This window comes from Urocitellus parryii, unplaced genomic scaffold (genome assembly GCF_045843805.1).
Source record: "Urocitellus parryii isolate mUroPar1 unplaced genomic scaffold, mUroPar1.hap1 Scaffold_105, whole genome shotgun sequence".
NCBI lineage: Eukaryota > Metazoa > Chordata > Mammalia > Rodentia > Sciuridae > Urocitellus > Urocitellus parryii.
In genome coordinates this window covers 548,361-619,498 of record NW_027551821.1, presented here as the reverse complement: position 1 = coordinate 619,498, position 71,138 = coordinate 548,361, and the positions used below count along the sequence as shown (strand labels likewise).

Sequence of the window (71,138 nt, the reverse complement as noted above, 5' to 3'; positions counted from 1 at the left end):
GTCAATCAATGATTCATTAGAATTCCTGAAATATAATAGAGTATTAAATTACCTGATGTTATAACTAATATGAAGTAAACAGTCTCAGAAAAACAGTCTTTCTGTGAACTTTGCTGTGAAGAGTGGTCACAGAGAATGGGATAACACTGTCTGGGACTAGTGTCTTACATGACCTCATGGCTGGGGCACACCTGGTAGACAAGAATGTTTCTTTGCAGAGGTGCAGAATGCCTACCTGCTGTTGTAATGCCCTCCATGAGAAGACTCTGTGCTAGTTTTATCAGCCTCAAATCAGACACACAGCTCCTGGGAATGGAGGAAATCTCTTGCTAGAATACCACAGTGTTCCACCAGTTCCGCCTCTCCTGAACCTGCCCACCTAACAGTAAGTTCAGACAATAAACTTTGAGAGTTACACAAAGCTCCTAATGTTCCACACTGCAACCGTGGATTGTGGAATAGTGCATGATGTTGCTAGCCCTATAAACATCTGAGTACAAAGAATAATGCTTCTAGAGGCTTTAACCTGAAAATGAGGCATATATAAATGAAGAATAGTGGCATAACTCATTAGATCATCTTCTTCAGAGAACAGCACTGCACCAACTCTAGCTTTACCTTCAAAAACATCTGTCTGTATGTGAGTCTTTTTTTCTTATCCCTCTTTGCCCCTCGCCAGAACCTGCTAGTTTGGCTACATTGGTTACAGGATTTTGCCATCTTCCTATTACTTGATACAGTATTTACTGAAATTTAATGAACTGAAAATTTAAAAAATAAGGCAAGCCCTCCCATCAAGGAATTTGGAATCTGATAGAGGTATATGATTACAAATCACTCTGTTGTAAAACTTTATGGAAGTTAAAGTGAGAGAAATCACAACAGCAGCTAACATTTATTAAGTGCTAATACAAACACTGAAGAATTTACAAATATTTATATATTTTACATGGATATATATAACAGCACTATGAGATGAACTATTATCCATATTTTCTACAAAGGGACACTGAAACACAGAAGTACTTTTAGATAATTAGCTTTGTTATCGTGGAAGTGAAAAACAGCCAACATTTTAAATCAGCATATATCTACAGGCTATATTCCTAACCAGCACCCTAAAACTGCTCTACCTGAAACTAATTATAGCTTTAGAAAACAGGAAGGGTTATAAAGTTGATAAAAGAATGGATCAGCAGTGTGGCAAAATAACAAAAGGAACAAAATTATATAGATGGAAAAAAATTTAAAATAAGGGAAAACAGTATTTAACTGTGCACTTTGTAAGCACTCTATTTGATTCTCATACAGGTTAATCAGAGGGATCACCCTTGAGAATCCATGACACAGCAATCTCTAATGATGTCTATATTCTTGGAAAAGTGAAAGATTAATAGCACAGGAGAAGTATAAAAATTTCACTGGTGAAGAAATGGTATGGAAAACTTTTGTGGAAGGCATCAGTTCTCCCAAACTTTTAAATTTAAAATACACAAATCTTGTTTTAAACTCTTGTTAGCTTTAACTGATGATACACATTGCTTGGTATGAATAAGGACTCTGGCTTTGATCCCAGGAACCAGAAAAATTGTAGGCTATGGCCCCTCACCCACACAAGTTTACAGGTTAGACTGTCAGAACACCCAAAATAACTAAGTAACTAGGTAGTGTAGTATATTAATTCCTCATATGAGTGACACAAGCTATAGAACATTTGGGACAATCATTATCAGTGAAAACAGCTGAGATGAACTTAGGCTAACCCGCCCATTATTAATGGAGTAGAGTTCAAACAAGGAGAGGTGGGACATTTTGCCTAAAATAAGAATGAATGGGCTTACTCTGCATATGATAGTGAAAAGGTAGGAATTTGATCAAACAGGAGACTTGCAATGATAAAAGCAGTTGGCTAGGAAATGAAGGATCTATAATTTGAACCTGCAAAGTATGAACTTACACTGGTAAATACAATTAAATAAATGTGCTATTATTTGCTAGCATACCAGGAAAGCTCTGGCTCATGCCATTCACCACTATGGCCCCTTCAAACCAAGGAAGTGCTTTTACTTAAACAATACAATTAATAATGGAAAATATGCATCATTTCAGGGATACAGTATTGCTTACATGTACTTAAAATGTCATCATGAGCCAAGCATGGAGTCACATGCCTATAAATTCTAGTAGTTCCCCAGAGGCTGAGGTAGGAGCATCACAAGTTAAAAGCCAGCCTCAGAAATTTAGTGAGGCCTTAAGCAACTTTGCAAGATCCTATCTCACAATAAAATAATAATAATATAAAAAAGCCAAGGAGGTGGCTCATTGGATAAGCACCCCTGGGTCCAATTTCTGGTACTAAAATCAAACAAACAAAAAGCATTGAAACAAAGGCCATCATACTAAGTTTCTGAAAATTCAGTTTTTATTTAGATACACACACACAATTTAGAAGGAAAACTCCAATGTTCCTGTGTAAAATAAATAATATTTAAAAGTGCAAAAGCTGAGGCTCCATCTCAAGCTACTCAATCAGAACCTTTATGGAAGAAAGTCCAGGAAATCTAAAACCTAAAATAAAGTGTCTGCATAAAAGCTTATCAAGTTTGGGAAACATTTGATCTGACCAAAAGTGGGATCTGAAAACCAGTAAATGTATTCTCAAGTATCATTCTAAAACAATGAAGGTTGAAGGCCAAGGACAGTTCGTGAAATAAATACATTAATGAAAAAAAAACATTACTCATAATTTTAGGGTCCTCCTGAAGTCTAAAAGAGTTCTCTTAGTTTATTAACATCATCCACTATATTTGAAATTCAGACTACCAATACTTGAGCTATTTCAATGATTTTACTCTAGCCATGATGGATCTGAGCTGAGTCACATACCCATCCTGCAGCTCCTTTACCTCATGAGATTTGCTACTACACAGTTTACTCACAGTTCACCATGCTTTTATTCTTTAATTAAATAACCAGGCTGGACTATTAACTAAAAAATTGACATCTAGTAAAATATATTTTGTTCAGGCGAACTGACTTGACAGTCCAATAGTAAATTCTCAATCTATTTCTGAATCAATTGAAACTGCCAAACTTTTTAAGGGAAAATGTACTCAGGGTAATCTTTGTTGTTGCTTGAAAATATGATATTCAAGAGTCTGGGCTTTATGTAATTACTTTAATTGTATAATGTCTGGAGGGACAGCTACATTTACAAAAATTGAGAATTTTATACTCATTCATGCAGTAGTATACATAGTACTCAGTCTCAAATGCTTCAAATCCAGTTGAGGAAGAAATCCTAAAATTGTATCAATAATTAAACTGATGCCAGCAATGTGTTTTTATACTGAGATACTCACCACTCCTGGTAACTCTTATTTCCAACCATCTAATAACTACTGTAAAGAGAGCACTTTATATGAGGTTTTAATATATCTTATTTCAAAGTCTCACAACCAGATCCTAAGGAAGATGTTAAACAAATCCCATTCTTATAACCAAGTTAACTCTCTTAAATCCATTTTACTATTAATCCAAAATGGCATCAAACCAGAAAATGGCACTGATTCCCCCCGCCCTCTTGCAAAGGTTTAGGTTGAGGTAACTTTCATGAGCAAAAAAAAAAAGTTACAAATTATGAAAACAATTTTGAATTTCTAAGTTGAAAAGCAACTCTATTCCCTATGTATAAACAAGAACAATGACACATCTAATAAGTGGAAAAATTTTTAAAAAAGGATGCCGGATTTTAAATTCCATGTGTATCCTTTGCCTTATAACATGCTCAATTACAAAGATAAGTATCCATATCTTGATTGCATATGGATGTTGATTAATTTAGACTTCCAGTATCTTCTAAGTCAGGGTTCTGTCATGAAGCTTTCTGTCACTGTGACAAAATATCAGATAAACAACTTTAAGGAAGTAAGGATTGTTTTGGTTCATATTACAGAGGTTTTGGGCTATGGTTGCTTGGTCCTGTGACCTTTGGGCCTATTGTGAGGCAGTACATCATGGCAGGGATACACGAGGAGCAAGACTGCTCTTGACATGCTTGCCAAGCAGCAAAATGGGAAAGACATCCCAGAGTCTCAATATTCCCATTAAGGGTGTGCCTCTGAAGACCTAAATTCCTTCCACTAAATTCTACCTCATAAAAGGTTGCAAAGCCTCCCAAATGGGCCATAAGGTGGGGCCCAGGCCTTCAATACATGAAACTTTGAGGTCAAAAACTTTTTCTGTAGAGGGACATAGGCTTTGCAGACCAAATTAAGTCTGTGTGGCAGGAACATGAATTCTGATATTTCAGTATGAGAGCAGAAGAAGACAACACACAACAAACAGGAGTCGATGAGTTTCAACAAAATTTTATAGCAAACCAGGCCTCAACCTACGTTTGGCCACTGGTCCATAGTTTAACAAGCCTTATCCTGTCACTGTTTCAAATTTTAAATAATTATTTCATAAGTCTCAAGATGACCATGATAAAACTAAAAAGAAAACTCATAGATCTTCATCTATAATTGAGGATTTCAACACCCCCTTTTTTGCCAATCACTCAAGAGACCAGAATGAGTGGAGGTAATGGTCTCTAAATTGGTCACAGAAAAGGCAACAGAAAAACATAATTAACTAATAACTGCTAAAACCCACAGGAACAAAAGGTGACAAGAAGCAAGAATCTGTAAATTTGAATGTTAATAATTTTTCTTATAATACATAAGCAATACCTAAATAATGCACTAACCATCTCTATAAAATTATACAACTATATAAATCACTATATTTACATATACTGTATATGCTAAATCATATGTAATATCTTCCAAAGTTACACGTAGTATACTTTATAAGCATTTATAGAAGTTTGAAGGAGATTTTGTAATTATAGACTGTTGTTATCATATGTGCTGGTATCGGGATGTAAATTCCAAAAATGTGTCTTCCTCATAAAGAGTAATTTTTTATCTTTTTAAAATAAAAAAGTATAAATTTATGTGAGAGTTACACATCTATATAAGAGCACAGAAGAACTAAAAAAAAAAAATATACACCTAACGTACCTGCTTAAACTCTCCCAGGAAAAGATGTGGGAGTTGAGATGATGAGGCAGGGGAGGGGGCAGAGTGAGGGCATAAAGTTGAACAAGGTAAAAAATTTGAGGCCAGATTCTAAAAGGCTATGGATACTCCGTTAAAAGAGTCTATACCCTGCCACAGATTCCTTTTCTAGGATTCATGGGTGCTATATATCAATAACACCAATGAAATTAATATCTTGATTGATAATTTTCAATTTGCAAGGGATGATGTATCTCTAAATGACAATCAACAAAGGAGTCTCTATTTGTCTGGCTGGCCTAGAAGGAAGATGTATATCCCCATGTGTCTCAGTCTAGCAGAACTCAGCAAAGGAAAATCTGTTTTAGAGCCTTTAAACTCTTTCCCTAAAAGCAGATATCTACTCTATGTTTTTACCCCCCATCCCACCCCACTTGGTTCTAATAGTATAAAATTTGCTACTTCAGCTCAGACAGGAGAGTTTACCAACTATTACATTTGATTTCCAAAACAATTATTAAAAAAACAAGCATCCCAGGTAGCAGCATTCCCATTTAACAGATAACCAAGGTCTAGTGAAATGATTTGCCACATAGTATGATTTGAATCTGACAACAGTATTTGCAGCAGCAAAAAATAATTATTGAGCAATTGGTATATGCCAAGCACTGTGCTAAGTGCTTTTATCAATCAGTTCATTAAGTTTCTAAAATAATTCTGAGGCAGATTAAGGCCCATTTATAGATAAGGAAATGCTAGCTTAAAGAAATTAAATGACCTATCCAAGAAGATATTTTTGACAGTCATAAGATGATCACCTATAATAATATATGCCTCTTGTATTTCAGAATATAATAAGTAAATATAAATAATCATGTAAATAATTTGAATTGGACATATGAACCAAGAAAAATATTTGACAGAAAAAGATTTCTAAAGATAGGATTACATTCTATGGTTTAAGGGAAAAATTGCCAACTGAATACAAAAAACTCAAATATCTATTTTTTTAGAAATTATTTTCCCCCTCAATTCAGTCCTGATCCTACAACCGCACTAGTAATTTACTGATCATTCTGGAACTTAAAAAAAATGTCTTTCAATAATACACTTATATCAAATGCATAATTCATAAAGTCCAATTGTACTAAATATCTCTATGCAAAAAGTGTGCCAAAATAGTTTTTATAAATACATTTAAATTCAAAATGTAGATATTAACTCTAATCATTTAAGTGTACTTGTCTAATAATATTAGATGATATAGATAAATATTTCCATAACCAACCACTAGGAAGTGATGATGCAGCTCAATTCAGAAAAGAATTGAATTCATCTATCTTTGGCCCATTTCCCTGGTCTTAATACCTAGCCCTGATAATTCGCTTAGTAGTATAACCAGTAAAGATACATGCTTATTTTAAAACTAGTAATTTATGTTTGGGTGGCAACCAAAGGTGGATGAGAGATAAAGAGAAGAGAAAAATAATTTAGAATATTGAGGAGAGAACTGTGTGTCTAGTGGCTTACTTAGTTTCTCATTAAATATGACTCACCTCATATTGTACAAACAACCCTTTCCCTCAATTCTCTTGTTAAATGGAGATATCATTTAACTAATTTCCATCTCAGAAGGAATGTCCTCAAAAGAATAATACATAAATGAAAATGCAGTAAAAAGAAAAAAAAGACAACAAAAGATCTGGAACTGGGGTTTTGGTTCTCAATCCCTTGATGAACTGCAATATGATTTGAGCAAAAAATATATTTCTGGGCTTCAATTGTTTTATAAGAAAAGTAAGTTTTGAGGGTACATTAAATGATTTCATAGGTTCCTTAAAACACCAAAATTTCTACTACTAAGTCTTAATAGAATGTAGTTCCAAAAAAACAAAAGTTTAATACATAATGTTGAAAATCAATTCTAATAAAATTCTTAGGATTATAGAAATATACCCTTGCCAATACAAGACACTAACATTATTAATTGTTCTGAGTATATTTACACACTGAGATATTTTAATATTTAAAAGTATATTAGGTCTCTATGGCCTTAGGTAACCATGATTGTCTCCAAACATATATTTATGAGTATCCTAACAATATGTTAATCTGAAAATATTCTGTAATACATTCTCAACATCTCCCCAAAATGTATTTCAATATCCTCTAGTTTCAATGGTCAAAGAGATTTGGGATAAAATGTGTTTCTAACATCAATGTTGATTGCCTTTTCAGAAGAAATTATTTGTGTTCTTTATATTTTTCATGGGGTCATCATTACATTATACACAAAAATTCTCAAATTTATGAGGATAACAAAACATTTTCTCAGGAATATCTATTAACCTCATAATATTTTAAGCATTCACAGTTCCATTTCCTAGAAAACATGGGTCATTTATGAAACAAACTAGCACATTGATATATATATATATATATATTTTTAAAACCATTAAAATTTTGAGATTTTAAAAGTATAAAGTTACCAGTAACTGGAATGATAAAGAGTTGAGATTAAAATTTCCAATAATCTACCAAATATTAAAAATTCTGTGATGATGTCAGATGTACTTTGTTTGTAAACATGATGTCATTTTTAATACCTTTATTTTCTTCATTTATTTACTTTTTATGTGCTGCTAAGGAATCAAACATGATGTCATTTTTAATATCTTTATTTTATTCATTTATTTACTTTTTATGTGGTGCTAAGGAATCAAACCCAGTGCCTTGCTCATGGTAGGCAAGCACTCTACCACTGAGCCACAACCCCAGCCCTGTCAGATATATTTTTAATTTGGAACTAAGAAAGTAAACTTGTCATTGCCTAGGAAAAATTAAGGGGAAAAACACTGATCTCCTCCCAACTGCTATACTGCTCTTGCAAATCCAAAATGACAGGGAGAATGGAACTGAGTCAAATGAATATATCCAAATCAGAGAGCATAAGGATTTTAAATATTTATTTTAAAAGTATCATTAAGTGAGAAAAATAATTGGCATTTTCCTTTGAAAACAAAATGTCATTCAGAAAAAAATATATTGTATAACTACTGTTATTATATCCAGGGACTTAAAGTAAAATTATTTGAGTGGCAGAATCTAAAACATCAAAGTTAAATTTTCAGATTGAGTTAAAAAAGGAATCAACAGTAAGACATACTAAAGAACTAAAAACCAATCTAATAATAGTGCCTGACTATATTCTCTAGTATCATTCTTAATATTTTCTAATACAAGGCTTCATGATCACAAATTGATACAATCAAAATAATACAGTAGGGCTAGTGTTGAACTCATTCATGATCCTCCTGTCTCAGCCTCCCAAGGCACTGGAATTACAGGAATATGCCACCATACCTGTCATGCTTTTTTTAAGTTACAATGATGTTTGTTATTAACTTTTATACTTTATGTCAGGAATTTTAAGTGTTAACCTTTTTAGAGCTTGATTTAACATTTGTTTCTTCAACTTAAAATATATTATAGCCCATGCACATAGATCTGATGCATGGTAGTTATAAGTAGGCATATTTAAAAACATTTAAGATCTTGAAATAGTGGTGCACATCTGTAATCCCAGCTACTATGGGAGGCCAGGGTAAGAGGACTGTAATTTAAGGGCCAGCCTTGAAACTGAATGGGACCCACTCTCAAAATGAAATAAAATAAAATGGATGGTGGATGTAGCTCAATGGCAGAGTACTTGCCTCACATTCGTGTGGTTCTGGGTTCAGTCCCTACTACTGCATAAGAAAAAAAACTTTTTGAGCTCTGACTTGAGATAACCATTGATGAATAAAACCAACATAGTGATAAAATAGCTTTTCTGATTTAAAAAGTTTTCAGAGCAAAGATCAAATGTCTCCATGTGATTTCCATGAACTTCTGAGTTGCCAGAATGAAGAATGATTTGCCAGGTGTTGGTACACAGTAATCACAGTCATTTGGAAACGGCCATTTGGAAAAGCAAGGCTGCTTCAAAAAGAAATAACAAACTTATTTTCAAGATGTGTTAAATGAACAGTACATGATCTTAGTGTAGCTATTACTCTAGAGTTGTTACAAAAAGTCTTCATGGAGGGAGTCGAATTGAGGTATATCCTAAAAGATTTGGATAACTGAAAGAGCAAGGATGATATTAATAGGGAGACCATAAAGAACTCCAAATTTGTTGCTCTCTTTTAGATTATATTGTCCTTAGGCTGGAAAGTTTCTTGAGTATGGAAAGTGTAATAATATGTGTCAAATTTGGGGAGATTATTAGAGTTTTTAGATGATGGACTTGAAAGTAAGCCTTATCTTGAAGGCAGTGGACCCTCAACAGTTGAGCTCATTAATCACATCTGATCATCTGTTGGCCAAATGTGTTTCATGCTCTTTTGAGTTACTTATATTTCCTAACCCTAACAGGGTAACTGTACTTCAACATGTTTGGCAAGTCATTTAAACACTCTGAAACTTAGTTTACTTATGGTAAAATAATTACCTGCCAGTCTTGTGGGTAAATGACACAGTATAGAGTGCAATGCTTAATAAACAATAGACTTTCCAGAAACATGAATTTATCTCCTTTTTTCAAGATTCTTCATTTTAATATTTTTAATTGCTTAATTATTTTTGCTCCCAAATGTATAACGATTTTATGATGTTGATATTAACATAGATGTTGTGATCTAAACATGAGATAGCATATTTTAAGGAAACCTTGTTCATTAAAATCAGTGTGTTAGTTTACCTTTCTTGATAATGGGAAATGTAATCTGATTCAGTTGTCAATTATTAGATTGAGACATTTCCAGTTTGTAACTGCTATATTAACAGTTAGAAATGGTAATTTCATGAGAGTCACCCTAATTAAATTTGGGATATCACCTGGTAGGCCAGTGGATGCTTAAAATACTTATTTTTTAAATGTCCTTTTTGCTCTTAAAGGTCCTGATAAATTCAGTGCCTTTCTATTTTCTAATGATGAAGAAAATGCTGTTACTGAGGCAATAAATGATAAAAAGGTGGTTTAAGTACTAATATTTTGTCAATACATACCTCTACTGCAATGTTCAGCAGATATTGTAAAAAAAAAAAATCTCTCTTCCATTTTGAAATAAATTCTGCTTAGTTTTATTCCTGGGAAACCAGTACCATTTTTATCTATTTTCCACAGATACAAACACACACACACACACACACACACACACACACACACACATAGACACACACACACACACGTGTGTGTGTGTGTGTGTGTGTGTGTAAATAAAAGTACTGAGTAATCATGATCATGACTTTAGGGTTTTACTATCGAATGGCCTGCACTTGTCATAAATCTCTACTCACCTATTGTATTTACACGCAGTATCTGCTCATTTTCTACATTCATTTTATACTGTTTTTTCATTTCACTTGCACTGATTAAACAAATTACCAAATAGAAGACTTCTTTTAGAATCTATTTTTTAAAACACAAAATTTTAACATTTTCTAAACTGATAAAACCTATGTAAACCCATCATATTTAAGAACATGGTAAAAAAATTACATAATTCTATTTTGGGGGATCACTGATGATTGAATTCAGGGGTACTCAACCACTGAACCACATCTTCAGCCATATTTTGTATTGTTTTTTTAGAGGCATGGCCTCACTGAGTTGCTTAGTGCCTTTCTTTGCCTGAGGCTGGTTTTGAGCTTGTGGTCCTCCTGCCTAAGCTTCCTGAGCCACTGGGATTACAGGCATACACCACTGTGACAGGCTCAGTTCTATTTTTAAGAGTTCAATTTATATTCCAACAAAGCAGGAATAAGTTAATTAACATTTGATTCAAATTTTCTTGACAAGTTTAACTATATGAAATACCACAAGATTTCAGTATGTGGCACCCTTTAAACTTGGAATTAAAACATACATTTTCTGTAGTATATATTTCAAGTTAAAGACATACACATATCCCAAATCTTTTAAGGATACCAAGCCCCCAAATCTGATGTTTACATACACACACACATATAAATATGGGCAAGCTCTCTACCAATTACTTATAAGAACTACTCATTATTTTAAAGAAAGACTTTAAAATTTTGTTTCTTGAGAATGTATTTTAAAATATATTGCCAGATGTCAAAAGTGAAGTAAGATTTCAGAATCTCTGGATTATTTTTTTATAAAGTAGTTTAAAGTACATAAGTGTTGTATACTGTTTAAGTCATAAATTCTGGATATAAGTTCTTCCAGTAATTTACATTGATTACAGTTGCAGTGTGCTTATCTTTCAAAATAAAATGCAAAATTATTGAAAAACTAACTTCAGAAAAATTTTTTTTTCATATACAATGACTTGCTGTTAGATGTCATTTTAGGATAAAATGATATATGATGCCTTTAGGAACACAAAGATGAGCTGACTTTTGAATTCCTCAATACTTCTTACTTAAGTCCATAGCTCTTTTCTCAAAATAAGAGGCTATGAAATTGTGAAAGCAACACAAATACAGAGTATGCTAAAGTTATAAACATATGGTAATCCTTAGTGTAAGATGCTATCATATAGATTCAGAAATTAAGAAAACAGAAATATCATTATCTAAGTCTATTCAGAATAAACTGGCATATGTGATTCTATATAATCACTTTGCATTATAATTCCAACCAACTCTGGATTTAGGAAAAAAATGAATCTTATAATATGCATAAGAGGGCTGTGGTCGTAGCTCAGAGTGCTTACCTAGCACATGTGAGGCACTAGGTTCCATATTCAGCACCGTAGAAAAATAAATAAAGGTATTGTGTCCGGCAACAACTAAAAATATTTTTTAAAAATGCATGTACAGTGATTCAAACACATATGAATAAAAATAATTTGTAAACCAAAACATTTAGCCCTTTCCATGTCTAAGAATGCCACACACTGTTTAATTTCAGTATATTATAGGAAAGGGATAATGTGTTACATTTGTCATATAATATATGTTGAGTTTTTTTAAACTAAAGTTATATTTTAAAGTGTTTCACTCTTGATGCAAATATAATCTATGAGAGTTTTTCCTACAGAACCTTAGAAAGAAAATGATTATAACCCAAGCTCATAAAGCGTTTATATTTCAAAATCATTTTACATTCTTCATTTTATGCACCTCACAGGACAATTTTGAGGTAGTTTATTATGCTTTGCACACAGTTCAACAGATTGAGAGAAGGTAGGTTATCAGGCCAAGGAGAGACAGCTGCTCAATGGAATAACCAAGGTTAGAATTCAGACCTAATAAATGAAGTAAAACATTTTATAATATTCTACATGAAAATTCTTTTTAGGGTTAATAGAGAGAAGCTTATTAAAGCATAGACTTCTATTGTTAAATCAAAATTTTAAGTACTGCTTATTGAACAATAAAATTATTTTAAAATATTATACAGAAGGCATTGAGTTAGACAAATAAAATTATCAGGTTTTGCTTATTATCTATAACTTACTAAATTTGTTTTTATTAAGTAATCACAAAAAGTAGTATCTTTAGACAATGATAACCTTATGAAGAAATCAAGAATTCAGCCACATATTTGGTACAGCAAAGTAGTTGAAAAGATAAAGATTAAAACATTTTTAAATAAAAAAGTAAAAATAAATAAAAAAGAAAGGATAAAAAAATCCCACATTTCCACTCTTCAAAGTAGATTTTTTTTTTTCTATTTAACAATCTTAAAATATTCTCAGCTTCAAATTAAGAAAATGTGTAGGGGAAAAAAAACCTAAACCCTAGTTCTTTCATACTAATCAATAAAAGTTAATTTTCAATGAGGAAACCAGAGATGGAAAACATTAAGTTGGAAAATATTAAGGCTGAAATTGAATATTTTTTTCTCCAATGTTCTTCCTGAAATTTATCGGATAAATTACTCTGCCATTTTGGAAGTCATTTTTTTAAAATAGAAAATTACTTCTTTTTTAAAATAGAAAATTACTTTTTTGCATTCCCTGGCTCCAATCATCCTTATTAGCAACATAAAATTACCCAGAAACACTCTAGGAGTGTAACGCAAAAGATTGTGTTATAGAAATTATCCAAGTAGCACTTATTTTTGAATTCCTATTTTCCCTTGACATTTACTACTACATAAGAACAAAGTATATTAAAAGACACCTACTGAGATTCTTAGGAATTAAATTAACCTATAATGAAGTGACATTAAAGGCATGCATAATAATAGTTAAATTTAGAACATATCTGCTGTGGTCACTTTTTAAAAATGTATAGGGCGGCATCCCAAATAGTACCCCTTTAACGAAAACACTAAATTTCTGGAAAACAACAGTCACAATTTAAAGTTAAAAACAGGTGGCAACGTTTCATCCTGACCATCCTGACGCACACGGAGCTGCATTTTTAGTCACCTGTAGATCCTATGGATGCTGCTCCTGCAGCCGGTTGGCCCCAGGGCCTGGGGGAGAAGGGAGACACCGCGGACGGCAGAGCGCTCTAAGCTCGTGCCTCCTACAGCAGACTGACACAGGCGGCACAACAAGGACCCTGCCGTCCTGTTTCTTTGAGATGACATTTAATGTATGGAGACCCTTTTCCAGTGGAGGGACACAGCACAATCAGAGCAGGCCTGTGTGGTGGGCGCGTGTCTGACTCCCCCTGTACCTGCTGCCCTGCAGCCGCGGGTCCCGGACTCCCCAGGACCCCAGCCCCGAGGCTCCCGGGAGGTGCCTGGGCTTCTCCTGGGGAAGCAGAAAGGTGGGGACGGTGTCGACCACCCTCCCAGAATTTCGGCCTCGCGGAAACACACTTCGATCCTTCTCCAAAATTAAAACTCCCTCCCCGACAACGCGCCCGCGCCCACCAGCGCCTGGGGAGGGGGCTGGGGGGAAGGGGAACCACCAGCCCCCGGCAGCACCGGGCCCTGGGATCCGGTGGCGCACCCCGCCGCCAGGACACGCCCGTTTCCCCTCCCCACGCGCGGTGTCCTCGAGGAGGGGCCGGGACGGGGTCAGAGGGCACGGTCTTCCCGGGCCTGCCAGCCAGGCCCAACACGACTAACCCTGAAGTCCCACCGCCACTCGCCCTGGCCGGCGGGTTCGGAGGGGCCGACCTCCCTGTCCACCGCCAGGGCCTCCAGGCCCCGCCCCCTCCCCAGGTGCTGTGGCCTCCGAGGAGGCGCCAGCCGGGGTCAGAGGGCACGGTCTTCCCGGGCCTGCCAGCCAGGCCCAACACGACTAACCCTGAAGTCCCACCGCCACTCGCCCTGGCCGGCGGGTTCGGAGGGGCCGACCTCCCTGTCCACCGCCAGGGCCTCCAGGCCCCGCCCCCTCCCCAGGTGCTGTGGCCTCCGAGGAGGGGCCGGGACGGGGTCAGAGGGCACAGTCTTCCCGGGCCTGCCAGCCAGGCCCAACACGACTAACCCCGAAGTCCCACCGCCACTCGCCCTGGCCGGCGGGTTCGGAGGGGCCGACCTCCCTGTCCACCGCCAGGCCAGGCCCCGCCCCCTCCCCAGGTGCTGTGGCCTCCGAGGAGGGGCCGGGACCGGGGGAGCGGGCAGGGTCTTCCTGAGCTACCAGCCGGGCCCACCGCACTGACCCTTCAGCCTGGCCGCCACTCACCCAGGTCCCAGGTCCTCAGCCTTGGCTGCCGCCTCGGGCCACCCGGCCCCTCTCACAGCTTTTGTATTCTACCCAGTAAAAGCCCTGCACACAGCGGCGTTGATTGGCCCAGACCTAGAGGTCCTCTGGCCAATCAGAGCTGCAAGCTAGAAGGCTCCTGGGAATTGGGGGGAGGGGCACAGCGGGGCGCCTGCACCTTGGGCTCCTGGCGGTGGAGGCACTGGGAGTCCGGCAGCTCCGAGTTGTTGGGGCACTTGCCTGGATGAAACGTGGCAGAACCTGGGATGGGAGCTAGGACCAGGCCGCCTTGCCCCAGCTCACCCATTCTCTCCAGAAGGCCTTCACCAGACTCGGCTGAAGCCAGGGCTTTGGGCTTCCTGAGGGCCCTGATTGTTCCAGACCGCCTTGGGGCATAACCCCCACTCTCCAGTTCCTTCTCTCAATGGCCCATGCTCACTCCTTGGCTGTGTGAAGTTCCCGTGCTAAGTGTCTCTTTGTGAATATCCGCAACCGTTTGATATAGAAATAGTTCCCATTTCACAGAAAAAGAGACTAAAACAAGCTTTGAAGTCCCTTTGCAAACTAGGCAGGTTGCTGGAATTCAAATGCACACATACGGAATTTCAAGGCTGTGGTTCTCAACCATGAAGGTGGGTTTTCTATTGAAACAGTCTCCTGTGGCTGGTCTCTGCGACTTTTCCTCACAAGCTGTCTGAATAGCAATATTTGAGTGGTGTGTTGGTCTCTCCAAAACTAACCGCCTCCTCCCCTACCAGCTAGCTCTTTCTCCTGTCTTCAAACCTCACTATGCCTACGTATCACCTCTTGTATTACTATTTCTCTGCACAAAATAAAACACCCTTCGCTAGTTTCTCATCAATTTCTGGAGTGTCAGAACCTCAGCTACACTTTCAAGAACCCCAGTGTGGTTGAAGGCTTTCTGGCCATGTCTCTATGCTCTTTCCAGTACATACGCACCTTGACTCCAACCCACTGGCATCAAACACAGCTACATATGCTTCCCCATTTCTTCATCGTATCACCTGGAAATGCGTCTGTCCTACTCCATTTCTACCTGGTGCAGTCCTATCCATGCCTCATGCCGCACCCACTTAGTCTTTATTTTGCCTCATAATTTCCATGGTCTGTTTTCCTGTTCCCTGATTTCTCCCAGTCCCAGAGGCCCTCATCAAATTTTACCTAGCGTTATTTCATAAGAGTCCCTGTCTGGACTCTTCCCCCTAACAGGAATGTAATCTTGATGAAGACAAGATTTGTCTCACTCATTACTGTTGTGGGGCCTAAGAAATTGCCTCATCAACTTAATGCACCCATGCAATGAATACATCTTGGTACGAGTTCATAAAGGTTCTCAGCAGCTGGTAGTCTTCCCCATCATTTAGACAAGGGCGTCTGAATTAGCCTCATGGGTCATGTTTACATGTTAAGATCACAGCTTCCCACTCAGTTTTATGATTTTTTCATCATCTGCAACCATCCTTTCTCTTCTCAGTCCCATTTCCATCGAGGGGCTCTTTTATTCCCCAACCCTCTTTTTTTCATGTTTTTCCTTCTTACTTGATTTCATTTCTTGACCCTTTCCTTCTTCCTTCCTGTGATCAACCTCCTCTTAAAGCCCTTTTAGGAGCTTTCACTTCCATGCTCATTTAGCATATTTACTAAGTACCAGTGTCATAGCCATGCTGTGTTGGGCGGATATCCTAAGATTTATTATATAAGAATAGGATATAGATACCATTTTTAAAAGAACATCCAAAAAAACTCTGTTTTAGCAAATGAACCCAAGAAGAACTCATAAGGGTGTAAGAGGTTCACAGCACTACTCATGATGCCTGGCATCCTAGGACCCATCTTAGGGTACAAATGACCATTTAGGCCAAATAGTCAGGAGATGGGGTTCTAGTTTCAACTTCCCCTCTAACATTCTCTAATAACTTCAGCCCCTCTCAGGTGTCTGTTTCTGCACCAGTAACATTCAGAAATGGGGTTAGGTCAATAGTCCCCAAGGTATTTTTCCAAAGAACACAAATTTTGCAGAAATTTAACAGATATCATGGAAAAATGGGGTAGGGATTGTTCCATGGCCAAAATCTTGGGAAAAACCTCTTTCAACAAACTTAAAACTTTCTTTTCCCCCAACTCTTCACAATACCTTTATTAAACTATGCACCTTAAGACTCTTGGGGGACAAGGTAGGAAACTTCATGTGTTGACTGGTAATTCTCTTCTTAATTATAGAAATTATTTCCAGAAGCCATTTCTGTGCATATTGGAGACAATAAAGACAGATATATCATAAGATTTTGAACAAGGAATAATCTACAAACCTATTTCTCCTCTCTAAAGCCTTATTGAAACTAACAATTTAGAAAATTTCAATGTGTCCAAGATATGGGAGGAACAAAGGAAGAAAAAACTTTCTAAAACTGATTAAACCAGTGTGAGAAACATATTTTTGAGTAGAAGAATTTTGCAGGTGACACTGAATTTTAAGCAGGAATCTTGGAGAATAATGTTATTCTCAAATATAGAAGAATTAACAAAAAAGAGGAAAATATATAAAAATACACTTAGAAATGTCATTTTTCTAAAGAAATCTTAGCCAAATGGATATTAAATAGGAGAGATAACTTTGATGGACTTTAACCCTAAATACCTGGGCTAATTTAAAATGCAATGTCAGTCCATATTTTGATGTGTTAAACTGATTTCTCAATGGTTCTGTTGAAAGTCAAAAAGGAAACAAAATTAGTTTACACCATTAATTTGGCAATTTGGGGGTAAAATTCATTTGGTTAGCAGAGATACACAAAGCAATGTAGTGAAACATCCTCAAAAACGTGTTCCAACTGGAAAACATGCATGTATATTTATATATGTATGTATTCCAATAGAAGGATATATGTGCATTATATATGTGTGTGAAATATGTGTTTGTACACATACAGATGTCATGGACATGCACTGGGACTTAAGAGGTTAAGCAGCTTATAATTTGAAATGGTGATTTTAAAATACTTTAAAGCATAAAGGGACTTACGTCGATAGGAAGGAAAATACAGAGTCTAGGGTATGCAAACTACTATTCTCTTTGGTTGTTGAGTCAATATGTAGGCAAAGCTTTCATGTGGAACATAGTGCAAACATGAAACAAAGTGATTACTCCTTGGTTTGCCTTTGGACTGTACTATTGTCAGGGTTAAGAGAACAGATTCTCCACATCCAGGGTTATTTTATGAGTCTTAATTATGAACCCCTGAGGAACTCAGTGGAGCCTGGGGTTACTGGAGATGATGTCTTGCTTGGCATATTTATCATCTACAAATCATCTGCTATAAATATACCTCAGCAGGCTCCTCATCAGGCTAGCTCAGGAACCTGTGATTTATGAAGGTTACAGGAAACAGTGTGAAGGCTGAAGCACTTAAGGGTAGCTTTCTTTTCTGACCCAGCCCTGCACTCTACTTGAATAGAAATGATCCAGAGAATGAGTGCTCTTTAGCATTTAGAATTAAGCCTTTTAAAATTCCCTTTGGATGTTATTCTTACATCACTGAGTTTTGACATTTAAGAATTTATAAGAAACATCAAAATCACTATGTTAAAGGATAATGTGAGAAAACACTAAACGTAAAATAGAAGCATATTTAAACCTTACTTTTCTTTCCTTTTTTTAAAGTACAAACTGTGCAAAGCATTTTCTCTCAATTTTTATTACACATCTATCATTAGTCTGTATTTTTCTCTGGATAAAATAACAGAACTGACCAAAATGTTTTGGAGATACCATGATTCCAATCTCTGGAAGTTGAAATAAATAAAATGTGTTTCTTCTTTGTATTGCTGAATGTTCTTTGTTTTTGAAGAAAAATGTGTTTGTTTTACAGAGTTTGGATTTTTCCTTGAACATATAAACAATATTTTCTTTGCACATTTGTTTTAATAAATAAAAATTGTTTTAATGAACCAAAAATGACACAAAACAAAGATGCCACCCAAGTTTCTCTCACTGGTGATTTGTTCCTGCAAATACTCTTAAAGCCAACTGGGGAATGATTAACGTTTCCCTTACAGGGTTTTTCTTTAAACACTTATCCTAGAAGAGAAAGCCTTGAAGAGGGTCATTCTATTAACATGTATTAAGAAGTCAAGGGCCAATTTTAATATTTCAAACCACTCTGTTGTTTTCACTCAGCTGTTTTTACTCTAACATTTTAATAAAATATCTTGTTCTTGGCTACATAATCGCCCCAGGGGAGAGGAATAAAAGAGGAATAAAAATGCAGAAGAGCGAAGAGACAAAATGATGGGAAATGGCTTTATTCAACTTTATCTGTGGCTCAAGCAACTCACCCTTAGGAAGACTCCACACTTGAAATGAATTACCCTTTGTGGTCTCCTCCCACACATCACTGCACTGTTTTAGCATTTGTTTTGCAAACCACCAACTGAGTCTACAAGTAGAGACATAGTAAGGAGTCCAATGATATTTTTGCAGCCCATATATTTGAAGCTAGTTCAGCAAATACTTCAAGAGCCTACAGTTTAGGAGGCTAAATAAATAAATAATAAAATATGGGGGGGGCCTCGGAAATTTATCTTTTCCTTCCCTCTTACATGGAGAATCAGGTCCTTCTCTTGGTTTTCCCGGGTTTCTTCCCACTCGTTCCTCAAGCTTGTTACTAGGGAAACTTGAAAAAGAAAAAGATACATTAAGACCACAAAACAAAAGTTTTGATGTCACAACCATGATCCCATTGCTATGCAAAAATCAATGCAAGATTCCCAACCTAGGTCGCTTCACCACAGTCCCTGCAAAGCCTGTACCGAACCTGAACAAACAAGATGTTAATTGCACACTTGCTGAGAAAAACTACTAGGGTTCCAGGCCGAGACCCACAGCAATGGAAGCTGAGATATGCCCCCCTCATGCTGAAAGACACGAAGAGAAAGACGGTCAAGTCCAGCGTTTACTTCCCACCCTCAGAGTCGCCTTCCCCTTCGCCATACGCCCCCCCACCAAACCCCACCCTGCCTCACAGAGTTTCTCTTACAGTTTGTAGCCGCCAGCACCAGCGGTAGGAACCGAGGACCAAAACCCTCACAGACACAGAAACCACCGCTTTTGGCACCTGCCTGGGTTTGAGTAGTGGTGACCTGCAGGCACACCGCGGCCCTGGCTGGACCTCCAGGGCGCACCCCTCCCGCACGCTCCCTCTCTCCCGCCCTCCTCTCTTTCTTTGCCCGTCTCTCTCTCTCTCTCTCTCTCTCTCTCTCTCTCTCTCTCTCTCCCGCCCCTCTCTCTCTCTCCCTTCCACCCACCCCTCTCTCTTTGCCCGCCTCTCTCCCTCCCGCCCGCCCCTCCCTCTTCCCCCACCCCCCGCCCGCTTCTCTCTCTCTCTGCCCGCCCCTCCCTCTCTCTCCCGCCCCCCACCCCCCTCCTCCCCACCCCCTCTCTCCCCCACCCTCCGCCCGCCCCTCTCTCTCTTTGCCCACCCCTCCCTCCCTCTCTCTGCCTGCCCCTCTCTCTCTCCCCCACCCTCCGCCCGCCCCTCTCTCTCTTTGCCCACCCCTCCCTCCCTCTCTTTGCCTGCCCCTCTCTCTCTCCCCCACCCTCCGCCCCCCCTCTCTATTTGCCCACCCCTCCCTCCCTTTCTCTGCCTGCCCCTCTCTTTCTCCCCCACACTCCGCCTCTCTCTCTCTCTCTCTCTCTCTCTCTCTCTCTCTCTCCCACCCCTCTCTCTGTCTCCGTGCTTTATATTTTAATTTAAGGGCCCACCCTCTTCTCCCACCCAGCTGCTCTCCTCACTTGCTCTTGCACACACCCGACCGCGGGGCACACGAGGAGCCTCGGGCCAGCTGTCCTGCGCACAGCGGGAGTGCTGGCAGTGGGTGCGCAGGGGGTCGTCTTGCGGGCGCCAGCTCGGGGACGGCACCTCTCTAGCGCGTGCCCAGGGAAGATGGAGCGCGGCGCCAGCGCACACACTGGAGACTGAGCTTTACTGTCTCTCTCCCTCTCTTTCCTCCCTCCTCCCTGGGAATTCAAACAGCTTTCTGATATCACCAGCCAAAGATATTTTCCCTCCTCTCCTTAGTCACCCTCTGTCCCTCAGTACTTGTGGGGGGTGGGTGGGAGGAGGTAGAGAGAGGAAAGCGGAAAGAGGAAAAAGCATAAGCTTGAGCCTTCCCAGCCTTCCCATCCAACCAGGAGTACTCCTGTAAGAGACCCACCGCACCAACAAATCTGCCTTAGAGCTGCCACCACCACCGGTCACTCCTCCTCTCAGTGCATTCTTTGCTTCTTGGCTAATCGGTTTGTTGGGAGATAGATTTGGTAAAGCAAATCTTTGTTCTTAATCTACTTTCATCGTTTTTTTTTTTTTTTTTTTGTGTGTGTTTATTTGTTGAGAGATTTATATCTGTGCACAGCTGGGGACATATCTGCCACTTGATGATTTAAAAAAGCTAGGGTAGACTTAGGCCTTAGTCCAGCCTTAGACAGTATGCTGCATAATTGAAACAGAAACATCAACAGCCAGTGTCACCCTGAGAAGAGCAAGATTGGGACCATATATATGACACCCTAACTAAACAGTTTTCTGTGCTTTCTATTTTAATTTACATTGTGCTGTGAAAGGATCTACACATTCATAAGTGCTAAGATCAGAGAAAAAGTGAGAGTTGTCTATGTTCAGCAAGGACCTCCATGGGCTTTAACTCCTGGGATCAGGAGAGAGAAGTTAAATCTAAAAGAACTTGGCTTCTGCCTTTATGAGTGTTCAGCAAACAAAGAGCTCCAATCTTGGGTTTTCCCCTGTAAAAATCACAAGACTGACAATTATTTCCAGAAGGAAAATTTTTCATCACTGAATAATAATAGCTTCCGTTCAATGAAAGAAACTAATTGTCTCACATAAAACAAAACACTTGGCAAAAGAATGGTGAGAGGCTTAGGCTGAAGGACCCCAAATATAAAGCCATTTTAAATCCTCAAGGGCTGGGAGTAAAGCTTACTGAATGCTTGCAAATCTCCCCTAGATCACAATCCAATCATTTCTCGTTGCTGTACAAGTTTCTCAATGGGCTGCTAAAATCCCAAGCAATAGTGCAGAGAAGGTGTTAAAAACAACACGTGCCTATTAATCCCCCCAAAGGTTTGCAACACCAAACTCTCGTTGGCTACATGACAGACTGAACTCTACAATATTTCATCAGGGATTTGATGCACAAGTCAAACAGTGGACAATTGTATACAAACACCACTGTTAGAATAGTTTTTATAACCAGGCATGGTGGTGCATGCCTATAATCCCAGCAGTTCAGAAGGCTGAGGCAGGAGAATTGAGAATTCCAACCCAGCCTCAGCAACAGTGAGGAACTAAGCAACTAAGTGAGACCATGTCTCTAAAGAAAATACAAAATAGACCTTGGAATGTGGCTCAGTGTTTGAGTGTCCCTGAGTTTATTTCCCAATAGCCTTCCCCCAAAAAGAGAGAGAACAGATTTTGTCAATAATTTAATAATAACCAAGACTCAAGAAACTACGGATATGGGAAAAAGAAAGCCCTTGTACACTGTTGGTGAGAATGTAAATTTTAAAAAGTCATTTTTGAAAATAGTGAAAACTCTGAACCATTTAAAACACAACTAACATATAGCATAGTTAAATTGATTCTGGGTGTAATTTCAAGGTATTAGAATGAGGAAATTAAAGAAACAAATGTATACCAATTTTTATGTAGCAGAATTGTCAGTAGTTAAAAAAAAAGAAGAAGAAATAAAAATTTCTTCAAATGAAAGGTGTACCAGGAGATTACTTTAACTGCAGGGCATCTAACTACTCTCCTGTTAACCCTCACACCATATTTCAGACCATTTTCTCTTGTCAACAGAGGACACTGAGACTCAAATTAGCTAGACACTCCAAAGTATATAGACATGAGAGCTGTGGATACCTCAGACACCCCTGAGCCAAGAGAAGGTATGAAAGTGACATGAGGACACATCATCCTGTCAAGTCTACAATGGGGAATCCCCACTCAAAGGCTTTCCAATAAGGTATCTGTATCTATGGAAGATAAATGGGGCAGAAATGAGCATTGTTTTACAAAAAGAGCCAAGTGATCTTCTCTTTTTTTTTTTTTCCTCTCATATAAAATACAACAGAGAACAATCCCATAAACAGTGCCGTCTAGTGTTGGAGAAAAATAGTTACACAATATTGTGTCTGAAATATAATAGGAGAAACTGTTTATTATACTGTGGAGTAATAAAGATAGCATCAGGAATGTGAACAAGAAGATGAAAATATAGGATATATTCTGAGATATGAATATAAAGCTAAAGGTCAGTTCCAGCATTCTGAATTTGAGTTTCTGCTTCTCAGAAATTTCAGGAAGAAAAAGCAATTCAATCACCTATATACCAGCAAACCTTATGCAAAGAAACAAAATCACACTTGGATTTGGGATTCTCTCCTGATAATCACAGCAATCATTAGCATACAATTTGGGGAAATGCCAGGTTGCCAGAACAAAGCTATGCACATGGGCTTCGGGCCATGATTGAAGATATCATGAATGGAGAGAACAGAATTTCCAAAATTTCAGCTGATATATTTCCCACTTTATTTCCCAGAGGAAACTTAGAAATTAACTGCTCCATAGGAGGATTTATTTTGGCAGACACTGGAGACTAACTGTAATCGGTCCACAATTTAGTCTTTTTTTTTTTCATATGTAAGACCATTTTATTTAAATGACCCATAGAATGCTTAGAAGGCAGGCATTGTACAAGCTGAGCTATACCTCCAGACCCATTTGAAGGAAGGAAACAAGGGATTGAAGTCAGGGGCATTCCACTGTGCCTGACTTTTGTTTCTCATTTTTAATGTGAATAGTAGAAACTTTAAAATTATACTTATTTTGTCACTTTTTTTGAGGGGAGGAATATGGGAACATAGCTGACTCAGGGAATTGCTAATGAGTTTAAATCTCAGGCTGTTTTTTTTATAAGACCAGAGAACAGAAAAGTTAAATAATTTTAACGTAATTGTGATATCATTTCCATAAATAAAAATATAGACATATTTATTCACACATTACTTTAACCATATATACAGTGATAAGTGACAATGCACTTCTCTCTGGGCTGCACTCCAGCAGCAGCTGGTCAATCTCCTTGAAGCCTCCGTCCTGCTGCCTTCATTTTCTTTTTTAAAAACCTTTTGTTTTTTTAGTTGTTGATAGAACTTTACTTTTATTTATTTATATGTGGTGTTGAGAAACAAACACAGTGCGTCACACATGCTGGGCAATCTCTCTTCAACTGAACCGTCACTCAACACCTCATTGTTTTCTTAAGTGAATGAAATTTGACACAATCAACCAGTCCTTGTACTTTTTTTTAGCACATGTGATTTTATTTATTGCCCATTTATTTCACCTGGAATCTAAACTTGATTTACCTGTTGATTTGTGTGATCAATTTCACAAGGCCTTAGTTGTCACTCCTGCTTTGTATGCAATTTATTGTTGGAAACCACTCTTATTTGCACTAGTACATAGATCACGGATCTGAGACTAGAGGACATAGATACAAGATTTTGCTGAAACAACTAAAAAATCCATCTTCATCTTTCTCTCTTTCTGATATATAGGACATATACCAGTATGTGGAAAAATAACCTGATACATTAAGACTGCAAGAGACAATCCTCAAGTTTATATATATATTTAACCACTGATCCACATATTCAGATATATTTATTTATTTATTTGTTTTGATTTTGATTTTGAACCACCATCTATAAAAATTGCTTATGGCCTCAATAATTTGCTAAGTATAGCTTTGAATTTGCAATCTTCCTGCCTCATCTCCCCATGCTTCTTGTATGAAAGGCAAGCACCATTACACCTGGCTCATATCCTTCTGTTTATGAAGAACAAACCATGTGAGTTGTTTGAGAAGAGGTCACAGGGTATTAACTAATAAACAGAATAAACCCAGAGAAATAAGAACCTGGTCATAAAGAAGACCCCTGACACCATCTATATGAGTATCACACAAATTTACCAACAACAAAGAACTATTTTAGAGTACTTTAATACATAGCTGTAACCCTAGCAACTTGGGAAATTGAGTTCAGAGGATTGCAAATGAAATACCAGCTGGGAGACTTCATTGTACTTTCAAATCTGGTCTCTTAATGAACTTTAGTTTACTACTTATATTTTTAATGCATTGTCTTCTCAGGAACTGCCTATAGAGAATATAAACCTATTGCACTTTGCCTAGGACTTCTTTTGAAATATCTGTGGAAGAATCTATGACATTCTAAATCCAGCATTTTGCAATCCTGCCCTCTCAAGCAGTAGATAAGTCTCTAGGTATCATGGCTATAATGGCCTCTGAGTGCTTAGGTGACTGAGCATTGTGAAAAAACTCCCAAGGCTTCCCAGCACAAAAAGGGTGACCTAGGGTTTCTTCTCAAAAGAATTATTACTTTTAATCCCTACAGAGGGATTTAATCCCTGGGACGGGTGTGGTCAATCCACTGAGATGCCCTCAAGCCATCTTTCTTATTATTTCTAGGTAAGGTACTTAATAGTGTCTCTTTGGTAGCTATAAGGTTTTTAATGACCATCCATATTTTTTTTGAGAGAGATAGAGAGAGAAAGAGAGAGAATTTTTTTAATATTATTTTTTAGTTTTCTGTGGACACAACATCTTATTTGTATGTGGTGCTGAGGATTGAACCCAGTGCTGCGCCCATTCCAGGTGAGTGTGCTACCACTTGAGCCACATCCCCATCCCCAAGACCACCCATATTTTTAGCCCCAATTTTACTCTGTTTTCTGGCCAAACTTCAAGTTTTTAAAATCTTCCTGTTCTCCTTTCTGTTCATGATTATCACAATAATCTTAGCTTAAAGCTGATAGCAACACCCATGTCAACACCTGAATAAAATGCTGCCTTGAAATTTCTTCCACTAAATTAACAAATTCATCTCTTTAAATTCAGCCTCACAAAAATTGTCAGGAAATGGGTAAAATATTAAAAACTTCTTGCCCAAAATATAAAATGAATGACATTAAGTTCCAATTTCCAAGAGTCTCCCTTCTCCTCTGAAACATCATAAAGGTATTTTTTTACCATTCTATCATCATTTTGCTCTTCTGATCTCTGACTAGAATTGCCCATTAAGGTCCACATAAAACAATAACAACTTTTTTTTTCAGTTTGCATCTCTAAACTTTTTAAAAATTCCTTGAACAAATCCCCCAAATCTTCTAAATCTTCTGAATTACATGGTCACATTGGTCACAACAGTGACCCCACTTCTGGTACCAATTTTGTTTTCAGTCATCTTTTTCAACATTGTGACCACAGTAACTGATATGGACAATTTTAAAGGAAAACATCTATTTTTGTGCTCATAGTTTCAGAGGTCTTAATTAAAAAATTACCCACTTAATTACTCAGGTGAAATTGAAAGACATGTCAGAAGAGTATGGTGGATGAAAGCAGCCCTGAAGAAGGAAACAGAAAGGAAAAAGAATTGAGAGGCAGGCAAACTTGGGATCCCCTAATAATGTGGAAAAATGTATATTTTAAAGGCATGACTTTAAAGAACCACTTCTTCCAGCCTCATTCTACCAGCCTATAGTTACCACTCAGTTAATCCCTATCAGGGGTTTAATGCATTGATTAAATTAAATTTCTCATAACTCAGTTATTTCACATATAAACTTTACTACATTGTATCATAAATGAGCTTTTGGACCTCATTGCCTACCTAAATCACAACAGTTTTATAAGGGAAGAGTTTACTTCTGTGAGTAAACTACATAAAAACAACATGAAACAAACAAAATAGAGACATATCAAATAAACAATCTAAGGCCCTAGGAAAGCAAGAACCAATCAAATAAAAAAAAAAAAACAATAGAAGAAAGGAAATAATATCAGGTCTAAAATTAATGAAGAGAATAATAAAGCAATATAAATAATTAATGTGAAAAAGAGTTGTTTGTTTGAAAAGATAAATAAGACTAATAAACACTTAGCCAAATTAACCAAAACAGAGAGAAGATAAACACAATATTTTTAAAATTGGAGATGGAAAACCAGGTAACAGAACACATCACTGAAATGCAGAGGATCATTAGGGACTATTTTGAAAATATGTTTCAATAATTTGGAAAATCTTTTAAAAATGATACATTTCTATAAACATACAACCTACCAAAATCGAATCAAAAACACATAGAAAATCTAAACCATATAAAAAAAATGAGATTGAATTGGTAATACAAGGCCTCCCAACAAACAAAACACCAGAGTGTCAGCTGAATTCCACCAGAATTTTAAGGAGTTACTACTGATAGTTCTCAAATCACTCAATGAAATGGAAAAAGTGTGTGGAGCATAGATATTTCCAAAATCATTCTAGGAAGCTGCTATAAGCCAAATACCTAAGGACATATCAGGAAGATCAGGGTACTATAGACCAATATATTTTATGAGCACAGATTAAAAAAATATATTTTTAAATATGTTTTTAGTTGTAGATGGACACAATATCCTTATTTTATTTACTTATTTTTTAATGTGGTTCTGAGGATCAAACCCAGTGCCTCACGTGTGCTAAGCAAGCACTCTACCATTGAACCACAACCCTAACCCCCACAAATTCTTATTAAAATTTTAGCAAATCATTTACAGAATAAATTAAGAAGATTGTACATCATGATCAAGTTGGTTTCATACCATGAATGAAAGTATGGTTCAACATATTCAAATCAAAAATTGTAATTCACCACATAAACATTATTAAGATTTAAAAATAAAATGATTATCTCAAAATGAATAGAAAGAGATTTTGACAAAATCTAGGACCCATTCATGGTAAAACACTGAAGAATCCAGGTATATAAGGAACTCACTTCAACATTATATTTGTATACAACAAATTAAAAAACCATATCCTACTGGATAGGAAAGAACTGATAGTATTTTTTAATATCAGAAATAAAACAAGGATGTCTACTCTCATCATTGCTATTCAATGTAGTACTTGAAATTTTAACCAGAACAATTACCCAAGAAAAAAGAAATATGAGATATACAATTAGTAAAGAAACAAGTCAAATTATCACTTTTTGCAGATGATATGATTCTTTACCTAGAAATTTAAAAATTTCCAGCAGAAGAACTCAATGATCCATAAAAGTAATTCAGCAAAGTAGCAAGATACAAAGTCTAAACACACCAATAATCAATCCACTGGGAAAAAAAATCAAGAAAACATTCCATTTACAATACAATTTTAAAAGTAGCTGGAAATAAATCTAACCAAGGAGGTGAAACAAAATATGTCTACAATAAAAATTATAGACTGTTGAAGCAAGAATTTGAAAAAAAGGATAATAACAGATGGATATGTTCATGGATATGCCCAATTGATATTGCTAAATCATTTATGTATCAAAAGTGATTTACAAATCCAATGCAATCCCTATTAAAATAATATTGGTATTTCCCCCAGAACCTAGAAGAAGAGTTCTAAAATTTGTATGCAAAAATAAAATAACCAGAGTAACCAAGATAATACTGGGAGGAAAAAAAACCAAACAAACAATGCTGAAGCCATCACGATAACTGATTTCAATTTAAAATGAAGGGCTATAAAATAGCATGGTAGCAATATTAAAAACAGACATGTAGATCAATGGAAAAGAAGACTCAGAGACAAACCTACATATACAGTCATGTGATCTTTGACAAAAGTGCCAAAACATACATTGAAGAAATAACAGTCTTTTTAACAAATGCTACTAGGAAAATTGGACATATGGAAGAATTATCTTAGATCCATTTTTATAACCTTGTACAAAAGTCAATGTCAATCAAATAAAATTCAATCAACTCAAAGTCAATAAAATACCTGCTAATGAGACCAGAAATTATGCATTCCATAGAAGAAAATACAGAAGTAAAATTCCAACATATAGGTCAGAATTGCTATGAAGAATTTAAATAATAATAAATTCTGGTGAGAATCCTAGGGGACTGAAACTAATGTAATATTGGTAACATTTTTAAATAAGTGCAATGTCTATGGAAGTCAATATGTGAGTTCTTTAAAAGACTAGGAATGGAGCCAGTGTATGATTAAGCTATACCACTCCTTATATGAAAGAATTAAAATCAGCATACTTTAGCAACACAAGCATCCCTAGTTCACAACTACCAAATTATGGAAACAACCTAGATATTGGCCAACAGACCAAACACAGAAAATGTGGTATATAATGTAGTTTTATTCAGCCATAAAAAAAACATATAATTCCCAGGAAAATAGATGGAGATGGAGAACATCATGTTAAGCAAAACAAGCCAGTCTTAGCCAAGGATCCTATGTGTTCTCTTATATGTGGAAACTAGACAGAAGAATGGAAAAATGGGGATCTCATTAAAATTTAATGTGAACTATAGGGTAGAGGAAAGCAATCTGTGATAGGAAGCAAGGAAGGGAAAAGAGAGGAACTTGGGAATAAAATTGACCAAATTATACTATGTGCATGTATAAATATGTCAAACAATGGATCCAAATATTATTTACAATTTTAATGTGGTATTAAAATAACTTTAAAAGGCACATAGTATAAATTATGTGATTATACTATCTCAGACTTGATATTATAGTAAGAAAAATAAATATATATGTGATATTTTGTTTTTGGCTCTTTAAAATAAAATATATTTCTGAAAAATGAAAGGAAAAATAGGATTCTGAGATACATTGTTATAAAAGTACGTGTTATAGAAAAAACAAGGCTAATATAAGTATTTTACCACAGACATAAAATAATTAATAAATGTACATACTGCTTTTCTAAAAATGAAAAGAGAGATGATGCTTTTTGTATATAACAAGCAAGTCATTGCTAAGATAAAAGGCGTATTTTATTCAATTTTCCATAACAGATAGTATTTGCATTAGGAATAGATAGAGTATGAATTTTTAAATTTGAACATCATTCTGACATTTTTTTGGCAAGTCCAAAACTTCTCTTGAATTTTAAATTGGGGGAAATTTGTAAAGTGTGATCTTTCATTAAAAACTATGTCACATTCTTTACATTTGTAGGGTTTAATCACTACTGTAATATTCTTGGCATTTTTTAAATGTTGGGCTTTGATTAAAACTTTGCCACTTTTTTGGCAATTTAAACTATTCTTCCAAGTATGAATTTACTAGTAATTAATAAGTCATGAAAGCACAATAAATGATATTTTACATTCTTTAGATTTGTAAAGATTCTCTCAAGTATGAATTCTCTCATGCTTGATAACCCTTGAATTGTACCTAAATACTTTGCCACATTATTTACAGTTGTATAACCTTTCCAGTTTGAATTCCCTGGTGTCAGGTAAGGCCTACTCTTCAAATAAAAGCCTTGAAATTTTCTTTACATTTGTATTGGTTCTTTCCAGTATGAATTCTCTGGTGTCTACTAAGATGTGATCTTTGATTAAAAGCTTTGCCACATTCTTTACATTTGTATGGTTTTTCTCCAGTATGAATTCTCTGATGTATACTAAGGTATGATATTTCATTAAAAGCTTTGTCACATTCTTTACATTTGTATGGTTTCTCTCCATTATACATTCTATTGTGCAGAACAAGGCTTTGCCTTACACTAAAAGCTTTACTACATTCTTTATATTTGTATGGTTTCTCTCCAGTGTAAGTTCTCTGGTGCACATAAAAGCTGTTCTGAACAGTAAATGCTTTGCTGCATTCTTTACATTCTATGGCTTCTCTCCCATGTGAGTTCTCTGGTGCACAATACCTGTGTGCCTAACATTAAAATCTATGCCACATTCTTTATATTTCTATGGTTTCTCTCCAGTATGTATTCTCTGATGTTGAGTAAAATGTTATATTTGATTAAAACCTTTGCCATATTTTTTACATTTGTATGGGTTCTCTCCAGTATGAATTCTCTGGTGTTTACTAAGCCATGTTCTGTGATTAAAAGCTTTGCCACATTCTTTACATTTGTATCACTAATCTTCAGTGTGAATTTGTTGGTGTCAACCAAGATATTGTCTCTGAGTAAAAATTTTTCCACAATATTTATATTTGTATGGCTTTTCTGCAGTATGAATTCTCTGGTGAATTATATAGTTTGAGATTTGATTAAAATGTTTGCCAGATTCTTTACATTTGTATGGCTTTTCTCCAGTGTGAGTTCTCTGTTTCACAACAAGGCTTTTCTGAATGGTGAATGTTTTGCCACATTCTTTGCATTAGTATGATTTCTCTCCAGTGTAAATTCTCTGTTATCCAATAGGGGTTGCTGTAACATTAAAAGCTTTGCTACATTCCTTACATTTCTATGGGTCTTTCCACTATGAATTCTTTGGTGTTAAGTAAGGTGTGAGCTTTGATTAAAAGCTTTGCCACAGTTTTTACATTTGTATGGTTTCTCTCCAGTGTGAGTTCTCTGAGGCAAAATAAGGGTTTGCCTAACATTAAAAACTTTGCCACATTTTTTACATTTGCATGGTTTCTCTCACTTAATGTCTATTACAAACTTCTAGAGAACACAAGTTTGTTAAATGTGTACTTCATTTTGGTTATAACTTTCATATTTCTTACTAATTAATGTATATTTAGCATAGGAGGAGGAAATCCTGGTGAGTATGGCAAGATACTTACTCCTAAGTAGTATAACCCAATCCTAAGACACAGACCTGTAAACACATACACATGTAAACACATGTAGTACTCCCTAAGGCTTCATGGTATTGAGAATTTGTCAGGGACTTCGGAAACCTATCTTAGTCTAATCAATTGTGACACACCTACCTCTGAGGAGGTTACTTTCTTTGAATCTTAAAGCCTTTGTAATATGATATCTACTTTGTAGTGTTCTTGTGAAGAGTAAGAGAGAATATGTGTGTGTGTGTGTGTGTGTATGTGTGAGTGTGTGTGTGTATGTGTGTATGTATGTATGCATGAATACATACAAGCATATATGTATATACACATGTGTATAAACACAAACACACACACACTATATATATATATATTATATATATATATATATATATATATATATTCCCGTGTACCAATGTCTGTGAGTGTTTTATATATGTGTATAAGTGCTATGCATTTTATATGTGTGTATGTATACATGTATAATTGCATGCCTTGAGTGTGTATGCACATGTGTGTGTTTATATACACATACATGTGTGCTTACCTAGGTATGGGTAAATAGTTGCTGAAGTGTGTCACGGGCCACATATTCTGGAAGCACAGTCTGTGACTGTCTGTGTATAACCTGTTCATTGGGGATCTGTACTCATGAAAGGAAGAGAAAAGAATTTGTATTTGGCAGTAGAAGAAGTGAAATTTCAACATAACTTGACAGAGCCTGTATAAGCCAGTAGAGAGTTCTGGAATAAGTGTCACTAGTAAGTATTATCTTACTTAGATGGAAATGGCTGGACCAAAGTGTCCAGGCCATCATCTTCCTGCCTCCCTCACCACTGGATGTGGGCTGCCCAGAAAAAGCATGATGCTGGGGGAAAAGCTCTCTACAACTGAGGCAGAGGCTGATGGTGCTGACAGCTAGAGGCTGCCATCTGCACTCCTTAGTACTAGGCAGCAAACCTCCTTGAAAGAGAAATCCAAAAGCTGCCTCTGCATGGCTACAATACATGAGTAAAGGAAGCAGTTCTGTTGATTGTCCTCCCAGGCCATACTACCACGTGTCTGTGCCAGTCTGGAAACAATACACCTAAGCGGATGTTGTCTGGACTCAGATAGTCTCCAGTGAATCCTGGAAAAATAAATTCCTAGTTCTAGTATGAGTAGGTATAATAAATCCAAAATGGGTACAATTTTTCAAATATATCTCTCATCACGAACTGGAGTATGGCACTGGGGTTGTAGCTCAGTGGTAGAATGCTCGCCTAGCATGTGCGAGGCCCTGGGTTCGATCCTCAGCATCATATAAAAATAAATAATAGTAATGTGTCCAATGACAACTAAAAACTAAATATTAAAAAAAAGAACAGGAAGATATATCACCTTTCCCTGAATGCATTGGCCTTTGAGTGATTTGGTCTCTGGGATATATAAGAAGAAGCACTGTGCTAACTCTAGGTGTAACTTTAAGAGAACTTACTCTCTAGAAGCCTTATGCTAACAAAGATGTCCAACTGCACTCCTGGAGAGATCACACAGAGGAGCTCCAAGAGTATGTGGAAATGGAGGAGGACCCATGTAACTCTCTTCTCCCTTTTTCTGTAGCCGTAGGGCTGGGCACATAACAGACAGGACCAATCAGAATCCTGATGGCATTGAAATGGACCTGGAAAGAAATACTTTCTGTTCAGATGGAAAAATTGGAAAAATGTGTTCCAGGAGCACCCTGTGGAGTGCATCTATCCTATGCTTGGCTTTATAGACGAGAGAATGGGCAATAGAGAGAGTGTATCAGTGAAGAACCAGTGGTCTGCTGCTCTCATCCTCTGCTGCATAAAAATATTTCTTTTAATAGTGGAGCAGGTACACCCTGAAATCCTTAGTACTATTTTCATAAGACAGTCTTATGATTAATAGTCCACAGGAAAAACATAGGATGGATGGCAAAGCTCTTCTTACCTTTCACACAAACGGTATGTACATTGAACTCCCCGGCTAGGAAGAACTCATGCATAGGAAGACAGAAACAATCAGTATCAACTAAAAGTAGTGAGTTTTGGATGGAAACCAAGGCATCTGCTGGTGGGTAGATATGTATTTACCAAGATTTTTATCAATTCCTGTGAATAGCTACTAATATAACAAAATCTAAACCATATTAAATTTGTTATGTTTTAAATCCCACATTCTATCCATATAAACTATCAGTTCATTACTTATAGACTTGGTGCCTCAATAATAAACAATCCCACAACAAATTATAATCACACTTACACCAGTTACTAAGGAGAAATCAATGGAAACATACCTTACAGAAGGAATTTGTGAACATTTCTGTCAAAGGTTGTGAAACTGCTAGATATGTATCTCGTGAGCTGGTCTTAAAAACTGTCTCCAAACACTGAATTGCAGCTTGCAACAAATTTAATAGTGAAAAAAAATTAGCAACTTAAAGAAAGAAATGATGATAGCACTGCACTCTGCAGTAATTGGTATTTATGATCACACAATATAAGGAAAACTAATTGGTTCAGTTGTGTACAGATATATGTTTATAGATCAACTATTGAGGGGAAGAAAACTTGATTTATTATGTCTCCCTAAAAGATAAATGTTATCTAGAATATAAATCTGAATATATGTAGCACATTAAAACTTGTTGAAAGCAGCAGGAAAGAGAGCAGATATCTAATTAACCATTTTTGTGTTAATGCCTTTAACAAAAATATTATCTGTTTTTAATGTACAAGAAATAGAAGTAGCAATCTGATTTAAAATTGTAAAACAAATAGTCCCTGACACATTAAAAGGATTAAATATTACTCCTCGTACGTGTACATGAATATAGGTGAGTTTTAAATATCCATTCATATATGCTAATTTACCAAGTGCCTACTCTGTGTAAGATGCTATTCTAAGGTGATAGGTAAACTTAACAGAAGTAAACTTAACAGAAAACAAATCACTGTCCACATGATGAATAGTTTATGCTTAATAGAAGTAGGTAGATAAACACAATAAGTAAAATGTATAGCCTATTGAATGGTGGAAGGTGCCTCATTTATTTTTGGTGTAGGACAAGAGAACTCATTGGAACACATTCAGTGCTAAGACATGGTGACAGATGATGTTAGAAAAGCAGAAGAATTTGATTCATTTACGATAAGGAAGCTAATTTGGCAGAAAACAAATGAGAAACAGTAAGTGAACAATACATCACAGAATTACAAATTCTATAGCTACTTTAAACAATGAGTAAGTAACATGAGGAGTTATTGCAACATTGCAAGATTCTGAGTAGAGAAATGATCAAATCTGACATACTCTTTGTTTTTTTGGATGGGGGATGTGTACCAGGGATTGAACTCAGGTGCTGAACCACATACCTAGCCCTTTTTATTTTTTATTTGAAACTGTTTCTATACTAGCTTGCTTTGGACCTCACTAGTTTGTGAAGCTGGCTTCGGACTTGCAATACTCCTGCCTCAGCCTCCTGAGCCACTGGAATTAGAGGCATGTTTTAGTCAATTTCTCACTACTGTAACTAAACAATCTGTCTAGAACAATTTTAGGGAACAAAAGGTTATTTACTGGCTAACAGTTTCAGAGGTGTCAGTCCACAGATAGCAGGCTCCATTCATTGGGATTCAAGTTAATGCAGGACATCATAGCAGAAGAGTGTGGAAGAGTGAACCAGCTCACATGATGAGAAATCATCAGAGAGAGAGAAACTCCACTCTTCAGATACAAAATATAGACCCCACAGCCAGGTCCTCAACAAACCACTTCCGGGCTGGGGATGTGGCTCAAGTGGTAGCACGCTCACCTGGCATGCGTGCGGCCCGAGTTCGATCCTCAGCACCACATACAAAGATGTTGTGTCCACCCATAACTAAATAAATATTAAAAATTCTCTCTCTCTCTCTCTCTCTCTCTCTCTCTCTCTCTCTCTCTCTCTCTCCCTCTCTCCCTCTCTCTTTAAAAAAAAAAAAAAAACACTTCCTCAACCCAAACCCCACCTACCTCCAGCAACCACTCAGACAACCCCATCAAGGAATAAATAATTCACTGATTAGGTTAAGGCTGTAACCCAATTCTGCAGCAACTACTGCCACTGAGGGCCCAAGCAACCAAGCCGCTTGGCTACAATACACATGCTGACTTTGTCCTTGAAATAAATACTTCCAAGAATACAAGCTATGTAAAAACCTTTCTAGATCAGTTCTTATTCTTTAAAAAAAATGGTTACATGATTTTCATTTTTTCCCCTGATTTTCTGCTATATCATGTCAACTTAAAGTCTCGAAATCAAATAACTCTTTGAGGACATCCATTTTTTCATTAGTTCAAGAGATTCATTGATAAGTTCTTATATTAGATAATGTTCTTATTTGAGGGGCTTCACAGAGTTTACATTACTATTACATTACGATTATTCTCCTTCATTCTATCTTGTATTTTGTTTGGAATTTTTATACTAATTCCTCACATGACATCTAAACAGGGTTAACCCATTGCATTTATTCACTACCACTACATATTTAGTAGTATATAGAGTACTTATAACTTGGCTACTTATGAATTTGCATGAAATAAGCTGACATATATGATATAAATAGAAACAACATATATTTTAAAATGTAAATATTTTATGCTTCAGGAACCATTTGTCAATATATGAAAGTAATATAAAATAATATACATCAAAACTATTATATAAATGCTATATTCACATCCATTTTAAGTAATTTTTTTCATAAAGCTTGTACAAATCATGGCTCTTACATCTATGACATTTAGTCTCTGGGACTCTCTTACTCACCTATCCTCTCAGTCTTAGTGTCCTCATTCCAAGAAAGAAATGATTATTTTTTTTTCCTCTTTATTTTCTCTTTCATCATGGTGAAAAATGGTTGAATAATTCAGACACAATATATTATTATTATTGTTGTTATTATATCTCTAACCTTAACGAACCAAAGTATGATTTCTTTTGTTCTTTCCCCACTAACCCCTTCAAACTTCATTCACCTTCATCCACATTCCAAAGTATTTCATCTTTGTTTTGAAATCCTTTTGTTAACTTGATTAGGTTGGAGAATTATGTGTTAAAATCAGCCATATATAGGTTAAAATCCATCAAATATGAATTGTGTGTTCCACAAATGATATTTATTATTATTAATTTATTAATTGGTGAGACATATATGAAATAATTACCTAGTAGATTATACCATAATAAGTAGTAGGATTGTAGAAAGGAATACGACAAGTTCTTCCGTCAATAGTTTTTCTACCTAGTGGATACAACAGGGATGTGAGCAAGATATTTCATACAGTCCATGTTACATAAAAGGTTGGTTCAGGAACTTAACATGTTTGTTGAGGTTTTTTTTTTTTTTTAGAGGTGACTACATATGCTGAAATTTGTCCTTCACACATCTGACTAACTTAATTCCTTTAACATTGTTTTCCCTCTAATTTGAAATTGGCTTATTTTCAAGTGAATCGTCCTGTTGCTGCCTGCATTCATATTCCATACATTGGTAACTCTTTCCTTGAACACAAATTCTTGGATGGGTGAATAATGAGCATTCATTAAATACTTTAACATTTTTATAATTTTCAGAAACCTCCTTTTTAAAGTGATAACAATGATGTTTTCTAGTATTTAAAAAAAGAATTAAATTTCATGCATTTCAAATAATTTATTGTTTTACACAAAAATAAATATAATTAGTTAATGTAGAGATGTGTCCAAAGAACTTGAACATTTATCGTAAATGTAGAGGTCTTTCCATGTATCTATAACTAAATTGAGATTAAGTAATAGTAAGTAAGTACAAATCTTCCCACTTTCATTACAATCCCTTGCTTTGGCACAAGTAGAAAGTGTTTGATTATTGCAGCACTTTTGTCAATAAGAATCAGATTGATCACAGTCAAAAATGTTCTTTTCATTTTTTTCACTTGTCTAGGGAAATATTTAAGTGAATATTTACTTCATGATACATTTCCAATTATTCCAGTAACTATCTGAAGCATGGACTAGGCTCAATACCAAATACTCTCATTTATTTAGAGGAAATGCATAATTCCAAAAATATTTTGGAGATATATTTAACAACAAAGATATGTCCTCAAAAGGGACTGGCATACATTGAGCTGCTTCCCTGGGCTCAGCTGGCAACCCATGTCCCCACAGAAGCATCTCACACTCGCCCAATAGCACCCGCTTGTGGCTGGTATAGGCCTCCTGGGCATGCATACACATGGGTCCATGGCTGTTACTCTATTTGGGGCCATGGATAAGTCCATGAAGTGGAGGATGGATAGGCAAATGAGTTGGGCCACTGCATGCCCCTGTTCGTGGCACTGTTGATTGAAATTCCTGAGTGTGAAGAAGAGTAACAGCCATGGCTCCATATTGCAGAACGTGCATTACCTTCACAATGATATACACCTGGACATTACTAATTGCCATCACTTTGCCATTTTCTACAGCAGACCAAAAAAGTGCATCAAATAGACATATTTTCCTCATAGGCAATAAACTTGAACATGAGGACTTCTATGCAGATTTCAAACTATTCAATCCAGAAATGGTTTACAGATAATCTTGAAACAAAAATAAGAAATTCAACTGCATTATAAGAATAAGGAGGAGAATTATTCATTTTACTAGCTCTGATCAGAAAAAAGCTACTGCTGCTTTCTTTGTCATATGGGATATGGTTCTATATTTGAGAGAAGTCCAGAAAATGCACATAGAATATTAATCTACGGAAATACATCCTCTAATCCTTTCAACTTTTATATCACTATGGAAGTTTCAACTTTTATATTACTTTCTTGACTGTTCTCATATAATGAAGAAGGCAGCACATTATGGCTTCTTAAATTTCAACACATTTGACATTGATTAATACAAACACTATGAAATAGCAAAAAATGGAGATTTAAACTGGAAAATATCAGACCAACTTCTGCAGAATTTATGCAAGATACACAACATTCTCCTGATAGTAAGACTCAAAATGTTACTATAGGTATTTTTCTGAATAAAAGGATATATGTGGCTAAACTCTTTGATCACCATGGTTTTTTCCTTGTGAATGATAGAACCCCAATGGATGGCATTGTAAAATAATTTCTGGGTATGTATGAAAATGTGAAAGGTGCCATTTCCATGCACTGTAAAGTCTGCCCTGATCTAATGTCCACTCAAAGAGACCACATCATAAAGCATTATGGGAGGAGAGCAGCTGAGACTACTTCCTGGGTCCAAATCTGTAGACCCAGCTCAGAGATCAGGCCTCATCAGAAGGTTTTGATCATGAAACAAACCAGTGTCTGGCTGGACAGGGACCATATTCAGCAAAAGTTAAGGAGGCAGAAGAATGGAGCACAACAAGCAGCATCAATCTTCACCAGACTTCTCTAGGTGGGATTTCAATAAGCAGTGTGAAAAATCAAGACAATCAGAAACCTGAACAAGGTAGTGATGGGGACATAATAAATCGAGTGCCACAAGGTGATAGAATTGGGGCCTTGAAAAGCTGAATATGGTAAAAATCTAACATTATATCACCCATAGTAATCCTTTATCACACACTTCACAGTTTTAAAACATCTGAATGTAACTTAAACAACCAAATAATCTGCTTTGAGGAAAAGCAGTTTTAAGAGTCCCTCTATAACAAGGACAAATATTGTTGCATTAAATAAAAAGTTGTGATCAGAAATGAAGAAAGAATCTGGGAATAGAAAACTCTGACGAGATATATAAAAATTTCTTTCAGAACAAAACAAAATTTCAGATGCTTTAGATGCTTTCCCCCTTAGAAATTTATCTGAACAAGAAAAGATCCACTAGAGTTTCAGTAACCCAGAGTCTGAGGTTTGAGCAGTGACATGAAGGGCCTGACTCGCTTTTGTCTGAGTTAAACCACAAAAACACTGTTATCAACTTACTTTCAGGTGAAAGTTGCACACATCTCACCATCCAGAGTGTTGGCCAGTCTGTGTGGTGCATTTTGTCCTTCTGCTGATAATCATATTCACTGCTGGCCCTCAGAAGTGTAACTAATGAGGGATTTTGATGTGCTTGTTTTTTATTTACACTGTGACCTCAGCAGATGCTCCTGCCATGGATCTTTACAAATGAGATACTATTCCATTCAACCATTCTGCCTTTTCTCTTTGAAATATTGTTGTGAATTTCACTATGTGAAGTACTCAACTGATTGCCTTCCACAAAAGTCTGCTTTACAAGAGAGAACTTTTGAAAATGACATTTAAACACTGTTTCATATTGTAACACCAAGTAGTACATTGGGCACTATAAACTTGCCAGGGAACTTTTATGAATACTTTAGAAAACTTAGGAGGCAGAACTGGTTTCTAAGTTGGAAGACGATTGCTACTTCTTACTCAGGGTTGTTTTCCACTTAGTTTTTGTGCAGACTAGTCTCAGAAGCATTGCCAGTGTTCCCATGAAGCCCTATTGTCTGCTTTGGGGGCCTGATGCAGACATGCAGGCCATACAGACTATAAATTTTCTGGAAGCTTGTGCCAAGGAACTTCCTTTTTGATATTACTTAGGGAACAAAGTGTCAGAAGGCTATGCATTACTGGGTATCCCAGTCAGTAAAATTTTGTTTTCTTCCATGTATGAAAACACACACACACACACACACACACACACACACACATACACACTCACTGTTGGGCTTTGCCCCTGCAAAGAGCAATCCCACATTATGGTGGCTTTACAATATCAATAGTTTTCAGGGTCTTCCTGTACCAATTTGGATTATTATTTCTGTGTAATCACACTGAGGACATTCCAGTGATAATCGTTACTTTTGAGCTACAGTTGTTGGCAGTGACAACACTTAATTGTTGGGTGCCTTCTCCTTTAACCTTCCTGGAGCACAGCCAGGTGTGTGATGCACAATGATCACAGAAAGAGTTCATATGCTGCTAAAAAAAACCTGGTTTCTGTAATTAAAGAATATTTTGCAACCACATTGGTTACTTCCCTAAGAAGTGAACACCATCCGTCCATCGTAACCATGCTGTCCCCTCCTAGTCTGAATCCTGGACAGAGGTCCTTTTGGAAGGCAACACCAGGCAATGCTTTTCTTCAAAGACAACCTGAATGTGTGAGGAAGACTGAATGCACAGAGTTGCCTTTTTTTCAAAGTTGGAGCAAGACAGGATAAATTGTCCTTGGATTGAAACATGACATTAATGGGAACTAAGGCAGAAGTCAGATGCCCATATCTTTATGTGCAATTCTTTCTGCAGTAGACTCTGAGGGGGCAGGATCTTGCCAGTTTCTTAAACCTGGAGACTAGATCACAGGAAAGCAGTGGATTCTTGTCTCTGGGGCAAAAAAGGCTAAGAGCTGGGTGGAAGGAGGACCATTCCATGTGCTGTTTCATGCTGAGAAAATGCTAAACACTTGAGCTGTGCCCAGGATTTAACTGCTGTGACTCAGGGTGAAACTTGTAAAGGCCAAGACCTCCATAACTAATCTCAGTGGATGCCAATCCACATGCCCATCTGCAGCAGATGGTTATGTCCTGCATCAGAATGAGTAGATGTTCTTTACACCTTGGCTCATGCCACATTCTGGCCCCTCGTAGTGCACAGCCATCTAGGGACTTGGTCAAAACTTTTGGTCACCACAATGCTTTTCTCTAAGTTGCTTTTTAGGGTTGGCTTCTAAATTTTCCAGCTAAAATCACCGTCACTGTGGCTCTTGCTAAAAACCCCTGTATGTAACTAGTTCACTAAATTAGTCAGAGGACACTTTGGATTTTTTGAAGGCACATTCCTTCAGATGCCCAGGGGACTAGTGCTATTACATCAAAAGAATTGTATAGCAACAAGATTAAGCTTACTGGGGACATGTGTGTGAACCAGAAAGTTTCTGGGTCTGATACATGGAAAGGTCCTTCTGCAACAAACAAGAGAAAACTCCATTCAACAGGAAACCACAAAATACACAAATCTTCAAGGATTCTAACTTGGAGTCCAGTTGAAGACCTTCCTTCAATAGAAAATGAAGGAGTACATTTCTGGTAGAATGATTCTGTTAACTTATGGGCCTGAAATACCTTAAAATATACACCAAAACCACTTCCACTAGAATTAAAATTAGAAATGAATATTCATAGGTGCCTTTCACTCAAATCAACAACCATCAGAAAGAGTCCCAGAGCTGAATGTCTAAAAATTATGCTCCTCTTGCATAGAGAAACTCATGGTGTATAAAAGACAGACTAGAACACTGTTATCAACATTAGAGAAGGTTGATGATAAGCCATACTTCATTCATAGGCACCCTTGCCTGTGCTGTGTGGTGGCTTTAATTTTCTGTAGAATTTTCCAGTTATAAGCTTGAGCCTTTCAACTCCCCCATTTGCCCCAAACTCACCTTGCTACTGCTTACTAAGGGTTGTTTTCCACTTAGCTTTTGTGCAGACTAGTCTCAGAAACATTCCCAGTGTTCCCATGAAGTCCTATTGTCTGCTTTGGGGGCTTGATGCAGACATGCAGGAAACACAGACTATACATTTTCTGGAAACCTTGTGCCAAGAGTACCTTGAGTCTTGGCTTTTATTGAATTGCCATCCATGACAGACGAGCAGTGCGCTTAATTGGTGCTTTCTAGAAGGAACTAGTTGCTACTTTTCTTTTTCTTATTTTTATAGCATTTAAAAAGCAATGATTCCTAAACTTCCACCAAAAAAAAATTAATGAATAGTTCTTGTCAACTTAAATGTTCTAGTGAAGCTCACTGCCGCTCTTCCATTTCTTCTTAATTTGAATGAACAATGTCTCTATGTGTAATTACTGTGGGGTGTGTTGAAAACATGGGACAATTTGCCCATACTCTGAAGGAAATTACCTCCTTATCACATGGAAGAACTGTCAGAGAAGAGTAATGCAGTATTATATTAATAATTTGCAGACTTTTATCTAATCTGCATTCATGTAGAGATTATTAATTTTAAAAAATAAATGGTTAATCAGTCTTTGATCCTTGTTTTGATTTTTTGTTGCTGTTGTTTAAATGTTTATCATACTTTTAAAGCTGACAGAACTGATTGAATGTTGATTTTCTTGAAAGTATTTTGAAGATAGCTTTACAATGGCCTGTAAACTTTGCATATATATGTAGGTTGATACATATTCTTGATTTGAAAATATGGTATATTATTACTGGTTTAATACAAAATGCTGAATAGTAAAATTGTAATTATATAATTAAAAGTATTACCCCCCAAAATGGGAATGGCATAAGTTGAGGAGTCTTCTGAGATACTATTCAAAAACATAACCTGATTTTATTTTAAATAATAATCATTCATTTGTTATGTTCATTAAGACAAATTTTTTACCTTTTCTCTCTCCAAAAAATTTCCATTCCTTCTTAAAAAGTAAGTTTTCATTCTCATAGTTTTTATACCTTCCCTCTTTATTGGGTAGTGATAAATAATTTATTCCATGCTCCACTGAATATTCTAGGGTTTGGTGAGAATACATTCTTGAAAGAAATAAAAATATCAAGTTATTCAATTTACTACATTGTGGTGAATATGCTCCACAAATATATAAAATTTTATCAAGCTGGGGAAAATATCCATAAGCAGTATGAAACAATTTCTGATAAATTAGAAAAGTGAGGAGAAAAACATATCAAATGTTAGAACATTAATTAAAATATTCAAAATAAACATTTATATTCAAAATTTTAAAAATCTTCAAGAAAAATTTTTGATAAGACCAAGAAAAACAAATGAGCCATGTGTATAGATACCTATATTTGGTTAATAGTTAGATTCTTATCAGATGTTTTCCAGAAAGGAATTGGAGACAAATACTCATAATATTACCAAGACCCTGAAACTTGGCTCATCACCTATCAGCAAAAACTATTGTAGTCTAACATTTTTGGAATATTTAAAGAAATTTGCCTACAGTGAAAAATTTGCTAAAATGTAAAATTTGTTTAATGCAGCTACAGACTTGTTATTCCCATGTTGCTAGTGTTCTCTTTGATTCACATGCTTACACTAATAAGAAAAAAAAATGAAGTTCTAAAACTCATTTAAAACAGTATATTCTGTCTCAGCATGGTGGTGCATGCCTGTAATCCCAGCAGCTTCAGAGGCTGAGACAGGAGGATCGAAAGTTCAAAGCCAGACTCAGCAAAAGTGAGGCGCTAAGAAACTCAGTGAGACCCTCTCTCTAAAAAAAATACAAAACCAATATATTCCATCTTACTCAATTTTTTCCTAATTATTGAGAAAGTGGATATAGCATTTTAATATAACTCAGGATCTTTATGAAAATTACTAGATATTTTACTTGTGTTGTTTCACCCGGTACATTTGTGAAAACTGCAATTTAAGAATAAACATTGCTGTTCCATTTTCTAAAGCTATCTTAAAACAAAGAGTATTGTTTTCTCAGGGATCATTGAGAGACTTACTAGACAAGATATATTAGCTTTCTGATCTCCAAAAGACCTAAGGATTCATCAAAATTAATTTCAGTCAGGCACAATGGTTCATGTCTGAAATTGCAATAATTCTGGGGTGAGGCAGGACTATTGCAAGTTCAAAGCCATGTTCAGCATCTTATTGAGGCTCTGAGCAACTTAGCAAGACCGTGTCTCCAAATAAAAAGTAGAAAATGGGCTGAATATGTGATGTGGTTCAGTGCCTAAGTGCCCCTGGGTTCAATGCCTGTTACAAAAAAAATTAACTTAAAACTACACTTAAGACACAACTATCTTCAACATTTCATCATAATTAGCTTCTTAACAAATAAACCTAACAGGTGATAACAGTTTTTATTGTTCCACAAGAAATACTTGGCAGGAATTCTTAGGGCAAGAAAAGTCCTTATAAATGTGGCAAGAAATCCTTTGATATAACATATTTTCCCTCATAGAAGACAGCTAGAATTGTTTTATGTGTGACTAGAAAGCAATTATTGAAGTGTCCCTTCCCACAATATACATTATAGAAAGAAAAAAAATTAAATGGTTAAAAACACCCTGTTGAAACTTCCTTTCTGTTATACAGCACACTTAATGTTTTTCAAGCTTTAAATATGAATAGGAGAAATCTTGCATTTCTATGTCCTGGATTTTATAAGAAATTCTTTTAATACCATAATGATCTTACTTTCTGGAAGGTAAAAATGTAATCGAAGACATCAAACATATCTCTATTTCCTTCACTGAAGTGTATAAACAAAAAAATAGGGGGTGACAGATTCACTCTGATGTAAGGCATAGTTCACTATGCCTTGCATCTGGTACTCATAAGTATTCCTGTTTTACTATTATTGTGATTGTTTCTGGATATCTTTTTATTGCCACCAAAATAAAACAAATAAATAAAACAAAAACCCATAATACACTCCCACATACACACACAAAGACAAAAAAATACCAAAAATTCTAATAAATTTAGGAAAGAAGTTGGAACAGAATAAACCAAAAGGTGAATGAAAGGAGAAAACCATAAAATAAGCAGAAGACTGGGAGTAGGATGTGACAGGGTAAGATTGGGAAGGAGACATAAATGTGCACTTAAGACACTTAAATGTCAACACCTGCTAAAACTAGGGATCCAAATGTGGGCTCTCTGTGCTTCTGAACCAACCACACATTGCTACTGTGTGGAGGAGCAGAGCCTAAACTTCTCTGTAGAAACTACTCAGCCCTGATTGAGTGGTAAGACAGCAGGCAGAAAAAATACATGAAATAAGGGGCAGGGCTTGTTCCAGAAGAAGTTCATTTCCAAACAGAGGCTTCATTTCCACGCTGGCTGGGCCTGCAAGCAGCAGCATGGCAACCCAATCCACATTTTTAGTAGTTCTATAGTTGTTCACTATACAATTCCCTCAGCTTCTCTGTACATTTTAACATTTACATGATAAAAGTTGGAAAAATATGTCTTTGAATTATCCAACAATTTTAACCATTATGCAAAGTTTAAATATTTGGCACAGTCTGGGGAATGAGGGATGCCTGTGGGAGAGAAGACACAGCCAGGAGGAGTGTATGGCTTTTAAGGGGTAATTCTGGACTCTCAAAGGGAGGAAGGAACCTATTTCCACCACCTACAGCTGCACCTGCTTGCAAATGGGACAGAGCAATAGGATTTAGTCAAGGTTAGCTCTGATTTAGACTGTGCTCTTGTGTGACTTTTTCTAACTTAAGGAAACTTCAAATTAGCAATGTTGAAATTTTGCTGAGAGGTGACAGTATAGTGTTGAGTCCACAGCATGAACCCTGAAGCCAGGCTGTGTGGGTCCCTATGGAAATTCTGTCACTTACAACTCATATAACCTTGGGCTAGCTTCTTGAACTCTATGAACTTCAGTTTTCTCCTTTCAAAAGAGGTTCTATGCCAGGCATGGTGGCACACACCAGTAATCTTAGCAGCTCTGGAGGCTGAGGAAGGAAGATTGCAAGTTCAAAGCCAGCTCAGCAACTTAGTGAGGCCTTAAGCTGCTTACTGATCAAGGCCCTGTCTTTAAATAAAATATAAAAAAGGAGCTAGGGATGTGGCTCTGTGGTTATAAAAAAAAAGAGCAGGGGATGTGGCTCTGTGGTTATAAGAAAAAAGAGCTGGGGATGTGGCTCTGTGGTTAAGTTCCCCAGGGTTCAATCCCTGGTACCAAAAAAAAGTTTCAGTGATGTTTAAATGAACAAATATACCTAAACCACTTAGCACAGTACCCAGCACACAAGTGGTATTAATTAGTTGTGTGAGTTTATAAGTTTATACTGGCTCCTAAGAGTCATATGCTAACATGTCTCCCCATGTCCAAACTGAGTGTTATCAGTCATTACAGTAATAGTTTGTTATACGTTTACCAGCATATGGCACATCAAGAATTTTTAATATGTAACTAAAGCACAGACTGGTTTATTTCAATTCTTTGCTTTTCTATAGGTGACATAAACATTTAGAGGTTGTCCCCCAATCCTCAACCCACCAACCAATACTCGTGCTCTTCAACCTACAATAAAGGGATGCCCACAGGAAGTTAAATACATTGTATTGAAAATGCATTCAATGCACTTAACCCACCAAATATCAAATCTCAGCCAAGCTTGCCTTAAACAAACTCCAGTGGTGTGAGTCTACTGCAGAGCAAAATCACTGACACCATGCCTCTTTTTGTCATGAGGGGGTACTGGGGATTGAACTCAGGGGCGCTCAACCACTGAGCCACATCCCATCCCTATTTTGTATTTTATTTAGAGACAGGGTTGTGTTGAGTTCCTTAGGGCCTCACCAAGTTGGTAAAACTGGACTCGAACTTGTGATCTTCCTGCTTCAGCATCCCAAGATGCTGGGATTACAGGTGCAGGCCTGCGCCCCTGTGCCCAGCACAGAGCTCAATTTATAATACAGTGTGATGAAGCTCATGGAATTCACTGAATATTGAACTCAAAGTGAAAAAAACAGAGTGGTTGCCAATATCTGCTCTCACATCACTGTAAAGTTGAAATATTTTAAGTCAACCCATCATAAGGTGGGGGCCATCTCTATTTATGGAGTGCCATCAATCTATCTAGCACAGACTCGCTCGTTATGGGGTACAGAAATATCATGAAGGTCCAAATAATAATCTCCCTAACCTATTTTACAAAGATAAAGCCATGAGGAAGAATCAAACTCACCCCACTCCCTGCCCATCAACCTCTGCTCATCTCTTAGCTTAAAGGAAGAACAAGCAGGAATCTGTCACCAGCTAGCTGGGGAGCATTGCTTTCTCTGGAATCATGCTTAGTACCACAAAACTTTATCAGCTAGTGTTTGTTTCCTCTCCCAGGAACCTCAGGTCTCTGCCCAGATAATGTGGATAAATACAGCCTGGCCCTGGGGCTGTGTCATCTGCTGCTCTACCTGTGTTCCTACTAGATACAAACCTAGCAAAACCATCATGGACCCTAGGAGGGGCACACAGAACCCCATTCACGATATTCAACTGAGTAAGAATGTATCAGGACTCCAGAATGTGTCAAAGTGCTTTTACTACCACTTTCTCCCACTGGGGGATATTCATTTCACCCTTTTTAGCTGTGTCTTCTGATGTAAGCTACTTGAAATTGTGCATGATACATTATCACAACGTCTAAGGATTATAGAGAATCTATTCTTCTAAGCACTTTTTCTAACTCCTCTTTGCAACCCTGTGAAGTATGTTGGTAATATTCCACTTGACAGGAGGAAAAGCTGAGCTTTAATAAATTAATTTGTGGGCTGGAGTTGTGGCTCAGTGGTAGAGTGATAGCCTAGCACAAGTGAGGCCCTGGGGTTCAATCCTCAGCACCACATAAAAATACATAAACCAGATAATGATATTGAGTTCATCTACAACTTAAAAAATATTTTTACAAATGTCTCTAGTAAGAACCTAAGTCACACAAATAAGTGGATCAAATGCCTCTGTAACTTAAAACTGCTCCCTAGCTGGGCATGCCTGTAATCCCAGCAGCTCAGGAACCTGAGGCAGGAAGTCAGCAAGTTCAAAGCCAGCCTCAACAACTTAGCAAGGCCCTAAGAAAGTCAGGGAAAACCTTTCTCTAAATAAAATACAAAAGAGACGGGGCTGGGATGTGGCTCAGTAGTTGAGTGCCACTGAGTTCAATCCCAGGTACAAAGAAAGAAAGAGAGAGAGAGAGAGAGAGAGAGAGAGAGAGAGAGAGAGAGAGAGAGAGAGAAAGGAAGGAAGGAAGGAAGGAAGGAAGGAAGGAAGGAAGGAAGGAAGGAAGGAAGGAAGGAAGAAAGGAAGGAAGGAAGGAAGAAAGAAAGAAAGGCTGTTTTCCAACCCCCTTCCTCTTAGGTAGTGAAAAATTTCACATGTATTAGAGATGACTTTTTTTCCCACTTGAAAAGTGGCTGCAGCATTCTTCAGAGAAAAAATACCTCACCTCCCCCAAAAAGTGCAGGCATAAACTAGATTCACTAGGAATCTGTGCCTCAATGTAACCTGAGGGGGAATGTGATCATACTTTCCAATTCACAAAATGTTTTTGTCATCTGCACAGTCAAATGCAAAAGAAAAAAACTGGGGATTATCTACAAAATAGACAGCAGGCTTTAGTGTGAAAATCCCAGCTCCTATCCCTGTCCCCCCCCCAATAAAAATTCATGGCAAGAACTTACATCAGAAACTGAAAATTCTTGCTGAAACTGTATATGCTAATCAAGGACAAACTGTGAAAAGTGATGACCTGTCTAACCATTTGCTTAGATAGACACCACTCTTTGTTTTTACCATTCTGTGGCTAATCTGCAGGTTACGTCAGTTGACGTCACATTGACTTTATACACTCATGTGTAGAAGTGGAATTAAAAGTTATGTTTAGCTGGGTGCAGTGGTGCACACCTGTAATCCCAGCAGCTCTGAAGGCTGAGGTAAGTTGATTGTAAGTTCAAAGCCAGCCTCCGCAACTTAGTGAGACCCTGTCTCTAAATAAAATAGAAAAAGGGCTGGGGATATAGCTCAGTGGTTAAATGCAATTGGGTTCAATTTCAGGTAAAAAAAACAAAACAGAAAAAAACTTGTTTAAAGTATGTGGATTGATAAAATAAAAAACAACAATCATTCTTCAACTTTAGAGAGGGGAGAATCCTTGTAAAAATGCTAACCAGAGTATTTGTGAGGGGTGAATAGGAGGGGATTTTTCTGGCTTATCAAACCACAGTACAATTATGCTCAGAAATTCATTTTACCAATTAATTAAGAGATGCTCAGATAGTGTGAAAACAATTTACTAGAAATGGATATTAGAGAAAACAGGTTTGTAGCTGTAACTCCACTCCACTCCTCTGAGGCACAGACTACTGGTACATTTTCTCCAGGGCAAGCACTACCTAGCATTCAAGCTTTTAACAAAATGATTCTAATTTTCTTTATGACTGTGGAATTATAGAAGAAGGGAATCAATAGATCTTAAGTAATATGCCAACAGGTCATGATCAAGTATAATAAGTTCCTGTCTTCTATTTCAGTCTCAATTTATGTGTTAGGTTCTGAAAAGGTGTTATGAAATATTTGTTTCCAAGCCAAAAGGACATGACATAAGCCCCGCCCCTAGCTCCATCTGTTGGTGGTAGACGGAGTCTTAGTTCTGTGGCAGGCTTGAAAGTTTCTTTCTTTATAGGATTCATGATAATCTGATTGATAAGTTTCATTCAGGGTACCCTCCCGTTGCATCCTTTCATCTCTTCCTCTGACCCCTTTGTCTATGCTGCAGTTATCATATATGCACTTTCAAATATACCACAACAAAACCCACTATTCTGTATAATTAGCATACATAAAAAATCTCCCCTTTACAGGGAATTGAACCCAGGGACACTTAAGCACTGACCCTCATCCCCAGACCTTTTTCATATTTTATTTAGAAACAGGGTCTCACTGAGTTGCTTAGGACCTTGCTTTTGCTGAGGCTGGCTTTGAACTTGCAATCCTCCTGCCTCAGCCTTTAGAGCCACTAGAATTACAGGTGTGCACAACCACGCCTGACTGGAAACTATATTTTTTTAGGAGAGGGGTCAAGGTACTAAAGTGCGTGTTACAAGAGCAGCTCCTTGTTCCTCTTCTGCTGACATACTTCAGTGTGCTCTCATTTCTAGCAGCCCTTACTTGCAAGGCTTTATGGAATCAATCAGGTTTTGACACAGCCATTCCCTAAAGTAAAAGGGAAAGGAAAAAAAAATTCCAGTGTGCTCTTTGCATTCCCAGGATTAGCCCTTGCTCTGTTCCACATGTTCTCTGGCTGAAAGGCTGCCCACAGAGCAACCTGCTTTATAATCCAGAGACTGGGGAGGCTTCAAGTTACAAGTCATGTATTAACAAAGAGGATTCATCTCATCACTGCAGCCCAACAGATGCACACAAACTTCAGACTTACTGAAGATGCTGTAAGTGTGCTCTCAATTTGCTTTTTTGAGACCTTTGTTTTCTTGAGACCTTGCAGCTTCCTTTGCCTCTTCCTCATGTGGGCACCTCTCCTGCTTGTGCTCCTTGGAGTCTGAGTAGCCCTGGGATGCATGTGGCCCCACCAACCCTTTCACTCCTCTTCTCCCACAGATGCTGCTCTTTGCTGGCTCCTGCTCTCAGCTGGTCCAGCTGCCCCTGGCAGACTCTATGAAGTACCACATCTGTGCAGACTATGTCCTTGCGCAGGACTCCTACTGTGCCTGGAGCATCAACACTAGTCACTGTTTGTCTGTGGCCAGCCACTCTGGGTGAGCTGGGTTCTGCAAGGGCTGGGACCAGGAAGGTGGGTGGATACAGTGGTTGGAGCCAAGCTTCTGATACTCCTTTCCTCTGCAAGATCTCTGCTTGTTCAGAACATGGGGATCTCAGCCACCATAGGCATTTGTGACCTTCATGGCACTAAGAAATGTGAGCTTTTTTGTGGCCCCCTCCCCTCCAGATGGTCTGTGATCCTCAGGTGGATTTTCTACATCACACCTCCCTGGCCCTTGGTCTCTTGCACTGACTCTGCTACCTTCCCTATCTGTTGCTACAGTCAGGCAAATGCTGAAAAACATCACAATGGTAGTGGGCACAGACTTGGAACTGCCCTGTTGCCTCTCCTCCAAGTTGGCCTATGCCCGCTGGATCTTTGAGGGCCAGGACCTACCTGCAGACCAGCCAGGCTCTGTCTGCTATGATGCCCGTCTCCAGGCCCTGGTGGTGATGGCTGCCCAATATCACCATGCTGGGGCCTATCACTGCTTTTCAGAGGAGCAGGGGACATGGCTGGCTATTGAGGGTACCTGGTGACTGTGATAGTGGGCCCCTCAGTGATCCTGGAGGTTCAGGCCCCCATGGAATACCTGTGGCTGATGTGGCTGATGTGGTTGCCCTGGGGGCTCTGTGCCTGGTGTTACTGGTTCTTCTGGTTTGGTCGCTGTGTCAGCGGCTTCAGGAAAATCTGGAAAAAGGTATCAAGGCAGCAGAGAGGGACCTGGTGTACCCCCTGGAGCTGCTCAAAAATCACATCAGTCCCCTTTCCAGCCCAGAAACAGATGAGAAACTTTGAGATCCTGTTGGATACTTGTAATTGGATGGCCCCCTCAAGATTGTGCCTGGACACGCTGGGGCAAGCTTGGAGGTGGGTCCCTATCTGCACCTCCTGGCATCCCAGGCCAGCCCCTGCCTTCTTGGGCACCTCTTTCTAGGGCCCTCAGAAGAGGGCCTAAGGGCCTGTGATATTGTTTAGAGACACTTCTGGTTGTTAAAAGGGCGGGTGTTGTCTACATCCTTTCATGCCCAGGTCAGCTCCCACCCTAAGGACTGACTGTTCTGGCTCAGAAGTTCAGTTGTTCTGATGTTGAGAAAGAAAACTTGCCCTGTCCAAAGCAGGGCCCTTCCCCTCCAGGTTGCTCTGACACACCTGTCACCTTGCTCTTCTCAGAGCATTGTTGTCACCTGACTCCATTTTGTTTCTTCATTTATTTATGTTCTAATTCCACAATGATAAAGATCTTTTTCAATTGTGTTGTGTGAATCATTCCTCCTTTAAATCATACCTTTTCTCTTGGGTCATTTTGCTTTATTCATATGTATTATTTTTTGTACTGGGGACTGAATCCAGGGGTGCCACATCCCAAGCCCTTTTTTATATTTTACTTATAGACAGCATCTCCCTGAATTCCTTAAAGCCTCACTAAGTTGCTGAGACTGTCCTTGAACTTGCAATCCTCTGCTATCAGCCTCCAGAGCTGCTTGGATTACTGGTATGCACCAAAATGTGTGTCCAGAAGGACATTGTTTAATAACTGCTTAATAGTTTTTTTCAGGGAAAAAGCTGTCCTTTCCTGCCCCTACTCTAGTTATAGTTTAACTAGTCATAAATCTCTAGGATGACAGGTTGTTGTTGTTGTTCAGTCCTTTGGAAATCTTTTTTATCTGCTTGTGTCTGCAGCAGTTGTTAAATCTTCTGTTAATCTGATTATTGGTCTTTGATGCATAATGTTCTTTTGGGTTTCTTTTAGATGTTCTCTTTTTGTTTATATTTTAATTATTATTATTTTATTTTTGGTTTTGGATACTGGGCATTGAACCCAGGGACACTCTAACCCTGAGCTACATTTCCAGAATTTTTATTTTTTATATGGAGTCAGGTTCTCACTAGGTTGGTTAGGGCCTTACTAAGCTGCTGAAGAAGGCTTTGATCTCCAGATCTTCCTGCCTCACTCTGAGTCATTGGGATTATAGTCATGCACCACCACACTCAACTTAGATTATAACTTTTTAAAATTGGTATATTGTAAATATACATAATCATAGGATTCATTATGCCACATCTGTGATGCCCATAATTTGCTCAATCTTGTATATAATATTCTTAACTTGGGATTTTTTCTCCCTGGGTTTAATGTAGATTTCAGTCCTATAACTCCAAGTGGGTGTCTAATTTTTTGAGGGAGTTTCTGCTGCTTTTATTGTCTTTGTAAATCTATTCAAATGGTCCCTTTTCTCACTTCTTTTATCTTTGTTCATTTGTTACCTTATCAGAGAGGCCATCCCTGCCCACTGCATTATAGCCTTCACTGACTTCAGAGCACCTAGCACCACCATAATATACACATACACACACTCAGTTTATGCACACAGATATGTTTCAGACTAAGCATATTTATGTATAAGATACACACATATGCATTATTCTTACCTTTCCATAAACTCCATGTAAGCTCCATTAGTATCATGCTGGCCTGTAATCTCAGTGACTGCAGAGTCTCAGGTAGGAAGATTGCATGCTCCAGGCCAACTTGGGCAATTCAGTGAGGCCCTGTCTCACAAAACAAAAATGGCTGAGGGTGTAGTTCAGTAGAAGCACACCCCTGAGTTCATTGCATTAAACAAGTTTCTTTAATTTTTCAAATTATTATTTGCCCAAATCTACGAGTTGGAGGTAAAAATTTGGTATTTTATACTTATTTGGGATGATAATTCATGACTCTGAGTTTATAAGTCAGAAGAAAGAAACAAAGCTTAGCTTTTCAAAATTTGGTTACCCTGACAAAAATAAAATTCTAAATTTGCACTTGCTTCCATACCCTGAATAATATAAAAGAATTGATTTTACAAGCACTACAAGAAACCTGAAATTCCTTGAAGCACCAGTTTAACAAACTTATCCCCATAATAATTTTGAAAATATTAATTTCATTAAGGCAAATAATTATGTCTTGTCAAATGGGAATATTGGACCTCTGTTTGTTAATTGTTTTATATTCCAAGGGGCTTCCCAGAAATGCACCAACTTGAAATCTTGTTAATTAGCCACTATTTAATGAGATTAACTATCATTATTTTGGGATACTAAGTATAGTGAAAATAATAGCTGAAGAATATAACTATGCTAAGCAATCATTAACTTGGTTTATTTATCCTAACAACAATGCAAATTTTATAAAGAAATTCAAGAATATTTTTTAAAAAAACAATGTTTGTCTGTTTTCCACAGATACATCACCATGTATCTGTGGAACACAATGCTGGTGAGTGTTCAAAACATTTATTGAATAATTGATTGATGGATATAAAACCAATCTAATAACATGAAGGACCTATTTCCTCAAAATTATTGTCAATTTCCTCCAGGTTCCATTGGGAACATAGGTGCTGCTAGTTATTCCTAAAGGAATTGAGATAGTGAACTGGTTAGAAAAGGATATACGTATCTTCTGAATTTATTGCAAAATAGTTTCACTGATTTACAATAGCTATATAGTGGATGAATAAAGGTATGGGAAGAAATGTTACTTGCTGAGATTTTTTTATGGGCTAATAAGGAGTTTGATCAAGGTCAATTTGGACAACCAAGGAAAGAAGTAACACCATTGACAAGATGTGAACATAAACTTTTATCCAGACCCATTAGAGTTGTCAGCAACACTGGACTTTTTATCACTTTGATATATTTCTTCCACCTTATGCCCGAAATATGCTTTTACTTATATATGAGGAAAAAGCTATGTTTTTGGATGCTATCTTGGTTAGTGAAAGTTGAATCTTCCCTCTGATAAAATGACTTAAGCCTGAACATTGGTTGATTCACAGTAGGCTATAACCATGGGTCAATAACATCAAGAGAGTCTCCCTATCACATGTTTCTATGCTTTTGGTTAATCTTCAGCATCTGATAGGATATCATTACAGGGACAGAAGTCCTGTTAGTTTGAACATATTTTAATCACTATACCTGAAAAAAAGATATGGTCACTTGTTTCTTCTACATCACACGACATGATTTTTGCTCCAAGCTACCTAAACATGTCCACATTTGCTTATGGTTTCCTTGTTCCTGAAATGTATGATTCTAGAATTTAGCTGTGCCTAGTGATGGGACACACTACCAATGGAAAGGAAACCTAGCAAAGCCCACTCAGTGAATAACTCAAGGTGCCTTTCTTTGTTTGGGGCCAAGCTCCAGATAAGACATTTACTTTCCTCAACTAAAAGTACCATGAGGGTTTTTTTTTTTTCAAAAATATAATTTATGAAGTGAATAACTTAAAATTTATCAGAGTTAGTATTTATCTCAAATATATATACAAATTTACTTCAGTCCAATCAGTATGAAACAACTAAAACTTCCCCTATTTATGTGCAGATAAAATAGCCAACTAGTTGATATTTTTAGTCAATAAACTCCTTGGGGATAGTTACCTATTCTTTGTAAATTTTTATTTCTAAAATATCGAGATAATATCTTTATTTGATATGCAATTTGAAACACAATCGTTACATTCTTGTGGAAGTTTTATAGCTAGTGATTTAAAGAATCATCAAGAAATATAAGCATTGTAGAACCAAGCAGGTAGAGACAATGTGATATGAAATGCATTTTAATTCTGTGAGAGTATAAGGAACATTAAAAATAATATAAGAGGGGCTGGGGCTGTGGCTCAGTGGTAGAGCACTCGTCTAGCATGTGTAAGGCCCTGGGTTCGATCCTCAGCACCACATAAAAATAAATAAAATAAACATTTGTGTCCAGCTACAACTAATAAATAAATAAATAAATATTTTTAAAAAACCTAGCAGAAACTTTAAATAATAATAATTATAATTATAACAACAATAATAATAACAATAATAATAACAATAATATAAGATTCCAATAAGGGTCATTTCAAAATCTCAAATATGTAATCCATGAAATCATCCATATTGTAATTATATTACTATATACATTTTTAAAATATTGTTTTGGGGGCATTTTATGTTAGAGAAGAACTAAAATATCATTGCCCAAATGTGTAGTCCTAAGTACACTCTTTTTATTTTTACATTCTTTTTAGTTGTACAATTTTCATCCAGTTGTTTTGAAAATAAAACAATTATTCTTGGTAAGTATTAACAGTGAGTTTTCTGCCATTCATTACAAATATATAATATCTTTTTAAGAGCCACCTAAAACCAGAATCACTTGGTACTAAACAATGGTACATAATGAGGAAAGGCAAATAAGCAATGTTGTTTTTGAAGCAATTTTCCTCATGGAATAGAAAATAGAGTTGTCCAGTCCAGTACCCTTGAGTACACCTTGGAAATTAAGAGAAGATACCAGAAATCCAGAGACACTCAATGCGGGAGCAGTTCTAACTCTGACACTTACCTGCTCTGTGAGCTTGGGTTATTTACTAGAATCTGACACTCAGATTTCTCTAAAAATAATTTTTCTCTTTTATTATAGAAGAATTGCTCCCCCAAAGAGACTATAGTACAGAGATAATAATTTACCAAAAAAAGTACATACAGATCCAAAATCACTTATACTAAATAAACATTGGAAACAAGATATACTCCATAACTTTGTGTCAAAACTCAGGTGATACCAAATTGACCTGAAGCAATTTACAGTTCTTATATAACCCATTTATTGTCAATATTCATACAATTTCCTTCAGAATATTAGTATTTAATAAAGGATTCACCACCAGATTCAGTGGTTATGGGCACTATATTATAATCAGTTTATAAACATCTGAATTTTAAAAAATGTGTTTTAAGAGTTTCACATTAGACTTGTGGGCACAATAGACAGGCAGATACTGAAGTACATTATCTCCATATGACACTTCTGCCTAAATGTAAGGCTAGCAAAAAAATTTCTGAATACAAGACTAAATTAGCATGGATTTTTTGAAATTAAAATATTATTTGTCACAAATTACTTATTTTACTACTAACACATATCAATTGTACAAATCAGTGGGTTTCATTGTGACAGTTCATACATGCATATATAATGTATTTATCATGTCTTTGATCCTGTCTTTCCCTCATCTTTCCATATCCCCAGTTCTCTTCACATTCCCTAATAGTCCATTTACTTTCAGACTTTTCAATTGTGTGTGTGTGTGTGTGTGTGTGTGTGTATATATATATATATATATATATATATATTAAGATGATGTATGATATTTCTTTTGTGTCTTGCTTATTTCTCCCATCATGTTGTCCAATTCCAACATTTTCCTTCAAATGGCATTATTTTATTTTTCTTTATGACCAAAATACATTTCACTGTGGGTTTTTTTTCTGAATATATGCCTGTGTGTGTGTGTGTGTGTGTGTATGTGTGTTTGTGTTTATCTCCAGTCACTGCTGACAGGGACCTATCCTGATTCCATCTTGACTAGTGTGACTAGTACTGTAATAAACATCGGTATGTCATAACCTCTTTTGTTTGCTAAATTTATTTCTTTGGACATATACCTAGAGGTGGCATAGCTGAATCATGTGGTGGGATCTATTTTATTTTTTAAACTTTTTAAGGAACGTTAATTTTGTCTTCCATTAAAACTCTACTCATATATTTTATGTCATATAAAATATATATGTTTCATTTGACTACATTATTTCCCTTTAAAATGATCCTCAAATCCTTTGGTTCCTTTCATAAAAAGTTTCATGATTGTATGTTTTATTTAAATATTCTTTTACATGTTTTATTTTCACTGACTTTTAAAAATTATGCTAATTTTCTTAAAATTTCTCCTTTTTAGAATTTATGATGCTTTTGAATCTGTGGCTTATTGTCTTATATCCACATAGAAATGTCTCTAGAAAGTATTTCGTGAGATGAAGAACTTCTAGAATTCCTCATAGCTTCATAAATTTATTTATGAAAGCTTGCATATTTTCCCTATGAGATTATTGACGGGACTAGTATATTCTCTGTAAATTTTTTTCAGCATTCTACTAGAGTTTCAGATAAGACAGACAAGTAAATAAATAGCAACATCTATCATGAAGAAAGAAGTAAAACGTTTTTATTCACAAAGTACATTCAGGTTGGGGGCAGAATCCAGTTCCTTGCAGTTGTAGGATTGATGTTTCCATTTTCTTGATGACTAACAGCTTGGGAGTGCTATTAGTTTCTAGATATCACCTGGATTTCAGATGCATTTAATCTGTCTCATACTTATGAGTTCACTGACTTCTGATGTGCCTGTCTTCTAGCTCAGTTGAAAGTATTTTGCTTTAAATGATTCCTATTAGATTATATTCAACAGATAAACCCAATAATTTATCTAATTTAAGATTCATTATGTTGACTACAACTGCAGAGTCCAGTTTGCCATATAATGGAACTCACTTTCAGGGTCCAGGGATTAGATCCGTGTGCCTCTTTGTGGGTCCATTCTGCCTAGCAGAGGTGTGGAAAGTTACAGAGTTTTTGGTCCACTGTTGTTATGTCCTGCCTCCTCCTAATCTCACCTGTTGTACCCATGTCACCTGTGACAACTTCTTTGTTGGCTATCTTACTTGTTTCTATGAGTTCATTCCTCTGTTGGAGTGACTTTTTGGATGCAGTATTTCTTAGTTAGGCTCAGGCTTGAACCTCCCATGTGATATATATTCTGTTTTGTAAAGTGAATAGTATGTTCTTCATCTTCTCTCCATATCCTATCTTCTACAAACAATGACTTACTCTGGTGGTTTCTACCAATACCTTGTAACTTTTTAAATATTTATTTTTTGTAGTTGGACACAATATCTTTATTTTATTTATTTTTATGTGGTGCTGAGGATCAAACCCAGGGTCTTACACATACTAGGGGAGTGCTCTTCTACTGAGCCACAACCCCAGCCCACCTTGTAACTTTTTCAGACATTTACCCTCTAAGTATAAATGTCTTTTTAATAGTCAAATCCTTCCAGCACCATATGACATTGCTGACCATTTCATTTACTGGCATTTTTTAAAAATTTGCTTTGGGAAGTGTGATACAACTTGCTCTTCCCTGATTTTCATCCTTTCTGACTGGTTATTATATGTATTCTCTCCTATCTCCTTTTATTACCTCTGAGTGTAGCTTCTGTTCCAAGTCCCACTTATATTATCTTTCTTCATTCTGGTTTTCTTGGTTCTCCTCCTGGGGGAATGGAGCCCTTCTATGTTGTATACTATTCCCTGTATTTCATATCTTTCTGAGTGTTCTACAGGACAGCAGCTTCAATTCAGATCTTTAAAAGATGCTAAACCTCAATACACAGAGAAATAATGAATCATATTCATCAAAAATCAATAGATTTCTATTCCTTTCTTCTTTGGTTCTCCAGTATTGTGATGCTTCCTGCATTGGTTTTCTTGCTCACGATTACATGGTTAATCTGGGTCTCTTATTCTTCCAAATGAATTCATGTACTGATTGGGGTTTTATGGGAAGTACACTGAATCAGTATATGGATTTTGGAAGTGTGGCCGTTTGGACATATTAACTCTGCCTACCCAATCTAGGCTCTGCAGATGCCTCTGGCCAAGGGGCTCGGCAATGGGTGTCATGCCCTCCACAGGCCTCCAGGTGTGTAGAGAATCAGATGTGACTGCGTTACTATTACTGTCCTTGATGGAGTTTGCCTGCAAACAGGATATTCTGTGGAGATATAGAAAGGCAACAGCGGACATGCTTGAAAACGAGGTGTCTGCTGTCCTTGGGAGGACTTACCTGCAAACGGGATGTTCTGCCAAGTGGGCTTGGAGGGCGCTGAGAAATTTTTTTTTTTATCTGTTCTAAACAAAGAGCAGAGTTCAGCATACCCCAGGCCGAGAGTAGATTAGCCATGAGAAGCGGGTCACTTCTGATTAGAAAGTAAACTTCTGTGTGCTATGTTTAATTAGCTGAAAGACCTGATTTATTGCTGTTGGAAGGCTGCCTTCTTTGTTCACAATACTATAAAAAGATCGCTTGTACACAATAAAGGACTTTTTTTCTGCTGCTGCTTCGCTTGCTCTGCTTCTTCTTCTTTCTTTTCCCATGCTGACCTGCAAGTGAATTACTGCAACATTTGGCGCAGTCGGCAGGATCCAGCACCGAAAGGGTAAGCACCCCGGGTTAAGAAAACGAAAGGGGGTCTTTCAGAACTAACAAAATATCGAAAGGCATCGCCCCGGGTTGAAAGAAACTTTAGGGGGACTTTCAGAACTAACATGGGAAACTCCCAGTCCTTAAAGGAACAAAGTGCTGCTGCTGATTTACCAACTAATGAAAATGTCTTGATATCTCCTGGAGGTGGAATTTACAAAATAAAGACTGGTGGTTTTGGACCTCTTCCCTCTAAGAGTTTTGGATTAATTGTTGGACGTACTAGTTCCGCCTTAAGAGGCATTCATGTTATTCCTGGCATTGTTGATCCTGACTTTACAGATGGAATTTTCATCATGGCATATTCTACTCAAACCCTTTCTTTGATCAGTGGAGAACAAATAGCACAGATTTTGCTGTTACCTTTTTTTCAATTTCCTTCTAAAATTCAATCAAGGACTGAAGGATTTAATAATACAAAAAATATATATTTTGGGAAACCTTAATTACTGGTAAGAGACCCTCTTTAACTCTAATTATACAAAGAAAATGTTTTGAAGGGTTAATAGATACTGGAGCTGATGTCTCAGTTATCTCTATAAGACAATGGCCACAAGAATGGCCTAAACAAAAATCTCAAACAACATTAAATGGATTAGGGGCAATAACGGATATGTGGGTCAGTTCTGGCCCTTTATCATGTCATACCTTAGAGAATATTGGATTTTTAACAGCCTTTTATATAATCAATGTTCCAATTAATATTTGGGGCTGTGATATTTTATCTCAGCTTGGAGCACACGTTAATATTCCTTCAAAAAACTTGTAGCCACTGTTCAGTCCCCTCGAGCTATGCCATTAACCTGGCTAACCAGTACTCCTAAATGGATTGAGCCATGGCCTTTAAAAAAAGAAAAGCTTGAGGCATTAAAACAATTAGTTACTGAACAATTACAGGCGGGACATATTGAATATTCCACATCACCTTGGAATTCCCCTGTATTTGTTGTTAAGAAAAAGTCTGGAAAATGGCATTTATTGACAGATTTAAGGGAAATTAATAAATGTATTAAACCTATGGGAGGATTACAATTAGGACTTCCCTCTCCTGCTATGATTCCAAATAAATGGTCAATTTCTGTTATTGATTTAAAAGATTGTTTTTTTACAATCCCTCTCCAACCTAAGGATAAGGAAAAATTTGCTTTTACAGTACCTGAATATAATAATCATCAACCTGCTAAACATTTTCAATGGACTGTGTTACCTCAAGGCATGATTAATAGTCCTACATTATGTCAGGAATTTGTTGCCAGAGCCTTAGAACCAGCTAGACAACTATTCCCTCATTATATTTTATATCATTATATGGATGATCTTTTATTAGCAGCCCCTACTAACATTGAACTCGACTGTTTTTATAAAGCAGTTCTAAAAGCTTTATCTAAATTTGGATTACAAATAGCTCCAGAGAAGGTGCAAATTGATTTTCCTTATTCATATTTAGGATTTGTTTTGGATAAACAAAAATTTAAGCCTCAAAAGGTTCAAATAAGAAAAGATAATTTAAAGACTCTTAATGATTTTCAAAAATTACTGGGAAATATCAATTGGATTTGTTCAACTATAGGAATCCCTACTTATCAACTGCAGCATTTATTTGCTACTTTAGAAGGTAATTCTGAACTACATAGTCCTAGAACTTTAACTAAACAAGCATTACAAGAGTTAACTTTAGTTGAACAACGTCTAAATGAAGGATATTTGTCTTATATAGACTTAGAAAAATCTGTACAACTAATTCTTTTCCATACTCCTCACTCCCCGTCTGGAGTACTAACTCAAAATGATCATAAAATAGAATGGATTTTTTTTTACCTAATAAGTATAATAAACGATTAACTACATATATGGATAAACTAGCCTTTTTAATAATTAAAGGTAGATCTAGATTGTTACAATTGAGTGGTAGAGAGCCAAATCAAATTATTACTCAAATAACTCAGCAACAAATTTCTTACAATTTACAATTAAATGATAATTGGTAAATTGCTTTAGCTGGTTATTCTGGAGCTCTAACTATTCAGTATCCTAAATCTAAAGTCTTTGAATTTTTTAGAAAACATTCTATGATATTAGTAAACCCTATTTCTTCGATTCCTCTTTCCAGTATTACTGTTTTTACTGATGCTAACAAAACTTCAGCAGGATATTAGACTCCTATAGCTTCTAAAGTATATCCTCATGAGTTTTCCTCTGTTCAGCCTGCTGAATTATGGGATATTACCTTAGCTTTATTAGATTTTTCAAATGTTCCTCTTAATATTGTTTCTGACTCTCAGTATGCAGTTTTGGTGTGCACACATTTACCTTCAGTTAGCCTTCCTATTAATCCAAAGACTGTTATTGAAAAACTATTTGCTTTTACACAAAGATTATTGTTACAGAGAACTATTCCAGTATATATCATATAAACTTAGCCCAGAGATGGGCTTAGGAGACAGATATTCAGTAATGGGAGCTTTTAGCATAATTTCCAGGCAATCTGCCCCCATGGACTCATGGACCTTTCCATCTTTGCATTTCAGGAGTCTCCTTTATCGAAACTCATTGCTGAGTTTGATTTTCACTACTTAAATTCAAGGAACACTTTAATTAACTGATGAAGAAAAATAACTTTAGTTTCACAAAGATGAGTTTCATACAGTAGGCAGTTTTTCACCAAGCAAAGGTCCAATCTGAAGTACAGAGCCATCACTCACAGCAGCTACACACTCCTTGGTGGGAGCAGCTCCTAAGTCACCAACAAGAACAGCAACAAAAAACGTGTAGCAGCTTGTGTGGGTTTCCCCTCCTCTCCTCTTTTACTACCACACTAGGACAGAAAATTATTGTTTAAAATGAAAGCATGAAAATCAAAACACAACTTAGGCTTGATCTGATGGGAATGGAAAGCTGAAAATCTGTGGGATTTGTTCTAAAACTGAAATGGGAGGCTGTTCCAGTCTTGTGGGTCCCCTTAAGCCTGGGTTTTGATTTTCTTCCAAGAATACAGCTGTTGGAAGGAAATGCTTCCTCACTGAAACCTGCCCAAGCACAGATATTCAAGGGATAGAACCCTTTCAAACTGCAGGCTTAGCACCACGTTCCCTTCCAGGAGTCTTAGAAGAATAGATTCCCAGCCCTGAAGGAAACTCACACTTTTTATCCATGTGCAATGTGGAAACAGTGGTTCTCAAGTCCCAAGGAGGCCCAGCCTCAGGCTCCAAGGACAAGGGCTATTCTAGTATTTGGGTGGAGTTCTGAACTCTCAGAGCTCCAGGTAAAAGCTGGCTGTTGTTTTTTAACCCTTCCCATCCATTTAAGATGCAAATACAAAGAAATCATCTCTGAGTCCTACCAGGATGTTGGCATTTCTGGAGGGGTCCCAAGTGCTCACCCTCATCTTCAAGAGCACTGGGTTACAAAACACAACTGGGATCTCAAAGTCAGCCAGGTATTATGGCGAGGAGGAAAAACTGCCTCTAGTGAGGAAGAAAGTCAGTGGCCACCATCTGTACAGTTTCCTTCTAACTTCTTGTGCCCTGAGTGGGATCTTGCACAGATGTTGTGTCTTTTGGGGGAGTCTTTCACTTCCTATAACCAGGGCCTGAGTCCCTTTCCACTTTGGCACTCACAGGTTTCTGCCCAGGAAAGCCCGCAGCAGCCTTTTAACCCCCCCACGGGTTGGCCACAACTTTTCCCTTGAAATGAAGATGCGGGATCAGGGTGAGGATAGACACAGCTCAGAATAAGGTCCCCAAAGAAGGTGGAAACAACTTCAGGGAGGCCTATCTTTAACCAGGAGGACGCTGGCAGCACCACCAACAGCTCCTGCTCCCCAGAGTCAAAACACCAAAGGTAACAAAGGGACCGGGACCCTCAGCTCCATGGCTCCAGGGAGGCAGACAGACCACAAAAGGCTTTACCCGAGTCGCTCAAGACATCCTCTCCGGGGGTCCTGTGGTCACCACCTTTGGCAGGGAGGCCGCCTAAGTGCAGAGGGGAGGTCACCACCGCACCAGCTGGGGCTGCTCCAGCAACCACAGCACCACCCAAGGCAGGGCACCAGCTTGGGCGATGGACACAGGTGCGGGATCCCGCTTGTTCACCAGGAAGGGGAAGGCCAGGTCGGGGTCCAGGAGCTCCGCAGGAAAGGCGGCTCCAGCGCGGCAGGCTCTGGCCGTCCTGCCTCACCCAGGGCTCCCAGGGCTGCCAGCTCCAGCTCGCGGGCCCGGGCCCAAGGCAGCAGGACTCGCGGCTGGCGAACCGCGGCCAGGTTGCAGCTTCGTGTTCAACGCCTGCACCAGCTTCTCGCCAACTGAGAAGCGGCCCCACCTGCAGTCCTGGAGGATGAGCGGGTGGGTGTCAGCCGCCAAGTGCCCACAGGCCGAAGGCTTCGTCCTCCTCGGCGCGGGTGCCACACAGTTCGGCCTCAGGCTGCAGCATGTCAGTGGCCTGGTAGGAGAGCTCTGGACCGCGCTCCTGGAATGCGCACCTGGGCGACAGGAGAAGGCTAGGCAGCAGCTCAAACTTCTTCCAGATGTCCTCCCCTGGGAGGTCGAGTCAGGGCCACTGAAGTAGAATTCATCTTCGTCTGGAGAGAAGCAAGTCTGCAGCAAGTCAAACCCGAGGTCTGGGTTCTGGTAGATCATGCCCCGCTTGGTGGACACAGAGCAGCTCGCATCCCTGCCTCCCAGCTGGAGACTAAGCGCTTTTCCCACTCTGCTCTCTTTAATCTGGAGGATGCTTCCTTCCTGCGGGATGTGCGGAGGGCGCGACTCTCCCTGATTTCCAGGTCTTGTAGACTGGTGGGATCTGGATCCCGAAGCCGTTCAGTGCTGGAGTCTCCGGGTGGGCTGTGGGGGCTGGGGTCCTAAGGCGACTGCAGTCTGTGAGTGCTTGTGCCTGGCTGGCGCCTCCTGGCTCCAACCCAGTTCCCAAGAGCCCCTTCCCCCGCATCCACCCAGCGCATCCACACTGATGACTGTCAGGGGCCTGAATGAAAGTTCTCATCTGCGTACCATAACTGATTTGTCCATTTTTCATTTTAATTCTGTCTGGTTTTCACATCTGTATTTTGAAGAGGTTTAATTAGGTCCACACTAACTTAAGATTGTTTATGCTTTGTGAAATATTTAACTGGCACCATTGTGTTATGTCCCTCCTACAATTGGTGTTATGCGTGCCTTGTATATGCATTGAAGTCTTATCATTTGAGATATTAAAAGTCAGAATAAAAATAAATACATGGCCTGAGTGGTAGTGTTTGCCTGACATCCCAGTGGTTTGTTTAGGGAGGCCATCGCAGGAGGATGAAAGTTCAAAGCCATCCTCAGCAAAGGCGGGGCACTAAGCAGCTCAGTGAGAGCATGTCTCTAAATAAAATACAAAATATAGCTGGAATGTGGCTGAGTGGTTGAGTATCCCTGAGTTCAATCCCTGGTATCCACATCAAAAAATAAATGCATAAAGGAAGGGAAAGAGGGAGGAAGGCAGAAAGGAAGACAGGCAAGTAGGGAGAATTGGTGAAGAGGGCACCATTTTTCAAAAATATTTTAATCTTACAATTAGACCTTGCAGGGAGTTAGGCTGATCCCTTACAAGCTAGGGAGTGTACATGAAAAATGACTTACAATGTCTCAGCAATTTTCATATGTGAGAACTAAAGAAGCCCAGGTATTTATGACACTGTAATTTGTAAGGCCATTAAACAATGTCTTATGGGTCATAAATGTCCTGGGCTTATCAAAAGGTAAGGCAGATTAGTTAAATGCATGAATTCTGGGGCTGGGGTTGTGGCTCAGTGGCAGAGCACATGCCTCACACATGTGAAGCACTGGGTTTGATCCTCAGCACTACATAAAAATAAATAAGCAAAATAAGGATTTTTTTAAAAAAAATGCCTGAACTCTGAAGTCATATAGCCTGGATTCAAACTCTGCTTCCACCACTTATAACTGATGCAAATTTATAATCTTTATGTGCCATAATTTTCTCAATGGTAAACTTATAACTTAGGGAAATTAAATGAGAAAATGTTGCTAAAGGCTTAGAAGAGTGTCTGGCATGTAATAAATGCCCAGTACATTTTAGCATAAAGTGGAAAATGCAAGTTTTCTAATTATTTATTGATCGTTTTCAGACTAATATATGAATCTTAAACTATGACTGTTGTAGGTACAGAAGAGGTAAGGCACTGAAGACAGCAGGAAACAGTTTTATTTGGCTGCAGCCAGGTTTAGAGGGCACAGCTTTTGCTGTAGTCAATCAAGGTTTCCCCAAGCTTTGGAAGTACTTTGCCTTCCACTAGCAATGTGTAAGTGATACAGTTTCTTCACATTCAGGACAACAATCAGTATTATATGTCATTTGATGATAGCCATTCCTGCATTATCGATTTGTGCTTTCAATTTTTACTTTCCTAATGCCAAATGACAGCATGTTTTTGTATGTTTCTTACCATTCCAATATCAGTTTTGGTAAAATATTTATTTATTAAAAGCTCTGTCTAGCCATTATTATTTTAAAGCTAATACTATAATTTGAATTAATCTATTGTTCCACCATGGGAATATCATACAGAATAGTTACAATTCCCCCAAAATCCTTGTTTCTCAGCCAGATGTTGTGGTGCATGCCGGAATCCCAGAAGCTTGGAAGGCTATAACAAGAGGACCAGAATTTCAAAGCCAGCCTCAACAACGTTGAGGTGCTACGCAACTCAGTGAGAGTCTGTCTCTAAATAAAAAATACAAAATAGGCCTGGGGATATGGTTCAGAGATTGGGAGCCCCTGAGTTCAATACGCCATACCCACCCTCCCCCCCAACCAAATCCTCTTTTCTTTGCTTACTCCTTTCTCACTGATAGATGGTAATCTCTGATCTTTTTACTATGTTCAGAGTTTTGTCTTTTCAAAAAAACTATCTATTTTGGGTATTGATTATATCAGTATAATTTCAAGGACTATAACACACACACACTCATTACAAATAGTAATATATTATTAGTGGCACAGGATGTTAACTTGAGGTAGCTCTGCTCATGTGGGGCAAGGAGTATATAAAAAAATCTCTGTAACTTCCCTCAATTTTTCTCTTAAATTGAAAAAAGAGAGATCCGTATATCTGGAGACATAAAATAAATAGTATCTACATCATGCTCATAAAACCTTTAAATATATAAATACTCTAAATTTTTGCATACAAACATTAATACTTAAATGAAAATTTAGATCATTGAATTAAATCTGGCTATAAATGAAGTGAAATGTAATATATCCTTTGATCCAGTTATTTCACTCATAGATTTAAGTTTAGAGCAATTCTTGAAAAAGTTTGGAAAAAACATAGACATGATTGCTTTATTTTGGCATTGTTCACAGAAGTGCCAGAATTAGAGAGAATCAGGAGAAGTTGGAGACATGTTAAGATAATTATACTGGATTTGTACAATTTCAAATGTATAAAATTGAATTATAGCTATATGAATTAAGCACAGATGACTTATTTAGTGAGACATACTTTATATCATAAGTATTTATCCAAGTACATACATAAAACTCATTAGAAATCTGCAAAAACAGAGAAGTGGGGATTAGAGATGAAGAATAAGAAAAAGGTGAGTTAGGAGAACAGTGTGAGACAAAATGCAGAATATCATGAGATGACCCCTGTGCACCTGAGATGAACACAAAAGAGAAACAACTACAAATTTATTTACCTAAATAAAATCATTTCACCATTTATTAACCATTTTATCCTGTCAGTAAAATAAAGTATATAAATTTATTTGTTTATTATTATTGTTGTACTTAAGTTGTCAAGGTAACTCAGAGAGTGGAAAAGCATAAATGACTTCTTGAGTAATGGTTTATCACCATTTTCTCTCATTAGAGTAAATACAAGAGGAAAAATGTTAGGAAATAAAAGTATAAAATCATTCCAGAGGAATAATACACAGTGCAAATAATTCTCCTATTTATCTCTAATGGCAAAAATCAAGGAATTATTTTACAAAGAAGCAAAAAGGAGGAGAAATATCTGAATTTTCTTTGACTGATTTCTTTTTCTATTTTAACTTGACTGTGCAGTAGAAATGGATTTCTCATTTTGAAACCAACAAAGGGTGTTCTATTTGCATATTCCATCTCAACTGCAGTATTTCTTAGTATTAAGAACTAGTTACACAGCAGAGCTGTGCTTCTTAATGTATCATCTGTTCACAATGGTTTTGCATAATGGCTCTATGTTGCTTGGAGATATGCACTTAATTGCAGCAATCCATAAAACACTCTGTAATGCTCCACACCTTATTTAGCTCTTCCACATATTAAGGAGATGCAGGGAGAGGGAAAATTCATCTATATGTTAAAGGAGAATTCACATAGTTCACAACTAATATGTCATAAAATATTAAGTGTCAGTTCCTTTACTCTTAAGAACTTTTTGAAGAGAAAAGTATGAATAAATTCTACACATCTTTTGCCACAGTGGGAGGGGAATAGTTTATTTAAAACAAGGGCAAACTGAGGAAAAAGTATCCTATCCTAATGTCAAATTTAATGCATATGCTCTTCATCTTGGCTTTCAAAATAGAAAATTAGCATAGATGTCTGGACATACTATCTTAATAAGAACATCATTCATTATAACATTCTTTAAAGATCACTGTAGAGACACAGTTGGCTATTATTTCATATTTAGGAATATCAATTTTAGCTGTTTAATTTGACAAGGTAAACCATACAGAGAAAACAACCTATGATGATAACACATAAATTTTTTATTAAAAATTTCAAATGTATTAAAATTCATCTATGCTCAATCTTTGTCACTGCTAGATTTTTTCTCTTTTATAAAAATAAATTTTAAAACATATTTCTGATAGGATTTAAAATTCAAACAAGTAATATTAAAGATACACCAAGATATTATTGACATATAGACTTTGCATCTCTTTGAGGCACTATATATTCTAAATAATTTTTTATTTTATCTAAGTCTCAAAACTACTTTATGATGTAAATATTTTTAAGCAAAATTCACAGAAGGAATCTATGGCCTCAAAAAGGTTAAGAAACTTGATAGAGCACAAATACTAAATGGCACAAATACTAAACCTGGCACTGACAAAGATTAAGCAGAGATATTTAGTTTGATTCTGAGTACTGAAAGGAGAATAGCCATAAGGATGGTCAGAATCGAGAAGGACATAGATAAGTTTATACAACTTCCTGTTTTACGCTAAAGTGCATACTTCAAGTGAACTTCTCAAATACATTTAGTTTGAAATATATGTTAGAACTGCATACATGTCCATTGATAAATGAAATTGATAACTGAATTATAACAGAATGAAAGGTTCAGAAAAATGGAAAAAAATACCAGAAAAGAAGTATTCAGGCCATTCTTTTAGATATTTTCCTGACATCAAATTTCTTTATATATCATGAATTTATGATATGATTATGATAAAGTTATGATATGATTCAATCTGTTATACTAACCAAGATATAATTGACTGCATGGATTTTATGATCTATATAAAATGAATTAAATTTTAATCATTTATTTCATCATGACAACAATCTTTATTATAACTTATAAAAATAGAATAAAGGTCCTTTTGGTTCATAAGTGTGATGATTATTGGGTGTTCATGTGGCTGGTGTGGGAGATGTGCCTTGCTCTACACCTTGTCACTACATCTGCACATTATTTATCTGTTGTCAAAAAAAAGGCTAAGGAAGGTATTTTACTAGGTCAATTTAAACTCCTTCTTTCTCTCTTGAGTTCTTATTTCTTTTTAATAAATGATATAATTCCACCTTACTCTGATCTCTCCTCCTGGGGCCCATGAGCCACCCTAGAAATTGTCTAAAAAGAACAAAAAGAATCATCTTTCTTATTACCTTCCAATATGCATCACATACTGTCCTGTTCAATTTTCAATTTCCATACTGTACTGTCTTGTTCAATTTTCAATTTTTTGTCCTTTAATTTTTTTTGCAATTCTATACCAACTAAAAGATAAAGTCTAACTCTAAACAATGACAGATCTGAACTTTCTTGATCTCTTTACACTCTACACATAATTCCAGTATATTATATTTTCACTTCCCTGAACACATTTGCTTCAAAATATGTTCAGGCCTCATCTCCTGGGTGAAAATTTACAGACTAGACCTGACAAACTACCCTAAAATGTTTAATTATTGTATTTTGCACATGAAAGTGAACACAAAATTTTTCATTATGTGGATTCATCATTTTCACAATGTTAATAGTATTTGTATGAAAGTCAATGTTATTTTTTACAAGCATAAATACCAAAAGAAATTGATAAAAAAATTCTTTAAAATTATTAAGGTACCAACTAATTATACCAAAACTAACATTTCATTTACACTATTTTTATTAAATAGATGAAAGTCTGATGGCTTTGACAAATAGATAACATAGAAATCAAGATTCAGTGAGGGAAGGAGAGAAGGAGAGAAGCACACAGGCAACTTCACATAAAAAGTAGCTTTGAGGGCTGAGATTCGCTTGCCTAGTGCGGGTGGGACCTGGGTTTGATCCTCAGCACTATTGTGTTCTGTCAATCTACACCTAAAAAGTAAATATTAAAAAAAGAGTAGCTTTGAGTACTAAAAAGTTAATTTTTTAACCAATAAATCTCTAAAACAACATGGTTCTGAAAGTTTTTATAATTCTTACACATTTTTTAAATTCTAAGTCAAGATCTTTGACACACAAAAAGAGAATTCTGAGCTAGAACAAAAAAAAAAAACACTTAAAAATGTTTAGGAAAACTGAGAGATACCAAAGGTTTACATTGCAGCAGAGCCAGTACAAATGTGCTGAGGACAGCAAATATTTTAGTATATGAGCAGATAAATCTATACACAACATACAGAATGAACTTCAGTTTCACATAATTCACATATTGTTATTGTTTGTTGTGAAGCTTTTAAGAAATACAAATATCTTAAGAGAAACAACTGAACCTTGCCAATATAGTAAGAATTCTTGCCCAAAATAAAATGTATGTAATTCTTACTCTTTATGTATATTCTTTGCCAAAAAGAAAAGATTATAATAAATTAGATTTATTTAAGATTTCTAAAATAAAATAACAAAAATGCAATTGAATAAGTGATATTCTAAAATTGTTGGCTTTTGAAATACTGTATCTTTTTTAACAAATTGAATTAGGAATGATCATATTTTAGAAGAATCTTATCATTTTTAAGGAAGCTAGCCACTTTAATTTAAGTATCGTTTAAC

The 71,138-nt window shown here is 37.1% G+C and overlaps 2 pseudogenes; both read left to right on the top strand.

Annotated features, from left to right (window-relative positions):
- The first annotated feature begins 15,306 nt into the window (after positions 1-15,306).
- On the top strand, positions 15,307-51,689 carry LOC144251544 (semaphorin-4C-like; annotated as a pseudogene).
- Positions 51,690-69,468: 17,779 nt separating this feature from the next.
- Positions 69,469-69,577, top strand: LOC144251550 (small nucleolar RNA U13; annotated as a pseudogene).
- Positions 69,578-71,138: the final 1,561 nt, after the last annotated feature.